This window comes from Pecten maximus, chromosome 7 (assembly GCF_902652985.1).
Source record: "Pecten maximus chromosome 7, xPecMax1.1, whole genome shotgun sequence".
NCBI classification, from domain to species: domain Eukaryota; kingdom Metazoa; phylum Mollusca; class Bivalvia; order Pectinida; family Pectinidae; genus Pecten; species Pecten maximus.
Window position 1 is genome coordinate 12,387,438 of NC_047021.1, and position 72,089 is coordinate 12,459,526.

Here is a 72,089-nt window from a genome sequence, read left to right on the forward strand (position 1 = left end):
ACACAATATAACTGTATCATCAATACTACCACCTGTACACAATAACTATCATCAACACTACCACATGTACACAATATAACTGTGTCATCGACACTACCACCTGTACACAATAACTATCATCAACACTACCACCTATACACAATATAACTGTGTCATCAACACTACCACCTGTACACAATAACTATCATCAAAACTATCACCTGTACACAATATAACTGTATCATTAACACTACCACCTGTACACAATATAACTGTATCATCAACACTACCACCTGTACACAATATAACTGTATCACCGACACTAGCACCTGTACACAATATAACTGTACCATCAACACTACCACCTGTACACAATAACTATCATCAACACTACCACCTGTACACAATAACTGTATCATCAACACTACCACCTGTACACAATATAACTGTATCATCAACACTACCACCTGTACACAATATAACTGTATCATCAACACTACCACCTGTACACAATAACTGTATCATCAACACTACCACCTGTACAATATAACTATCATCAACACTACCACCTGTACACAATAACTGTATCATCAACACTACCACCTGTACACAATATAACTATCATCAACACTACCACCTGTACACAATAACTATCATCAACACTACCACCTGTACACAATAACTGTATCATCAACACTACCACCTGTACACAATATAACTGTATCATCAAACACTACCACCTGTACACAATATAACTGTATCATCAACACTACCACCTGTACACAATATAACTGTATCATCAACACTACCACCTGTACACAATATAACTGTATCATCAACACTACCACCTGTACACAATATAACTGTATCATCAACACTACCACCTGTACACAATATAACTGTATCATCAGGATCCCGCCACATGAGACGGTCTAAACCGACTGTAAGATAAATCCCGTATGTATAACACAGTCAATGCATGAAACTATGTCAAATATAGAAATCGTATATCACATTTGAATACACTAATCTAAAGAATCGGCTGGTATTGGACAGCCAAGCACATGTGGAGCTAAACAATCTCATCGGCTGGTATTGGACAGCCAAGCACATGTGGAGCTAAACAATCTCGGCGAGTTATCGTAGAGTCTGACACTTCACAATGCTTAAAACTGATGACTTACTGCATAGTACCATACCATACATAAATTGTCCATATGCTCGTATACATTATGTATATTATATATTTTCATTTGTACGAGAAACGCTACACCATTGTACTTATTTATAGAACCCGCCGTACACGTTTGTAGTGGCAATTCATTTGTTAGCAGTTTTAAAACAAGACACTAAGAAATTCAATCTGATAAACTATTATTTATTAATGAACTAAAGTGATCTATAAATTGCTATATATTAGGCCATAGCGATGTCTGGCAGGATCCTAAGAATTCAGAAACTGACCGCCTGTATTCTCCAATACATATATGCCACATCAGCGCCACCCAGGTAGCACGGGTTGGCCTCATCCCCCCAACGTAGCTTTTGAGTGGGAGCAATCGTACAACAACCCAGAATAATTTATACCGTAATTTCTTCATTGTCTCCATAAACATGTATATAAATTGTATGTGTCTATTTCCTGTCCCTAGGGTAAACTCCCCGGTGGTAATTAACACCAGTGAAGTAGCTAGGGCGCCCCACCCGGTTTCTCGGGAGTGGACTGAAATTCCCCCATTGTAAATCATGGATGAGACCTAACCTAGACCTATCATGCCCCCCCCCCCCCCCCCCCCCCCCCCCCCCGGTTTTCTCGGGAGTGGACAAAAATTCCTGCCCCCCCCCCCCCCCATGGTAAATCATGGATGAGACCTAACCTAGACCTATCATGTCCCCCCCCCCCGGTTTCTCGGGAGTGGACAAAAATTCCTGCCCCCCCCCCCCCCCCCCCATGGTAAATCATGGATGAGACCTAACCTCGAACTGGGTTGAAGTCAACAATGATCGCCTTCGAGTCTGAATCCCCAGGATCCCGCCACATGAGACGGTCTAGACCGACTCACCCACGCAGAAGGCCCTTTCTCCCTCCCTTTACCCATGGGTTCCCCTCCCCCTCCCCCCGGACACATGAGATAAGGAGACCAGTGGGAACACTGTTACAGATGGGTGGGACACAAATGTTTCTAAACCCCCTTGAATATCATTGAGGAACACATCATTACCCGAAGCAGATAGATGGATCCCATCTAATCTATATAGCGACAATTCCTTCACCGAAATAGATGGAGGACGGATTACACGACCCTGTTCTTGTTTTAACTTTACTATTGATCATCTTTCTTTTTTCTTCTATTTTGACAGGTTTGTTCGCTCCGTGCCAATAACACCGCGGCAAAATGTCTGACCACACTATCGTAGTGAGGAGGATTAATGCTCTCAGCTTTAAGATAGTACCTTTAATATCAGTTAAAAGCTCTTTGCATGTACAGACACCAAGTCATTTGATCCCAAATGTAAAACTAGATATTGGGGAGGTGCTGACATCTGTAATAACTGCTCCATCTTGGCGTTAAGCTGCTCCCATTTCATGCCAGAGACTCCATGCCATTGCACACAAACACCCGTACCCTGAAGCCCAAGGGATGGCCCCACCGGTCTGGCTGAGGCCCGATTTGCAGCCCATCTCACGATGGAAGATCCCACTATCCAGAAGTCTGTGCGATGACCTGAAAAACTTTGCCAAAATTAAATTTTGGACTTACCCCCCATTATGCTACAGAAATGACAAACGAATGTAAGACCTGAAAGCTCCAGATTTCCATCCACCCAATTGTTTGATAGTGTCCTCAGAGATGCCATGCTTAGCAGCTTCAGTAGCTGCCCCTATCCGAAAACTATGGGAACGATAGTGTCCTGAATTAATATTGCAGAAAGCCAGGACTTTTCTCAAAACAGATGAGAAAGATATCTAGTCAACAAATCCCCATTAAAATGAAGGAACAGTTGTGTTGATGGTAGACTGCCTGACCTCCTGCTAAGGTATGACTTCATGGACAAAATTGGACATATCTGTGCGAGTTTAGATTTTTTAATCAACAAAGTGTGGGAGTCCCTTCTTTGATCTGTTTTCGATTCCCTTATAATTACCTTTAACATACTGTCATCAACAGCTAATGAAATATCTCCTAACTGCAGGGGACAAGAAGTTGATGAATTGCTACTTGATGCTGTGAACTCACCTACACGTAAAAAAACGAAGAATGCCAATGAAAAAGCAGCTTTGAACAAAACAGCCTCAAAATAAGAGGTGTACACTGAATCCAGAGAATCTATCGTTCTTTTTAGCAAGGGGCTGGTAATAGGGGAACGGATGTCTGGTTTATTCCCTCCCCTGCGGACACCTTCCAATAGCTTTGAAATAATAAAACTTTTAGTTGAATCTTCAACACGTTTAATTTTATGTACATAACTCACTGCACTAATATACGTTCTGATGGTGGATGCGGAACGCTGATTTAAGGATAGATAAGCTACATAGTTGCACAATTGGTCTACTGGTACTGGCCACACCCCAGGAAGCTCATACAGACTGAAGTAATGCTCGTACTGACAGAGCGCATTTTGGTAAGTGGACCGAGTTCCTAGAGCCATAGAGTTCTCCAACAGTCTACCGACTTCCGAATCTAGATCTGCCAGACGTGGGGTGGTATTTAAACTGGACATGGGTCTGCCTCTGGGGCCAGAAGTCTGAATTTGTCCCACTGCAGACGAGAAACTGAGTCAGCAATTTTATTTACACACCCAGGTATATGCTCGGCCTTTAGTAATATGTTAGCTTTTAAGCAACTTACCACAAGCTTACGGACTAACACCATAACTAGAGGGTCTTTTGCCGACTGTTTGTTTATTATAGTTACTACAGCTTTGTTGTCGATATGGAATAAGACTTTTTTATTAGCAAGCTCATCACCCCAAATAGCCAGGGCGGCACACACTGGTAGCAATTCCAAAAAGGTTATATTTCTAAGGATAGGGGTGTTACACCATTCATGTGGCCATGGGCCAAAACCCCAACTTTTATTAAAATAGATACCAAAACCTTTGTCCTTCCCAACCGCACTGTCTGTAAACAATTCCAAGGTTTCATTTGTTGTCCAAAGTCGGTCAGGCATTACTGTCACCCCATTATACGCGTCAAAGAAATCAAGCGGGGAATGTAGATCTGCTCTTATGTTACAGGTAACCCTGATCTTGTGTTTAGGTTGTTTAATTCCTCTGGTAGCATCAATAAGCCGTCTACAAAATGCTCGGCCTGGCCTAACAACACGGCATGCAAAATGAAGTGAGCCAATCAACGACTGGAGTTTTTCGAGTGTAATCTTTTTAAGTGATAAAATGCCCAAGATCTTTTCTTTCAGATCTAATAGTTTATCCAAAGGAAGCCTAATGATCATATTGTTTGTGTCAAATTCTACCCCCAGGAATGTCAGGACAGTACATGGACCCACTGTTTTATTGTCAGCGAGAGGAACTCCAAGCAACTTACAATGTTTTTGAAATGCCATCATATACCCAATACACTGAGATGTATCCTTCTCCCCCCCCCCCCCCCCCCCCCCCCCCCCATATAAAAAATCATCAAGGTAGTGTAACAAGGATGCTGATGGCTGTCCTATATCCTGTTTAGTTGCCCACTCAAGGAAAGTAGAAAATTTCTCAAATAGAGCACAGCTAACACTGGCCCCCATGGGAAGGTATTGATCAAAATAAATTAGATTGTCCACCTAAAAAACCTGACTGATCCAAATCGCCTGGATAAACCGGTAGTAGTCTGAAGGCGGATTTTATATCCATTTTGCCCAAAAGTGCACCCCTACCCAAGGTTTGTACCAAATCCAATGCGTCGTCTACACTGGAGTATTTGACTGAACAAGAACTGTCGTCGATGAAATCGTTAACAGATTCACTAGCTGGGTATGAGAGATGATGAATCATTCTAAGATCCCCATCTTTTTTAGGGACCAAACCAAGGGGAGAAATGCGTAGAGTTGGTAATGGTGGATTAATGAATGGGCCACATATCCTCCCTGCTAATAGCTCCTTTTATATTTTTGTTCTAACTGTTTCTAAATCACTGTTAACACTTTTTAAATTCTTAGCACAGGTTGGCACACGTGGACCACTATATTGTAAAGGAAAACCATACTGAAAACCATTTAAAAGTTCCTTTGCTACATTATGATATGGGTAAGATAACAATAGCCTTGTCAAATGAGTCAGATTGACTGGGGACCTCCCTGGAGAATACAATGAACCCATGGTCTGCCTAAGAAGATGCGTTTCCCCTGGGTTTCTGTCTACACTGCGTTTGTGGATGTTGTCCCCCACATGCTGAAGAGGCATGTCTATATCTACATCTAGGCCCGAATGCACACTGTCCTTTGTTGTTCCCCCAGCATTCTGCTCCATGGGCTCGAAAATTGTCAGTTTGTTTTTTGTCGCCCTCGTGACCCCCAGAAACATTACCTACATGTGTGGTACGCCCCGGAGATATGTTACTGTCGTTACCAGCCCTCGGCTGGCCACCAAGGGCATTCGGTCTTTGCGACGTTACGTATAGGAGCCATAGCTCGCTATCTATTACCCCATGGAGATGCTCCCAAAATCAGGATCCTGAAGCTGCTTGATTAATATTAAAGGAAACTACCCCATTGATTAGATCTTAAGGGAACTTGCCCCACTAATCTGGGACAGCCTATAGGATGTCCCAGAACATGCTTGTTTTAAAAAACATTTATCCTATATGAATTGATAAATGCGAATATTAAAGTTTGAAATAGATAAGTATGCAGAAGCTCGCATTGCTATGCTGAGAATTTATTTATGAAAGATACAATAAGGTGTTATGTTAGTCTACGAAAGAGCATCTGTTAATCTGTTGTTCAGGTGGCACTGTGGAGTTTCTCTCCTACGCATGTCATAACCAAACAACAGCGCCGCCGTGCGTGAAATACCAGAACAATGCCCAATAATCCTAGACTGTATTTGAAAATTCGGAGCTCTCTGTTTTTATCAGTAGTTTGTGTTTGCTATCAATTTCCTCAATTGTACCTCTTCGAATGGGACCATGCAGTTATAATGCTACAATCCCAGTCAATGTTTAAAGCAGTTAACGCAACTTGAAAGTCATTGCCGGGATTATTAGAGTTTTGAAGATGTTGTCGAAGTTTTAACACGATACCTGCTGCACCTGGTAGTGTGAGCTCGCGCATCATTCCAATTTTGAATGTTGATCGTCGAATGTCGAGCTGACGCAAAATTCCAATTTTGAATGTTGAATGCCGTCTGTCGAGCTCGCGCATCATTCCAATTCTGAAAGTTGAATGTCGCATGTCGAGCTGACGCAACATTCAAATTATCAATGTAGACTTTCGTATATTGCGTTAGCACAACGTATAAATTCTGCATGTCGTATGTTGAATGGTAAATGTCGTGTGTTGAATGGTAAATGTCGTATGTTGAATGGTAAATATCGTGTGTTGAATGGTAAATGTCGTATGTTGAATGGTAAATGTCGTGTGTTGAATTGTACATTGTAAATGTCGTGTGTTGAATATTAAATGTCGTATGTTGAATGGTAAATATCGTATGTAGAATGGTAAATATCGTGTGTTGAATGGTAAATGTCGTATGTTGAATGGTTAATGTCGTGTGTTGAATGGTAAATGTCGTATGTAGAATGGTAAATGTCGTGTGTTGAATGGTAAATGTCGTATGTTGAATGGTTAATGTCGTATGTAGAATGGTAAATGTCGTGTGTTGAATGGTAAATGTCGTGTGTTGAATGGTAAATGTCGTGTGTTGAATGGTAAATGTCGTATGTTGAATGGTTAATGTCGTGTGTTGAATGGTAAATGTCGTATGTAGAATGGTAAATGTCGTGTGTTGAATGGTTAATATTGTGTGTTGAATGGTTAATGTCGTATGTAGAATGGTAAATGTCGTGTGTTGAATGGTTAATATTGTGTGTTGAATGGTTAATGTCGTATGTAGAATGGTAAATGTCGTGTGTTGAATGGTAAATGTCTTATGTTGAATGGTTAATGTCGTGTGTTGAATGGTAAATGTCGTATGTAGAATGGTTAATATTGTGTGTTGAATGGTTAATGTCGTATGTAGAATGGTAAATGTCGTGTGTTGAATGGTTAATATTGTATGTTGAATGGTTAATGTCGTTTGTTGAATGGTAAATGTTCTGTGTGGAATGGTTAATATTGTGTGTTGAATGGTTAATGTCGTATGTTGAATGGTAAATTCGTGTGTTGAATGGTTAATATTGTGTGTTGAATGGTTAATGTCGTATGTAGAATGGTAAATGTCGTGTGTTGAATGGTTAATATTGTATGTTGAATGGTTAATGTCGTATGTTGAATGGTAAATGTTCTGTGTGGAATGGTTAATATTGTGTGTTGAATGGTAAATATCGTATGTTGAATGATTAATGTCGTATGTTGAATGGGGTATGTTGATTAAATTTACAATAACTTTAATTTCACATGTTTTCTTGGGTTATTTGCAGCTCGACCAATTGTATTTTGTGTGGATGTTTACACAATGCATGTTCATCTTGATATGTTCCATTGAAGTATTTCAGTTCGTGACATCCGGAATCATAATGCGTCATGTTTCCATTCAAAATTCGAAGTAAAATCATTGTCCTGCTGTGACTTGTAATAACCCTAACCTAAAAGTAAACATTGGGACTGAAACCAAAGGAACGAAGATCAGATAACCATGATCTTCAGGATAATCAACAAGTGAACAACATATACCTAGTCATTGTATGTACATGACATAGCCCGCGTTTTACAAGGGTGTCCTTGATTTGTCTGAAATAAAGAGTCATCGCTTAACACAAGTGTTACTATCGATATGTATCTTGAACCAATACAGTAACAAAAATCTTCACAAAACTGTTTCTACATTTTTATTAAATGGAGATCATAGTTATAATTGATAATCACCTAAAGGGTAAGTATCTAGCAGAATATCGTCACACAAGGAGTTCAGGGTAAAACACAAAGTCATGATAACTTCACTTCAAAACTCAGATTCAGGACGTTTCTTCAGCCATTTATTGATGTTTGGAATCTCTTTCACTCGATCTGCATGAGTCTTCATTACAGGATTTTTAGCATAGATGCTTTGCCCATTTACCTTCACACACATCGGATCAATGTAATCAAACACATTCATCACTGCCAGATCAGCAATAGAAAGCTAAAAGAAAAATGTAAAATGTCCATTTTATGATATAAATAAAGCTTTAAAATCATATGTACAGTGAATGCGTTTAATCTGATTTAATATAGAAAATCAAGCTATATACAACGTTCGCCTATACATAGGCTTAACAGTGTACGGACAATGTCGTGTCGAATAGTAAAACAAAATAACTAGAGCAAATGGTAAAGAACTCAGTTTATAACTTAAAGTAAGCTTGTCAGTATTGTATATAAAGTAAGCTTGTCAGTATTGTATATAAAGTAAGCTTGTCAGTATTGTATATAAAGTAAGGTTGTCAGTATTGTATATAAAGTAAGCTTGTCAGTATTGTATATAAAGTAAGCTTGTCAGTATTGTATATAAATTGTTTTAAGAGGATTATTAGACATCTGAAGCTGATCCAACAACTATACAAACATAGATTACTGTTGAAAACTCTATAACAATAAAAACAACAACTGATGAGTTAACTATCTGAGGTAAGCTTATGGAGAGAAGAAAACATTATTATTACCTTTGATCCAACCATCCAATCTTTTTTTCCTAGAAGTTTCTCGAAGATTTTAAAGTACGTTGGCACTGTCTTATCCAGCAATTCCTTGTGAAGCTCGGCCTGCACAACATGATTACAAACTTTATTTGGTGACAACACGTGTACTAATTACTCTTCCTATTGAGGATATTGGTAGATATCGTCGCTATAATTCGCATATCTTATTAAATTCAACTTTAACATTACGTAAAATGTTAGCATACATGAACATATGATACCTTTTTCTTTTCGTCGCTTTCGAAGAATGATTTAAAGATTTGCTCATTGAGATCTTGAACGGTTTCAATGACTACATCCACATCGGTTTGTTCTTGATTGTCTTTACCGTAGAGACCTACAATGACAAAATCATTCACAAATAATGTTAACAATAATAATAAAAGAAAAAAACAACAATAAAAAAATGATAAAAACACTATGTTATTGTAACATGTACGCAGAGTGAAGAGAGGTGATTGGATGTTAAATATGTGGTTTTATTAAAAAGTAATATGACGTTGGTATTATTGAAGGTAATATGACGGTGGTATTATTGAAGGTAATATGACGGTGGTGTTATTGAAGGTAATATGACAGTGGTGTTATTGGACGGTGATATGACGGTGGTGTTATTGAAGGTAATATGACGGCGGTGTTATTGGACGGTGATATGACGGTGGTGTTATTGAAGGTAATATGACGGCGGTGTTATTGGACGGTGATATGACGGTGGTCTGATTTGAGGTTTATATGACGGTGGTGCGATTTGAGGGTTTTATGACGTGATGTGATTTGATGGTTATATGACGGTGGTGTGATTGGAAGATTATTTGACGGCGGAGTATTGTGCTAGTACTAATGTCAGTGATTATTTTTAGTTGATAGTTTCGCAAAGGAACCAGCGACTGTGATCCTAATTTTGATGATGAATATGTTGATTATGATGCATAATATTTTGAAAATAATACTTTATCAATGTACATACCGTATTGTCGGGCTATGTACCTTAGCATTGCACGGCTTTGAGGAATGACCTTTTCATCAACCTTGAGAATTGGGAGTTTTCCCTGTGGAGTTTCTGTGAAAGAAATATATTAACATTAAAACAACAAGCCGTATTCCGGTATTGTAGTTGGTAACACACTAACCTTTTACATAGGTAACTGTAATTCAGCCGACTTTTATCAAGATAATAAAAGTATGTTGAAAAAAGTTGAAAGGTTTCTGATATTGTCGCAACATTAAACCAAACCTAATCTTCCCGAATACGTTCGATATACTTGTAAGTCTATAGTTATTTGAGTTATAAATGTTTCATAATTTTGAAATGAGGTAATGGCTGCCATATTGAATTTTACACTTCACATTCATTGCCTTTATGTATTTTACTCTAGAAGTCATGGATCTATCCACTACGCATACATGGTATAATATTCCCTTGAAGGAACAAGAGGACAAGTACTCTAGAAAACTTGGAATAAGGACAAGAAATGTTTGGACATAATAGAAATACGGACACGTAATGTTTGGACAGAATATAATTACGGACAAGTAATGTTTGGACAGAATGGGAATACGGGCAAGTAATGTGTGGACAGAATAGAATTACGGACAAGTAATGTTTGGACAGAATGGGCATACGGGCAAGTAATGTTTGGACAGAATAGAATTACGGACAAGTAATGTTTGGACAGAATGGGAATACGGACAAGAAATGTTTGGACATAATGGGATTACGGACATGTTAAGTTTGGACAGAATGGGACTACGGACAAGTAATGTTTGGACAGAATGGGACTACGGACAAGTAATGTTTGGACAGAATGGGCATACGGACAAGCAATGTTTGAACAGAATGGGACTACGGACAAGTAATGTTTGGACAGAATAAAACTACGGACAAGTAATGTTTGGACAGAATGGGACTACGGACTAGTAATGTTTGGACAGAATAAAACTACGGACGGGTAATGTTTGGACAGAATGGGACTACGGACAAGTAATGTTGGGACAGAATGGGACTACGGACAAGTTATGTTTGGACAGAATAAAACTACGGACAAGTAATGTTTGGACAGAATGGGACTACGGACTAGTAATGTTTGGACAGAATAAAACTACGGACGGGTAATGTTTGGACAGAATGGGACTACGGACAAGTAATGTTGGGACAGAATAAAACTACGGACAAGTAATGTTTGGACAGAATGGGACTACGGACAAGTAATGATTGGACAGAATGGAAATACGGACAAGTAATGTTTGGACAGAATAAAACTACGGACAAGTAATGTTTGGACAGAATAAAACTACGGACAAGTAACGTTTGGACAGAATGGAAATACGGACAAGTAATGTTTGGAATTGAATACGATTTATATTTCTGAAAAATATAAACTGTCATTTATCAAGAAAGATAGGAAAACATTTGTTTCGATCAGCTTTACAAAGCGCAAATTTCAGAAGCACTGCGATGGCTGATATCCACCAGTATTATCGAGATATCAAAAAAACCTAAACCTACACGGTCATCTGTCTATTCAACCCTTATAAATAATGTAAAAATCCACCCAAAGGTTAAGAAAGAGTAGGGGCTTAAAGCAAAAATTCACCAAAGTTCCCCTTTTTGTGGTCCGGCCCCTCTGACCCCAGGGGTCACACAAGCACCATTCATATAAAATATGATTGCCTCCCTCAAGGATGATTTGCACCCAATTTGGTCGTAATTCACTCAATGTTTAAGGACTTGTAAGGGTTTAAAGCAAAATTTCAGCAAAGGTTCCCTTTTTGGGCCCCGACCCTCTGTCCTCAGGGGTCGGACCAGCCTCATTTATATGAAATATGATTGCCCTCCCCAATGATGTTTCACACTAAATTTGGTAGTAATCCGCTATGGACTTGAGGAGGAGTAGCGTTTTGAATGTCAATGTGTAACTACACACGGCGCACGGACGACGACGGACGGAACACGATGCCTTCGGGTCAGATGACATAAAAGTTACTAGGTGCTGGCTTAGAATCAGTTTTACCCCCGCCTACTGGCAAAACTGCAGATACATTGTCTGGCAATCAAGCGTCATACTAGTACTGGTAGTGTTCGCTGATTAGTCAGCCAATCAAAACCGTTGTGCCTGCTGAGCGACGCCGAGCTGTGTTAGACGTCAAATCGATCAAAGTTTATTATATCAATTGTACCATGGAATCATTAGGAGCCAGTTAAACATGATAAAAATATCGCTTGTAAAATACAGCGAGGAATATGTGACCAGGTACACAATGCAACATGCTCCACCGGCACAACAAAATTTTTGTTGTTGTTGTTGTTGTAGCATAGAGATATGTCGCAAATCATATGAATCAAAACATGCATTACAGGATTTCAGCTAATATGTCTTGAAAAAAATCACATAACCAAGTTCATATGACAAAATACACTGTAGTAGAAAACAAAAACGCCATCAACTAAAACTTTGACATTTTTTCTTTGAGAATCTCTGACCACAAAGCTCTCCTCTAGAAAGCTAGAATGAAAATGAAACATAATATTGCCAGTTTTATTATTTTTTTTCATCTGAAAATACAGTAATGATAGGATGTGCCACATTATTCATGCTTCAGTACCTGTCCCAAACTTTATGTTATAACGATCCCTTACCTGGTTTCAGTGCCGGCCAGTCTTCTCGCGTCACTCGTTCATCCTCGTAGTCAACACCCGCAGCAGCAAACGCCAGTCGGGTCAATTCGGCGCCTCCCTTGCCATTAAAATATGTAAGTTTGTACGAAGGCATGTTGCTGACTATCCGTATAGATAATAAATGAGACATATACCTGTAGCGTCTGCTGTTTTATAGACACAATGCATTTACCTGGGTAAATATGTAGACCGTGAAGACTGATTCATTTGATGAAAGCTCAGCACAATGCATATGTGCATTTTAACTATGGTCTTTCACCAATGGTAACTTGTTCTGCTAGGGGTATTTCTTTATCTACTATATAAAAATAAACCAAGTCGAACCACATCAATAACGCATAGCGACCACATGTTATATAGAGAATATTACATGAGGGACAATGTAAATAAGCCATGTATTGAACAGGTTTATTTTTATATGCCACGAGGGAGTGACATTATCTAAGGAGTTTGATTAAATCCATACACGTTACACGTGTTATAACACGCGTATCTTATGATGTCTTTGACACAACCATATGACAAAATGTATTAGTTAGGTGAAAACAAAAATTACTAGATCACAACAGACAGTGTAAACAAACCAACATTTGGTTTGCAATGTGGTACAATTCATGGAGTTGTAATGTGTCGGCGGGTGCGTCTAATTAGTTCTGCGGGGGGGGGGGGGGGGGGGGGGGGGGGGGTGCGTTTGATTAGTCAGGAGTGCATATTTGCAGTTACGGGGTGGGGTGCGTTTGATTAGTCAGGTGTCTGTCGATTTCCAGAGTCGGGGTGGGGGTTCGGGTGCGTTTGATTAGTCAGGTGTGTAAATTTGCAGTCTCGGAGTGGGGGTGGGGGTGCATTTGATAAGTTTGGGAGTGCGTTTAATTAGTCATATGATATGTGTAGATTTGCAGTGTCGGGGTGGGGGATGTGTTGGTTTGGTCCGCAGTATGGATTTGTAGTGAAGTGTTCTTGATTTGTTCAGGAACTTTAGCCTTTCGGTTAATCAACATCAGTAAGTGCAATGATAGATAAAGAAAGATTAATTTCTTCTTATTTTTAACTACAAGTAATGTATTAAAAGTTGTAATCTGTCAAGTTAATAGTGCAACCTATTATTAGTTATACTGTGCCCTGTGGGAACAGTCCGTGTTTTAACACCCCGTAGTAACAATCATTGTTTTAACACCCCGTAGTAACAATCATTGTTTTAACACCCTGTAGTAACAATCATTGTTTTAACACCCCGTAGTAACAATCAGTGTTTTACTCTGTCCTATGGCAACATTCAGTGTTCCCCCTGTAGTAACACTCATTGTCTTACTCTGTCCTATGGGAACATTCAGTGTTTCCCCTGTAGTAACACTCATTGTCTTACTCTGTCCTATGGGAACATTCAGTGTTTCCCCTGTAGTAACAATCACTGTCTTACTCTGTCCTATGTGAACATTCAGTGTTTCCCCTGTAGAAACACTCATTGTTTTACTCTGTCCTATTGGAACATTCAGTGTTTCCCCTGTAGTAACAATCATTGTCTTACTCTGTCCTATGGGAACATTCAGTGTTTTAACGCCCTGTAGCAACAGTTATTATTCCATTGATGCTATTACTTCATACTCTGGATATATCAAATTATCCAGAGATGACATTGCTTTTCTCGATGCGTGTTTTCGCATTCAATAGTAACATTTGTACCCAACCTTTCATTTTTGTCCCAAAATCAAAGTGCTCAAAATGATTTTATCATAATGTTGAATTATGAATGAAATAAAGTTTATAGTAAAATCATTTTGCTGATATAGGAAAATAACTGCTTTCTCTTCAACATCCAGTTCAGAAGAATCAAATATATCGTTTATTAATTAATTTGCATCAGCTTTATTTCTCCCTGTGACAAATCCTCTTTGATTAGGATAAATAAGATCCGGAAGTAGTCTTTCTATTTTGTTAGCTTAAGTTTTCGCCATAGTCTTATAATCTACATTTAAAATTGTCAACTTTCTCCAATTTTTGATATCTTCATGCTCTCCTTTTTGTATAATATTGTTAGTATTCCTCTTGATTGTTACTCTGATAATTTATTAGTTCTACATATTTCATTAACAAGTTCAAGGAATTCTTTCCTATTGACGTACCAATAGATTAGATAAAATTTTGCAACTATGCCTTCATTTTTGCTCTTGTTTTCGACTTTGGTTAGCAAACCCAAGTCTATTTCCATTACAATAATATCTCCATAAGTATTTAAGAGCTTAGATACAGAAACCGTTATTTCTCTACATTTAATATTTGTAATAGCCGACCATTCCATCAAATTATTCAAGTTTTATTTTTCTGCAGTCAGGTATCTCCAAAACGCTTCAAATGTATTTAGAAAGATATCGTTTGTTAAAGTATTGACTTTCAATTTTCCAAGTCCCTGGACCAATCATTGTTTATATGCATTGTCATTGTTATATTTTGATCGCTGTGTATACAAGGTAAACTGTCTGTGTTGGTTATATCGCCTTCAATATCCAACGGTACAATAAACATATCAGTTCTCTATTTTGAAAGTGAAATCAGATTTAAGGGGAGTTCTCAACCTATCAATATCTATCAACTGAAAGTGGTCTATGACAGAATATCGACTGGACTTTGTAGGGTCATCTGTGTGTTTATGTGGCTATATATCGATTATATTACATTATTATAGTACAATTGATACCTACTGTCGCAGGTGTGGTTGTTTATCATTTCCCTTATAAATTGGATTCGTTCTGAGCAATTACATGCCGCATTTAAGTTTGCTAAATTGAAAAGATTTTTTTCATCTTTTTTTTGCCTTTTGCATTCAAATATCCGTCCTTTCTAATTTCGGTTTATATTAATTTTTATTTCCCCCTTTGTTAAGATTGCGGTTGCCTCCTCCATAGACCTCCCATTCTTTCGACCAAAGACTGATACAATTTTACTACAGCGTATTGTGTCCAACGTAATAACGTCAATTCTCTTTTTGATTAACGAGTAAAAATGTTCATTAACATTCATTAACCTAGTCATTGTATGTAGATGACATAGCCCGCGTTTTACAAGGGTGTCCTTGATTTGTCTAAAATAAAGAGTCATCGCTTACCACAAGTGTTACTATCGATATGTATCTTGAACCAATACAGTAACAAAAATCTAACAAAACTGTTTCTACATTTTTATTAAATGGAGATCATATTCATTATTGATAATTACCTAAAGGGTAAGTATCTAGCAGAATATCATCACTCAAGAAGTTCAGGGTAAAACACAAAGTCATGATAACTTCACTTCAAAACTCAGTTTCAGGACGTTCCTCCAGCCATTCCTTGATGTTTTGAATGGCTTTCACTCGATCTGCATGATTCTTCATTACAGGATTTTTAGCATAGATACTTTGCCCATTTACCTTCTCATACAGCGGATCCATGTAATCAAACACATTCATCACTGCCAGATCAGCAATAGAAAGCTAAAAGAAAAAATATAAAATGTCCATTTTATGATATTAAATAAAGCTTTAAAATCATATGTACAGTGAATGCGTTTAATCTGATTTAATATAGAAAATCAAGCTATATACAACGTTCGCCTGTACATAGGCTTAACAGTGTACGGACAATGTCGTGTCGAATAGTAAAACTAAATAACTAGAGCAAATGGTAAAGAACTCAGTTTATAACTTAAAGTAATCTTGTCAGTATTGTATATAAAGTAAGCTTGTCAGTATTGAATATAAAGTAAGCTTCTCAGTATTGCATATAAAGTAAGATTGTCAGTATTGTATATAAAGTAAGCTTGTCAGTATTGTATATAAAGTAAGCTTGTCAGTATTGTATATAAAGTAAGCTTGTCAGTATTGTATATAAAGTAAGCTTGTAAGTATTGTATATGAAGTAAGTTTGTCAGTATTGTATATAAAGTAAGCTTCGTCAGTATTGTATATAAAGTAAGCTTGTCAGTATTGTATATAAAGTAAGATTGTCAGTATTGTATATAAAGTAAGCTTGTCAGTATTGCATATAAAGTAAGCTTGTCAGTATTGCATATAAAGTAAACTTGTCAGTATTGCATATAAAGTAAGCTTGTCAGTATTGCATATAAAGTAAGCTTGTCAGTATTGCATATAAAGTAAGCTTGTCAGTATTGCATATAAAGTAAGCTTGTCAGTATTGTATATAAAGTAAGCTTGTCAGTATTGTATATAAAGTAAGCTTGTCAGTATTGTATATAAATTGTTTTAAGAGGATTATTAGACATCTGAAGCTGATCCAACAACTATACAAACATAGATTACTGTTGAAAACTCTATAACAATAAAAACAACAACTGATGAGTTAACTATCTCAGGTAAGCTTATGGAGAGAAGAAAACATTATTATTACCTTTGATCCAACCATCCAATCTTTTTTTCCTAGAAGTTTCTCGAAGATTTTAAAGTACGTTGGCACTGTCTTATCCAGCAATTCCTTGTGAAGCTCGGCCTGCACAACATGATTACAAACTTTATTTGGTGACAACACGTGTACTAATTACTCTTCCTATTGAGGATATTGGTAGATATCGTCGCTATAATTCGCATATCTTATTAAATTCAACTTTAACATTACGTAAAATGTTAGCATACATGAACATATGATACCTTTTTCTTTTCGTCGCTTTCGAAGAATGATCTAAATATTTGGTCATTCAGATCCTGAACGGTTTCAATGACTACATCCACATCGGTTTTTTCTTCATTGTCTTTACCGTAGAGACCTACAATGACAAAATCATTAACAAACTATGTTAACAATAATAATAAAAGAAAAAACAACAATAAAAAATGATAAAAACACTATGTTATTGTAACATGTGCGCAGAGTGAAGAGAGGTGATTGGATGTTAATATGACGGTGGTTTTATTAAAAAGTAATATGACGGTGGTGTTATTGAAGGTAATATGACGGTGGTGTTATTGAAGGTAATATGACGGTGGTGTTATTGAAGGTTATATGACGGTGGTGTTATTGAAGGTTATATGACGGCGGTGTTAGTGAAGGGTGATATGACGGTGGTGTTATTGAAGGGTAATATGACGGTGGTGTTATTGAAGGTAATATGACGGTGGTGTTATTGAAGGTAATATGACGGTGGTGTTATTGAAGGTTATATGACGGTGGTGTTATTGAAGGTAATATGACGGTGGTGTTATTGAAGGTTATATGACGGTGGTGTTATTGAAGGTTATATGACGGCGGTGTTAGTGAAGGGTGATATGACGGTGGTGTTATTGGATGGTAATATGACGGTGGTGTTATTAAATGGTAATATGACGGTGGTGTTATTGGACGGCGATATGACGGTGGTGTTATTGGACGGTGATATGACGGTGGATGACGGTGGTGTTATTAAATGGTAATATGACGGTGGTGTTATTGGACGGCGATATGACGGTGGTGTTATTGGACGGTGATATGACGGTGGATGACGGTGGTGTTATTAAATGGTAATATGACGGTGGTGTTATTGGACGGTGATATGACGGTGGTGTTATTGGACGGTGATATGACGGTAGATGACGGTGGTGTTATTAAATGGTAATATGACGGTGGTGTTATTGGACGGCGATATGACGGTGGTGTTATTGGACGGTGATATGACGGTGGTGTTATTGGACGGTGATATGACGGTGGTGTTATTTGACGGTGATATGACGGTGGTGTTATTGGACGGTGATATGACGGTGGATGACGGTGGTGTTATTAAATGGTAATATGACGGTGGTGTTATTAAATGGTAATATGACGGTGGTGTTATTGGACGGCGATATGACGGTGGTGTTATTGGACGGTGATATGACGGTGGTGTTATTGGACGGTGATATGACGGTGGTGTTATTTGACGGTGATATGACGGTGGTGTTATTGGACGGTGATATGACGGTGGATGACGGTGGTGTTATTAAATGGTAATATGACTGTGGTGTTATTGGACGGCGATATGACGGTGGTGTTATTGGACGGTGATATGACGATGGTGTAATTGGACGGTGATATGACGGTGGTGTTATTGGACGGTGATATGACGGTGGATGACGGTGGTGTTATTTAACAATTAAACGCTTGGTAGATTGTATTTATTGGCAAGATCAATGCAATCTGGGTGACAAATAAATAGAATGACGCCCGTTAGGGTGATATGACAGTGGTGTTATTGGACGGTGTTGTTGGAGGGTACTATGACGGTGGTGATATGACGGTGTTGTTATTGAAGGTAATATGACGGTGATGTTGTTGGAGGGTGATATGACGGTGGTGTTATTGAAGGGTGATATGACTGTGGTGTTATTGAAGGTAATATGACGGTGGTGTTGTTGGAGGATAATATGACGGTGGTGTTATTGAAGGGTAATATGACGGTGGTGTTATTGGAGGGTGATATGACGGTGGTGCTATTGGAGGGTGATATGAGGTTTGTGTTAAAGAAAGGTGATATGACGGTGGTTTTGTCTAGGATAATATGACGGAGGTGTTATTGAAGGGTAATATGACGGTGGTTTTATTTAAGGTTAATATGACGGTGGTGTTGTCGGAGGATATTATGACGGTGTTGTTGTTGGAGGGTGATATGACGGTGGTGTTGTTGTAGGGTAATATGACGGTGGTGTTGTTGGAGGATATTATGACGGTGTTGTTGTTGGAGGGTAATATGACGGTGGTGTTGTTGGAGGATATTATGACGGTGGTGTTATTGGAGGGTAATATGACGGTGGTGTTATTGAAGGTTAATATGACGGTGGTGTTATTGAAGGTTAATATGACTGGTGTTATTGGAGGGTGATATGACGGTGGTGCTATTGGAGGGTGATATGACGGTGGTGTTGTCGGAGGATATTATGACGGTGTTGTTGTTGGAGGGTGATATGACGGTGGTGTTGTTGGAGGGTAATATGACGGTGGTGTTGTTGGAGGATATTATGACGGTGTTGTTGTTGGAGGGTAATATGACGGTGGTGTTGTTGGAGGATATTATGATGGTGGTGTTGTTGGAGGGTGATATGACGGTGGTGTTGTCGGAGGATATTATGACGGTGTTGTTGTTGGAGGGTGATATGACGGTGGTGTTATTGGAGGGTAATATGACGGTGGTGTTATTGAAGGTTAATATGACGGTGGTGTGATTTGAGGGTTATATGATGGCGGTGTGATTTGAGGATATTATGACGGTGGTGTTATTGAAGGTTAATATGACGGTGGTGTGATTTGAGGGTTATATGATGGCGGTGTGATTTGAGGGTTTTATGACGGTGATGTGATTTGAGGGTTATATGATGGCGGTGTGATTTGAGGATATTATGACGGTGGTGTTATTGGAGGGTAATATGACGGTGGTGTGATTTGAGGGTTATATGATGGCGGTGTGATTTGAGGGTTTTATGACGGTGATGTGATTTGAGGGTTATATGACGGTGGTGTGATTTGAGGGTTTTATGACGTGATGTGATTTGAGGGTTATATGACGGTGGTGTGATTGGAAGATTATTTGACGGCGGAGTATTGTGCTAGTACTAATGTCAGTGATTATTTTTAGTTGATAGTTTCGCAAAGGAGGCCAGCGACTGTGATCCTAATTTTGATGATGAATATGTTGATTATGATGCATAATATTTTGAAAATAATACTTTTTCAATGTACATACCGTATTGTCGGGCTATCAATGTACATACCGTATTGTCGGGCTATGTACCGTAGCATTGCACGGCTTTGAGGAATGACCTTTTCATCAACCTTGAAAATTGGGACTTTTCCCTGTGGAGTTTCTGTGAAAGAAATATATTAACATTAAAACAACAAGCCGTATTCCGGTATGTTTGGACAGAATGAAACTACGGACAAGTAATATTTGGACGGAATGGAAATACGGACAAGTAATGTTTGGACAGAATTGAATACGATATATATTTCTGAAAAATATAAACTATCATTTATCAAGAAAGATACGAAAACATTTGTTTCCATCAGCTTTACAAAATGCAAATTTCAGGAGCACTGCGATGGCTGATATCCACCAGTATTATCGAAATATCAAAAAACCTAAACCTACACGGTCATCTGTCTATTCAACCCTTATAAATAATGTAAAAATCCACTCAAAGGTTTAGGAAGAGTAGGGTTTTGACGCCAAAAGTTCCCCATTTAAGGCCCGCACTCGTGCCAAAGGGGTCACACAAGCTTGCTCATCCCAATGATGTTTCACGTTAAGTTTGTTTGTAATCCACTCAAAGGTTAAGAAGGAGTAGGGGTTTAAAGCAAAAATTCACCAAAGTTCCCCTTTTTGTGGCCCGGCCCCTCTGACCCTAGGGGTCACACAAGCACCATTCATATAAAATATGATTGCCTCCCTCAAGGATGATTTGTACCCAATTTGGTTGTAATTCAAACAATGTTTCAGTACTTGTAGGGTTTTAAAGCAAAATTTCAGCAAAGGTTCCTTTTTTGGGCCCCGACCCTCTGTCCTCAGGGGTCGGACCAGCCACATTTATATGAAATATTATTGCCCTCCCCAATGATGTTTCACACTTAATTTGGTAGTAATCAGCTATGGACTTGAGGAGGAGTAGCGTTTTGAATGTCAATGTGTAACTACACACGGCGCACGGACGACGACGGACGGAGCACGATGCCTTCGATTCGGTTCAGATGACTTAAAAGGTACTACATGTAGGTGCTAGCATAACCAGATAGTTTTGAATCAGTTTTACCCCCGCCTACTGGCAAAACTGCAGATACATTGTCTGTCAATCAAGCGTCATACTAGCACTGGTAGTGTTCGCTGATTAGTCAGCCAATCAAAACCGTTGTGCCTGCTGAGCGACGCCGAGCTGTGTTAGACGTCAAATCGATCAAAGTTTATTATATCAATTGTACCATGGAATCATTAGGAGCCAGTTAAACATGATAAAAAGCTCGCTTGTAAAATACCGCGAGAAATATGTGACCAGGTCCACAATGCAACATGGCTCCACAGCCATAACAGCATTTTTGTTGTTGTTGTAGCATAGATCGAGATATGTCATATAACCAAGTTCCTATGACAAAATACACTGTAGTAGAAAACAAAAACGCCATCAACTAAAACTTTGACATTTTTTCTTTGAGAATCTCTGACCACAAAGCTCTCCTCTAGAAAGCTAGAATGAAAATGAAACATAACAGTGCCAGTTTGGTTTTTTTCACCTGAAAATACAGTAATGATAGGATGTGAAACATTATTCATGCTTCAGCACCTGTCCCAAACTATATGTTATAACGATCCCTTACCTGGTTTCAGTGCCGCCCATTCTTCTCGGCTCAATCGGTCATCCTCGAAGTCAGCTCCCGCAGCAGCTAACGCCAGTCGGGTCAATTCGGCGCTTCCCCTGGCATCGAAATATGTTAGTTTGTACGAAGGCATGTTGCTGACTATCCGTATAGATGATAAATGAGACATGCACATGTAGCGTCAACCTTTTTATAGACACGATGCATTTACCTGGGAAAATATGTAGACCGTGAAGACTGATTCATTTGATGAAATGATTAGTCCACAGTATGGATATGAATTTGTAGTGAAGTGTTGTAAATTGTTCAGGAACTTTCGCCTTTCGGTAAATCAACATCAGTAAGTGCATTGATAGATAGAGAAAGATTACCTGTGTTTTACTGTGTCCCGTAGTAACAATCAGTGTTTTACCGTGTCCTGTAGTAACAATCAGTGTTTTAACGCCCTGTAGTTACAATCAGTGTTTTACTGCAGCCTGTAGTAACAATCAGTGTTTTACTGTGTCCTGTAGCAACAATCTGTGTTTTACTGCAGCCTGTAGTAACAATCAGTGTTTTACTGTGTCCTGTAGTAACAATCAGTGTATTACTGCAGCCTGTAGTAACAATCAGTGTTTTGCTGTGTCCTGTAGTAACAATCAGTGTTTTACTGTGTCATGTAGTAACAATCAGTGTATTACTGTGTCCTGTAGTAACAATCAGTGTATTACTGTGTCCTGTAGTAACAATCAGTGTTTTACTATGTCCTGTAGTAACAATCAGTGTTTTACTGTGTCCTGTAGTAACAATCAGTGTATAACTGCAGCCTGTAGTAACAATCAGTGTATTACTGTGTCCTGTAGTAACAATCAGTGTATTACTGTGTCTTGTAGTAACAATCAGTGTATTACTGTGTCCTGTAGTAACAATCAGTGTATTACTGTGTCCTGTAGTAACAATCAGTGTTTTACTGTGTCCTGTAGTAACAATCAGTGTTTTACTGTGTCATGTAGTAACAATCAGTGTTTTACTGTGTCCTTTAGTAACAATCAGTGTTTTACTATGTCCTGTAGTAACAATCAGTGTTTTACTGTGTCCTGTAGTAACAATCAGTGTATAACTGCAGCCTGTAGTAACAATCAGTGTATTACTGTGTCCTGTAGTAACAATCAGTGTATTACTGTGTCCTGTTGCAACAATCAGTGTTTTACTGTGTCCTGTAGTAACAATCAGTGTTTTACTGTGTCCCGTAGTAACAATCAGTGTATAACTGCAGCCTGTAGTAACAATCAGTGTATTACTGTGTCCTGTAGTAACAATCAGTGTATTACTGTGTCCTGTAGTAACAATCAGTGTTTTACTGTGTCTTGTAGTAACAATCAGTATTTGACTGTGTCCTGTAGTAACAATCAGTGTTTTACTGTGTCCTGTAGTAACAATCAGTGTATTACTGTGTCCTATAGTAACAATCAGTGTATTACTGTGTCCTGTAGTAACAATCAGTGTATTACTGTGTCCTGTAGTTACAATCAGTGTTTTACTGTGTCATATCGGAACAATCAGTGTTTTACTGTGTACTGTAGTAACAATCAGTGTATAACTGTGTCCTGTAGTTACAATCAGTGTATAACTGTGTCCTGTAGTAACAATCAGTGTATTACTGTGTCCTGTAGTAACAATCAGTGTTTTACTGTGTCCCGTAGTAAGAATCAGTGTTTTACTGTGTCCTGTAGTAACAATCAGTGCTTACTGTGTCCTGTAGTAACAATCAGTGTTTTACTGTGTCCTGTAGTAACAATCAGTGTATTACTGTGTCCTGTAGTAACAATCAGTGTTTTACTGTGTCCTGTAGTAACAATCAGTGTATTACTGTGCCCTGTAGTAACAATCAGTGTTTTGCTGTGTCCTGTAGTAACAATCAGTGTTTAACTGTGTCCTGTAGTAACAATCAGTGCTTTACTGTGTCCTCTCGGAACAATCAGTGTTTTACTGTGTCCCTTAGTAACAATCAGTGTATTACTGTGTCCTGTAGTTACAATCAGTGTTTTACTGCAGCCTGTAGTAACAATCAGTGTATTACTGTGTCCTGTAGTAACAATCAGTGTTTTACTGTGTCCCGTAGTAACAATCAGTGTTTACTGTGCCCTGTAGTAACAATCAGTGTTTTACTGTGTCCTGTAGTAACAATCAGTGTATTACTGTGTCCTGTAGTAACAATCAGTGTTTTACTGTGTCATGTAGTAACAATCAGTGTTTTACTGTGTCCTGTAGTAACAATGAGTGTATTACTGTGTCCTGTAGTAACAATCAGTGTTTTACTGTGTCATGTAGTAACAATCAGTGTATTACCGTATCCTGTAGTTACAATCTGTGTTTTACTGTGCCCTGTAGTAACAATCAGTGTTTTACTGTGTCCTGTAGTAACAATCAGTGTTTTACTGTGTCCCGTATTTACAATCAGTGTTTTACTGTGTCCTGTAGTAACAATCAGTGTTTTACTGTGTCCTGTAGTAACAATCAGTGTTTTACTGTGTCCTGTAGCAACAATCTGTGTTTTACTGTGTCCCGTAGTAACAATCAGTGTTTACTGTGTCCCGTAGTAACAATCAGTGTTTAACTGTGTCCTGTAGTAAGAATCAGTGTTTTACTGTGTCCTGTAGTAACAATCATTGTTTTACCGTGTCCTGTAGTAACAATCAGTGTTTTACTGTGTCCCGTTGTAACAATCAGTGTATTACTGTGTCCTGTCGGAAAAATAAGTGTTTTACTGTGTCCCGTAGTAACAATCAGTGTATTACTGTGTCCTTTAGTAACAATAATTGTTTTACCGTGTCCTGTAGTAACAATCAGTGTTTTACTGTGTCCCGTATTAACAATCAGTGTTTTAACGCCCTGTAGTTACAATCAGTGTTTTGCTGCAGCCTGTAGTAACAATCAGTGTATTACTGTGTCCTGTAGTAACAATCAGTGTTTTACTGTGTCCCGTAGTAACAATCAGTGTTTACTGTGCCCTGTAGTAACAATCAGTGTTTTACTGTCTCCTGTAGTAACAATCAGTGTTTTACTGTGTCCTGTAGTAACAATCAGTGTATTACCGTATCCTGTAGTTACAATCTGTGTTTTACTGTGCCCTGTAGTAACAATCAGTGTTTTACTGTGTCCTGTAGTAACAATCAGTGTTTTACTGTGTCCTGTAGTAACAATCAGTGTTTTACTGTATCCTGTAGTAACAATCAGTGTATTACCGTATCCTGTAGTAACAATCAGTGTATTACTGTGTCCTGTAGTGACAATCAGTGTTTTACTGTGTCTTGTAGTAACAATAAGTCTTTTACTGTGTCCTGTAGTAAGAATCAGTGTTTTAATGTGTCCTTTTGGAATTTTTAGTGTTTTAACACCCTGTAATTACAGTTATTATTCCATTGATGCTATTTCTTTTGCGAATGGAGCATACTAATGGCTCCGCTTAAAATTGGTGCTGTTGTACAGCCCTGCCTCGCAGATCTTGTTATATCAAATTATCCAGAGATGAAATTGCTTTTCTCGATGCGTGTTTCGCATCCACTAGTAACAATTGTACCCAACCTTTCATTTTGGTCCAAAAAACAAAGTGCTCAAAAGTTGGATCTATCAAATTCCATTCGACCCTATGAATAGCATTTCATCATAATGTTGAATTATGAATAAAATAAAGTTTTTGGTCAAAGCATTTTGCTGATCCAAGAAAATATCTGCCTCCTCTTCATCTTCCAGCTCAGAAGAATCAAATGTATCTTTTGTTAATCAATTTGCATCAGCTTTATTTCTTTCTGTGCCAAACCCTTTTTGATCAGGATGAATGAGATCCGGAAGAAAACTTTCTATTTTGTTAGCGTAAGTTTTCGTAAAAATCTTATAATGTATGTGTAAAATTGTCAACTGTCTCCAATTTTTAATATCTTCACGCTCTACTTTTTGTATATTAGTGTAAGTATTCATTTTAATTACTACTCTGTTAATTTATTATTTCTACATATTTCATTAACAAGTTCAAGAAATTCTTTCCTGATGACTTACCAATAGATTTGATAAAGTTCTGCAACTATACTATCCTCCCTGGGAGATTTCTTCTCCTTCATTTCATTGATACTTTTGATTATTTCCTCCACACTTAAGTCCATTTCAATACGTATACTTTGTTCATTTATTACTTTTTTTCTCTCCACATTACCTAGATTAGCATCTGCAGCATCACTATCTTATCCTTCAGAAGTAAAGAGTTTGTTTTCTTTTTGTAAAAACGAACATGTCCTTTTTGTATTGCAATTGGTTTATATCCTGTTTATATTCGCCTTCTACCATTTTAATTTGTTGCCATAATTTCTCTTTCGCTCGTTGCTTCTCTAGACCAAAAACATTTAGGTGATGGTTCATTCTCTTCGAATTCCTTTAGTCTTGCTCTTATTCTCAATGCTATACTCTTGTTGCTATAGTGTGTTTTTAATATATTTGTGATTTTATTGATTTTTTCATTATTCTTGTTTTCCACTTTTTTTAGCAATCTTAATTCTATTTCCATTGCATTGTAATCTTTGTAATATCCCATCATTCCATCAAGTTATTAAAGTTTTATTTTTCTGCAGTCAGGTATCTCCAAAACGCTTCAAATGTATTTAGAAAGATATCGTTTGTTAAAGTATTGACTTTCATTTTCCAAGTCCCTGGACCAATCACTGTTTATATTTATTTTCATTGTTATATTTTGATCGCTGTGTATACAAGGTAAACTGTCTGTGTTGGTTATATCGCCTTCAATATCCAACGATACAATAAACATATCAGTTCTCTATTTTGAAAGTGAAATCAGATTTAAGGGGAGTTCTCAACCTATAAATATCTATCAACTGAAAGTGTTCTGTGACAGAATATCGACTGGACTTTGTAGGGTCATCTGTGTGTTTATTTAACAATTAACCGCTTGGTAGATTGTATGTATTGGCAAGATCAATGCAATTTGGGTGACAGATGAATAGAATGACGCCCGTTAGGGCGTCATGAATATTTATCTGTCACCCAGATTGCATTGATATTGACAATAAATACAATATAACATGCGTTTAATTGTTATATTTACATTAAGATACGTTAAACTTCACTTTCTCTTTGCTTAATCTGGGGTTTAAGTTCAGCTATTCCCCTGTTTGTTCAATTGAAAGAACGGCACATATGAAATCGATTTCATTGTAGTGCTTGGTTTGCATTGAAATTGATGTGTAATACAAAGCCTCGGCGTGACTATGATCAACAAAGCACCAAAATGACGTCATAATTACGCGATTATTCTAAGTCGAAATCCTAGCTGGGTTTGATTCACCCGCAACGCATTGCCAAACATTTTTTTGACGCTGTCGGAAGTGACGTCATGTGATCTGGGCTGCATTTATACGGTGATCAATACCATCTGGTTTAACACATGAGTAATGGGAGACTGTCACACAGAATGTAAATATGTGGGTATATATCGATTATATTATTTAGAGTACAATTGATACCTACTGTCGCAGGTGTGGTTGTTTATCATTTACCTTATAAATTGGATTCGTTCTGAGCAATTATATGCCGCATTTAAGTTTGCTAAATTGAAAAGATTTTTTTCATCTTTTTTTTTTGCTTTTTGCATTCAAATATCCGTCCTTTCTAATTTCGGTTTATATTAATTTTTATTTCCCCTTTGTTAAGATTGCGGTTGCCTCCTCCATAGACCTCCCATTCTTTCGACCAAAGACTGATACAATTTTACTACAGCGTATTGTGTCCAACGTAATAACGTCAATTCTCTTTTTGATTAACGAGTAAAAATTTTCATTAACATTCATTAACCTAGTCATTGTATGTACATGACATAGCCCGCGTTTTACAAGGGTGTCCTTGATTTGTCTAAAATAAAGAGTCATCGCTTACCACAAGTGTCACTATCGATATGTATCTTGAACCAATACAGTAACAAAAATCTAACAAAACTGTTTCTACATTTTTATTAAATGGAGATCATATTTATAATTGATAATCACCTAAAGGGTAAGTATCTAGCAGAATATCATCACTCAAGAAGGGTAAAACACAAAGTCATGATAACTTCACTTCAAAACTCAGTTTTAGGACGTTCCTCCAGCCATTCCTTGATGTTTTGAATGGCTTTCACTCGATCTGCATGAGTCTTCATTACAGGATTTTTAGCATAGATACTTTGCCCATTTACCTTCTCATACAGCGGATCCATGTAATCAAACACATTCATCACTGCCAGATCAGCAATAGAAAGCTAAAAGAAAAAATATAAAATGTCCATTTTATGATTTAAATAAAGCTTTAAAATCATATGTACAGTGAATGCGTTTAATCTGATTTAATATAGAAAATCAAGCTATATACAACGTTCGCCTGTACATAGGCTTAACAGTGTACGGACAATGTCGTGTCGAATAGTAAAACTAAATAACAAGAGCAAATGGTAATGAACTCAGTTTATAACTTAAAGTAATCTTGTCAGTATTGTATATAAAGTAAGCTTGTCAGTATTGCATATAAAGTAAGCTTGTCAGTATTGCATATAAAGTAAGCTTGTCAGTATTGCATATAAAGTAAGCTTGTCAGTATTGTATATAAAGTAAGCTTGTCAGTATTGTATATAAAGTAAGCTTGTCAGTATTGTATATAAATTGTTTTAAGAGGATTATTAGACATCTGAAGCTGATCCAACAACTATACAAACATAGATTACTGTTGAAAACTCTATAACAATAAAAACAACAACTGATGAGTTAACTATCTGAGGTAAGCTTATGGAGAGAAGAAAACATTATTATTACCTTTGATCCAACCATCCAATCTTTTTTCCCTAGAAGTTTCTCGAAGATTGTAAAGTACGTTGGCACTGTCTTATCCAGCAATTCCTTGTGAAGCTCGGCCTGCACAACATGATTACAAACTTTATTTGGTGACAACACGTGTACTAATAACTCTTCCTATTGAGGATATTGGTAGATATCGTCGCTATAATTCGCATATCTTATTAAATTCAACTTGAACATTACGTAAAATGTTAGCATATATGATACCTTTTTCTTTTCGTCGCTTTCAAAGAATGATCTAAATATTTGGTCATTCAGATCTTGAACGGTTTCAATGACCACATCGACATCGGTTTGTTCTTCAATGTCTTTACCGTAGAGACCTACAATGACAAAATCGTTAACAAACTATGTTAACAATAATAATAAAAGAAAAAAACAACAATAACAAGAAATATCTTTAAGAAAGATAAATAGCATAGTTTTAATGCTGGTGGTTATGATATAAAACTGCTGGTGACATACATTAACGAAATAATGTGTCTCAGCACGGATTACACAATTATATCAGTTTGAATTATTTTTGGTGATAATAAGACTGGATTTGAATCAGGAATATGATTTTATTAATGTGTCATTTAAATAGATACATCCACTTATTCAGCTTGCATTCAATCTTAATTTTGTTTCGTCTTAAACTGCATATCGGCATTTTGCATTTACCGCTACATTGACCAATCACAAACTTCAATTTGACTAGTAACGCCACCTGTCGCGTCATATCCGGTCCAAAAGAAAATTATACGGCTATGCCGAAAAAAAATGATAAAAACACTATGTTATTGTAACATGTACGCAGAGTGAAGATAGGTGATTGGATGTTAATATGACGTGGTTTTATTAAAAAGTAGTATGACGGTGGTGTTATTGAAGGTAACATGACGGTGAAGTTATTGAAGGTAATATGACGGTGGTGTTATTGAAGGTAATATGACGGTGGTGTTTCTGAAGGGTAATATGACGGTGGTGTTTCTGAAGGGTAATATGACGGTAGTGTTTCCGAAAGGTAATATGACGGTGGCGTTATTGGAGGTAATATGACGGTGATGTGATTTGAGGGTTATATGACGGTGGTGTGATTTGAGGGTTATATGACGGTGGTGTGATTTGAGGGTTATATGACGGTGGTGTGATTTGAGGGTTATATGATGGCGGTGTGATTTGAGGGTTATATGACGGTGGTGTGATTTGAGGGTTATGTGACGGTGGTGTGATTTGAGGGTTATATGATGGCGGTGTGATTTGAGGGTTATATGACGGTGGTGTGATTTGAGGGTTATATGATGGCGGTGTGATTTGAGGGTTATATGACGGTGATGTGATTTGAGGGTTATGTGACGGTGGTGTGATTTGAGGGTTATATGATTGTGGTGTGATTTGAGGGTTTTATGATTGTGGTGTGATTTGAGGGTTATATGATTGTGGTGTGATTTGAGGGTTATATGATGGCGGTGTGATTTGAGGGTTATATGATGGCGGTGTGATTTGAGGGTTTTATGACGGTGGTGTGATTTGAGGGTTATATGACGGTGGTGTGATTTGAGGGTTATATGATTGTAGTGTGATTTGAGGGTTTTATGACGGTGATGTGATTTGAGGGTTTTATGATTGTGGTGTGATTTGAGGGTTATATGATTGTGGTGTGATTTGAGGGTTATATGATTGTGGTGTGATTTGAGGGTTATATGACGGTGATGTGATTTGAGGGTTTTATGACGGTGGTGTGATTTGAGGGTTATATGATGGTGGTGTGATTTGAGGGTTATATGGCGGTGGTGTGATTTGAAGGTTATATGACGGTGGTGTGATTTGAGGGTTATATGGCGGTGGTGTGATTTGAGGGTTATATGACGGTGGTGTGATTTGAGGGTTATATGACGGTGATGTGATTTGAGGGTTTTATGACGGTGATGTGATTTGAGGGTGATATGACGGTGGTGTGATTTGAGGGTTATATGACGGTGATGTGATTTGAGGGTTATATGATGGTGGTGTGATTTGAGGGTTTTATGACGGTGGTGTGATTTGAGGGTTTAATGACGGTGATGTGATTTGAGGGTTATATGATGGCGGTGTGATTTGAGGGTTTTATGATTGTGGTGTGATTTGAGGGTTATATGGCGGTGGTGTGATTGGAAGATTATTTGACGGCGGAGTATTGTGCTAGATCTAGTGTCAGTGATTATTTTTAGTTGATAGTTTCGCAAAGGAGGCCAGCGACTGTGATCCTAATTTTGATGATGAATATGTTGATTATGATGCATAATATTTTGAAAATAATACTTTTTCAATGTACATACCGTATTGTCGGGCTATCAATGTACATACCGTGTTGTCGGGCTACGTACCGTAGCATTGCACGGCTTTGAGGAATGACCTTTTCATCAACCTTGAAAATTGGGAGTTTTCCCTGTGGAGTTTCTGTGAAAGAAATATATTAACATTAAAACAACAAGCCGTATTCCGGTATTGTAGTTGGTAACACACTAACCTTTTACATAGGTAACTGTAATTCAGCCGACTTTTATCAAGATAATAAAAGTATGTTGAAAAAAGTTGAAAGGTTTCTGATATTGCCGCAACATTAAACAAGACCTAATCTTCCCGAATACGTTCGATATACTTGTAAGTCTATAGTTATTTGAATTATAGATGTTTCATAATTTTGAAATGAGGTAATGGCTGCCATATTGAATTTTACTCTAGAAGTCATGGATCTATCCACTACGCATACATAATATAATATTCCCTTGAAGGAACAAGAGGACAAGTGCTCTAGAAAACTTGGAATAAGGACAAGAAATGTTTGGACAGAATGGGCATACGGACAAGTAATGTTTAGACAGAATGGAATCACGGACAAGTAATGTTTGGACAGAATGGAAATACGGACAAGTAATGTTTGGACAGAATAAAACTACGGACAAGTAATGTTTGGACAGAATGGAAATATGGACAAACAATGTTTGAACAGAATGGGACTACGGACAAGTAATGTTTGGACAGAATAAAACTACGGACAAGTAATGTTTGGATATAATGGGATTACGGACACGTTATGTTTGGACAGAATGGGCATACGGACAGGTATTGTTTGAACAGAATGGCACTACGGACAAGTAATGTTTGGACAGATTGGAACTATGGACAAGTAATGTTTAGACAGAATGGAATCACGAACAAGTAATGTTTGGACAGAATGGAACTATGGACAAGTAATGTTTGGACAGAATGGAAATACGGCCAAGTAATGTTTGGACAGAATGGGCAAACGGACTAGTAATGTTTGGACAGAATTGAATACGATTGATATTTCTGAAAAATATAAACTGTCATTTATCAAGAAAGATACGAAAACATTTGCTTCCATCAGCTTTACCAAATTTCAGGAGCACTGCGATGGCTGATATCCACCAGTATTATCGAAATATCAAAAAACCTTAACCTACACGGTCATCTGTCTATTCAACCCTTATAAATAATGTAAAAATCCACTCAAAGTTTTAGGAAGAGTAGGGTTTTGAAGCAAAAGTTCCCCATTTAAGGCCCGCACTCGTGCCAAAGGGGTCACACAAGCCTCATTTATTTAAAATAGGCTTGCTCATCCCAATGATGTTTCACGTTAAGTTTGTTTGTAATCCACTCAAAGGTTAAGAAGGAGTAGGGGTTTAAAGCAAAACTTCACCAAAGTTCCCATTTTTGTGGCCCGGCCCCTCTGACCCTAGGGGTCACACAAGCACCATTCATATAAAATATGATTGCCTCCCTCAAGGACGATTTGCACCCAATTTGGTTGTAATTCACTCTATGTTTCAGTACTTGTAGGGTTTTAAAGCAAAATTTCAGCAAAGGTCCCCTTTTTGGGCCCGACCCTCTGTCCTCAGGGATCGGACCAGCCTCATTTATATGAAATATGATTGCCCTCCCCAATGATGTTTCACACTTAATTTGGTACATGTAGTAATCAGCTATGGACTTGAGGAGGAGTAGCGTTTTGAATGTCAAGGTGTAACTACACACGGCGCACGGACGACGACGGACGGAGCACGATGCCTTCGGGTCAGATGACTTAAAAGGTACTACATGTAGGTGCTAGCATAACCAGATAGTTTTGAATCAGTTTTACCCCCGCCTACTGGCAAAACTGCAGATACATTGTCTGTCAATCAAGCGTTATATTCATACTGGTAGTGTTCGCTGATTAGTCAGCCAATCAAAACCGTTGTGCCTGCTGAGCGACGCCGAGCTGTGTTAGACGTCAAAGTTTATTATTTCAATTGTACCATGGAATCATTAGGAGCCAGTTAAACATGATAAAAAGCTCGCTTGTAAAATACCGCGAGAAATATGTGACCAGGTCCACAATGCAACATGGCTCCACAGCCATAACAGCATTTTTGTTGTTGTTGTAGCATAGATCGAGATATGTCATATAACCAAGTTCCTATGACAAAATACACTGTAGTAGAAAACAAAAACGCCATCAACTAAAACTTTGACACTTTTTCTTTGAGAATCTCTGACCACAAAGCTCTCCTCTAGAAAGCTAGAATGAAAATGAAACATAACAGTGCCAGTTTTATTTTTTTTCACCTGAATTATTCATGCTTCAGCACCTGTCCCAAACTATATGTTATAACGATCCCTTACCTGGTTTCAGTGCCGCCCATTCTTCTCGGCTCAATCGGTCATCCTCGAAGTCAGCTCCCGCAGCAGCTAACGCCAGTCGGGTCAATTCGGCGCTTCCCTTGGCATCGAAATATGTAAGTTTGTACGAAGGCATATTGCTGACTATCCGTTTAGATGATAAATGAGACATACACATGTAGCGTCAACTGTTTTATAGACACGATGCATTTACCTGGGAAAATATGTAGACCGTGAAGACTGATTCATTTGATGAAATGATTAGTCCACAGTATGGATATGGATTTTTAGTGAAGTGTTGTAAATTGTTCAGGAACTTTCGCCTTTCGGTAAATTAACATCAGTAAGTGCATTGATAGATAGAGAAAGATTAACTGTGTTTTACTGTGTCCTGTAGTAACAATCAGTGTTTTACTGTGTCCTGTAGTAACAATCAGTGTTTTACTGTGTCCTGTAGTAACAATCAGTGTTTTACTGTGTCCTGTAGTAACAATCAGTGTTTTACTGCAGCCTGTAGTAACAATCAGTGTATTACTATGTCCTGTAGTAACAATCAGTGTTTTACTGCAGCCTGTAGTAACACTCAGTGTTTTACTGTGTCCTGTAGTAACAATCAGTGTTTTACTGTGTCCTGTAGTAACAATCAGTGTATTACTGCAGCCTGTAGTAACAATCAGTGTTTTACTGTGTCCTGTAGTAACAATCAGTGTTTTACTGTGTCCTGTAGTAACAATCAGTGTATTACCGTATCCTGTAGTAACAATCAGTGTATTACCGTATCCTGTAGTAACAATCAGTGTTTTACTGTGTCCTGTAGTAACAATCAGTGTTTACCGTGTCCTGTAGTAACAATCAGTGTATAACTGTGTCCTGTAGTAACAATCAGTGTTTTACTGTGTCCTGTAGTAACAATCAGTGTTTTACTGTGTCCTGTAGTAACAATCAGTGTTTTACTGTGTCCTGTAGTAACAATCAGTGTATTACTGTGTCATGTAGTAACAATCAGTGTTTTACTGTGTCCTGTAGTAACAATCAGTGTATTACTGCAGCCTGTAGTAACAATCAGTGTTTTACTGTGTCGTGTAGTAACAATCAGTGTTTTACTGTGTCCTATAGTAACAATCAGTGTTTACTGCAGCCTGTAGTAACAATCAGTGTTTTACTGTGTCGTGTAGTAACAATCAGTGTTTTACTGTGTCCTATAGTAACAATCAGTGTTTACTGTGCCCTGTAGTAACAATCAGTTTATTACTATGTCCTGTAGTAACAACCAGTGTATTACTGTGTCCTGTAGTAACAATCAGTGTATTACTGTGTCCTGTAGTAACAATCAGTGTATTACTGTGTCCTATCGGAACTATCAGTGTTTTACTGTGTCCTGTAGTAACTATCAGTGTTTTACTGTGTCCTGTAGTAACTATCAGTGTTGACTGTCTCCTGTAGTAACAATAAGTGTTTTACTGTGTCCTGTAGTACCAATCAGTGTTTTACTGTGTCGTGTAGTAACAATCAGTGTTTTACTGTGTCCTGTAGTAACAATAAGTGTATTACTGTGTCCTGTAGTAACAATCAGTGTATTACTGTGTCCTATCGGAACTATCAGTGTTTTACTGTGTCCTGTAGTAACTATCAGTGTTTTACTGTGTCCTGTAGTAACTATCAGTGTTGACTGTCTCCTGTAGTAACAATAAGTGTTTTACTGTGTCCTGTAGTACCAATCAGTGTTTTACTGTGTCCTGTAGTAACAATCAGTGTTTTACTGTGTCCTGTAGTAACAATCAGTGTTGACTGTCTCCTGTAGTAACAATAAGTGTTTTACTGTGTCCTGTAGTACCAATCAGTGTTTTACTGTGTCCTGTAGTAACAATCAGTGTTTTACTGTGTCCTGTAGTAACAATCAGTGTATTACTGTGTCCTGTAGTAACAATCAGTGTTTTACTGTGTCCTGTAGTAACAATCAGTGTTTTACTGTGCCCTGTAGTAACAATAAGTGTTTTGCTGTGTCCTGTAGTAACAATCAGTGTTTAACTGTGGCCTCTCGGAACAATCAATGTTTTACTGTGTCCTGTAGTAACAATCAGTGTTTTAACGCCCTGTAGTTACAATCAGTGTTTTACTGCAGCCTGTAGTAACAATAAGTGTTTTACTGTGCCCTGTCGCAACAATAAGTGTATTACTGTGCCCTGTAGTAACAATCAGTGTTTTACTGTACCCTGTAGTAACAATAAGTGTTTTACTGTGTCATGTAGTAACAATCAGTGTTTTACTGTCTCCTGTAGTAACAATCAGTGTTTTATTGCCCTGTAGTAACAATCAGTGTTTTACTGTGTCCTGTAGTAACAATCAGTGTTTACCGTGTCCTGTAGTAACAATCAGTGTATAACTGTGTCCTGTAGTAACAATCAGTGTTTTACTGTGTCCTGTAGTAACAATCAGTGTATTACTGTGTCCTGTAGTAACAATCAGTGTTTTACTGTGTCCTGTAGTAACAATCAGTGTATTACTGTGTCATGTAGTAACAATCAGTGTTTTACTGTGTCCTGTAGTAACAATCAGTGTATTACTGCAGCCTGTAGTAACAATCAGTGTTTTACTGTGTCGTGTAGTAACAATCAGTGTTTTACTGTGTCCTATAGTAACAATCAGTGTTTACTGCAGCCTGTAGTAACAATCAGTGTTTTACTGTGTCGTGTAGTAACAATCAGTGTTTTACTGTGTCCTATAGTAACAATCAGTGTTTACTGTGCCCTGTAGTAACAATCAGTTTATTACTATGTCCTGTAGTAACAACCAGTGTATTACTGTGTCCTGTAGTAACAATAAGTGTATTACTGTGTCCTGTAGTAACAATCAGTGTATTACTGTGTCCTATCGGAACTATCAGTGTTTTACTGTGTCCTGTAGTAACTATCAGTGTTTTACTGTATCCTGTAGTAACTATCAGTGTTGACTGTCTCCTGTAGTAACAATAAGTGTTTTACTGTGTCCTGTAGTACCAATCAGTGTTTTACTGTGTCGTGTAGTAACAATCAGTGTTTTACTGTGTCCTGTAGTAACAATAAGTGTATTACTGTGTCCTGTAGTAACAATCAGTGTATTACTGTGTCCTATCGGAACTATCAGTGTTTTACTGTGTCCTGTAGTAACTATCAGTGTTTTACTGTGTCCTGTAGTAACTATCAGTGTTGACTGTCTCCTGTAGTAACAATAAGTGTTTTACTGTGTCCTGTAGTAACAATCAGTGTTTACCGTGTCCTGTAGTAACAATCAGTGTATAACTGTGTCCTGTAGTAACAATCAGTGTTTTACTGTGTCCTGTAGTAACAATAAGTGTTTTGCTGTGTCCTGTAGTAACAATCAGTGTTTTACTGTGGCCTCTCGGAACAATCAATGTTTTACTGTGTCCTGTAGTAACAATCAGTGTTTTAACGCCCTGTAGTTACAATCAGTGTTTTACTGCAGCCTGTAGTAACAATAAGTGTTTTACTGTGCCCTGTCGCAACAATAAGTGTATTACTGTGCCCTGTAGTAACAATCAGTGTTTTACTGTACCCTGTAGTAACAATAAGTGTTTTACTGTGTCATGTAGTAACAATCAGTGTTTTACTGTCTCCTGTAGTAACAATCAGTGTTTTATTGCCCTGTAGTAACAATCAGTGTATTAGTGTGTCCTGTAGTAACAATCAGTGTTTTACTGTGCCCTGTAGTAACAATCAGTGGATTACTGTGTCCTGTAGTAACAATCAGTGTTTTGCTGTGTCCTGTAGTAAAAATAAGTGTTTTATTGTGTCCTGTAGTAAGAATAAGTGTTTTACTGTGTCCTGTAGTAACAATCAGTGTATTACTTTGTCCTGTAGTAACAATCAGTGTTTTACTGTGTCCTATCGGAACAATCAGTTTTTTACCGTGTCCTGTAGTAACTATCAGTGTTTTACTGTGTCCTGTAGTAACTATCAGTGTTTTATTGTGTCCTGTAGTAACAATCAGTGTTTTACTGTGTCCTGTAGTAACAATCAGTGTAATACTGTGTCCTGTAGTAACAATCAGTGTTTTACTGTGTCCTGTAGTAACAATCAGTGTTTTACTGTGTCCTGTAGTAACAATCAGTGTATCATTGTGTCCTGTAGTAACAATCAGTGTTTTACTGTGTCCTGTAGTAACAACCAGTGTATTACTGTGTCCTGTAGTACCAATCAGTGTTTTACTGTGTCCTGAAGTAACAATCAGTGTTTTACTGTGCCCTGTAGTAACAATCAGTGTTTTACTGTGTCCTGAAGTAACAATCAGTGTTTTACTGTGCCCTGTAGTAACAATCAGTGTTTTACTGTGTCATGTAGTAACAATCACTGTTTTACTGTCTCCTGTAGTAACAATCAGTGTTTTTTTATTGCCCTGTAGTAACAATGAGTGTATTACTGTGTCCTGTAGTAACAATCAGTGTTTTACTGTGTCCTGTAGTAACAATCATTGGATTACTGTGTCCTGTAGTAACAATCAGTGTTTTGCTGTGTCATGTAGTAACTATAATCAGTGTTTTACTGTGTCCTGTAGTAACAATCAGTGTTTTGCTGTGTCCTGTAGTAACAATAAGTGTTTTATTGTGTCCTGTAGTAACAAAAGTGTTTTATTGTGTCCTGTAGTAACAATAAGTGTTTTATTGTGTCCTGTAGTAACAATCAGTGGATTACTGTGTCCTGTAGTAACAATCAGTGTTTTGCTTTGTTCTGTAGTAACAATAAGTGTTTTACTGTGTCCTGTAGTAACAATCAGTGTTTTACTGTGTCCTGTAGTAACAATCAGTGTATTACTGTGTCCTGTAGTAACAATCAGTGTTTTACTGTGCCCTGTAGTAGCAATAAGTGTTTTAATGTGTCCTGTAGTAACAATAAGTGTTTTACTGTGGCCTGTAGCAACAATAAGTGTATTACTGTGTCCTGTAGTAACAATCAGTGTTTTACTGTGTCCTGTAGTAACAATCAGTGTTTTACTGTGTCCTGTAGTAACAATCAGTGTTTTACTGTGTCCTGTAGCAACAACAAGTGTATTACTGTGTCCTGTAGTAACAATCAGTGTTTTACTGTGCCCTGTAGCAACAATAAGTGTATTACTGTGTCCTGTAGTAACAATCAGTGTTTTACTGTGTCCTGTAGTAACAATCAGTGTATTACTGTGTCCTGTAGTACCAATCAGTGTTTTACTGTGTCCTGTAGTAACAATAAGTGTATTACTGTGTCCTGTAGTAACAATCAGTGTATTACTGTGTCATGTAGTAACAATCAGTGTTTTACTGTGTCCTGTAGTAACAATCAGTGTTTTACTGTGTCCTGTAGTAACAATCAGTGTTTTACTGTGTCATGTAGTTACAATCAGTGTTTTACTGTGTCCTGTAGTAACAATCAGTGTTTTAACGCCCTGTAGTTACAATCAGTGTTTTACTGCAGCCTGTAGTAACAATCAGTGTTTTAACGCCCTGTAGTTACAATCAGTGTTTTACTGCAGCCTGTAGTAACAATCAGTGTTTTACTGTGTCCTGTAGTAACAATCAGTGTTTTGCTGTGTCCTGTAGTAAAAATAAGTGTTTTATTGTGTCCTGTAGTAAGAATAAGTGTTTTACTGTGTCCTGTAGTAACAATCAGTGTATTACTTTGTCCTGTAGTAACAATCAGTTTTTTACCGTGTCCTGTAGTAACTATCAGTGTTTTACTGTGTCCTGTAGTAACTATCAGTGTTTACTGTGTCCTGTAGTAACAATCAGTGTTTTACTGTGTCCTGTAGTAACAATCAGTGTAATACTGTGTCCTGTAGTAACAATCAGTGTTTTACTGTGTCCTGTAGTAACAATCAGTGTTTTACTGTGTCCTGTAGTAACAATCAGTGTATCATTGTGTCATGTAGTAACAATCAGTGTTTTACTGTGTCCTGTAGTAACAACCAGTGTATTACTGTGTCCTGTAGTACCAATCAGTGTTTTACTGTGTCCTGAAGTAACAATCAGTGTTTTACTGTGCCCTGTAGTAACAATCAGTGTTTTACTGTGTCCTGAAGTAACAATCAGTGTTTTACTGTGCCCTGTAGTAACAATCAGTGTTTTACTGTGTCATGTAGTAACAATCACTGTTTTACTGTCTCCTGTAGTAACAATCAGTGTTTTTTTTATTGCCCTGTAGTAACAATAAGTGTATTACTGTGTCCTGTAGTAACAATCAGTGTTTTACTGTGTCCTGTAGTAACAATCATTGGATTACTGTGTCCTGTAGTAACAATCAGTGTTTTACTGTGTCCTGTAGTAACAATCAGTGTTTTACTGTGTCCTGTAGTTACAATCTGTGTTTTACTGTGCCCTGTAGTAACAATAAGTGTTTTATTGTGTCCTGTAGTAACAAAAGTGTTTTATTGTGTCCTGTAGTAACAATAAGTGTTTTATTGTGTCCTGTAGTAACAATCAGTGGATTACTGTGTCCTGTAGTAACAATCAGTGTTTTGCTTTGTTCTGTAGTAACAATAAGTGTTTTACTGTGTCCTGTAGTAACAATCAGTGTTTTACTGTGTCCTGTAGTAACAATCAGTGTATTACCGTATCCTGTAGTAACAATCAGTGTATTACTGTGTCCTGTAGTGACAATCAGTGTTTTACTGTGTCTTGTAGTAACAATAAGTCTTTTACTGTGTCCTGTAGTAAGAATCAGTGTTTTAATGTGTCCTTTTGGAACTTTTAGTGTTTTAACACCCTGTAATTACAGTTATTATTCCATTGATGCTATTTCTTTTGCGAATGGAGCATAGTAATGGCTCCGCTTAAAATTGGTGCTGTTGTACAGCCCTGCCTCGCAGATCTTGTTATATCAAATTATCCAGAGATGAAATTGCTTTTCTCGATGCGTGTTTCGCATCCACTAGTAACAATTGTACCCAACCTTTCATTTTGGTCCAAAAAACAAAGTGCTCAAAAGTTTGATCTATCAAATTCCATTCGACCCTATGAATAGCATTTCATCATAATGTTGAATTATGAATAAAATAAAGTTTTTGGTCAAAGCATTTTGCTGATCACACTTAAGTCCATTTCAATACGTATACTTTGTTCATTTATTACTTTTTTTCTCTCCACATTACCTAGATTAGCATCTGCAGCATCACTATCTTATCCTTCAGAAGTAAAGAGTTTGTTTTCTTTTTTTAAAAACGAACATGTCCTTTTTGTATTGCAATTGGTTTATATCCTGTTTATATTCGCCTTCTACCATTTTAATTTGTTGCCATAATTTCTCTTTCGCTCGTTGCTTCTCTAGACCAAAAACATTTAGGTGATCGTTCATTCTCTTCGAATTCCTTTATTCTTGCTCTTATTCTCAATGCTATACTCTTGTTGCTATAGTGTGTTTTTAATATATTTGTGATTTTATTGATTTTTTCATTATTCTTGTTTTCCACTTTTTTTAGCAATCTTAATTCTATTTACATTGCATTGTAATCTTTGTAATATCCCATCATTCCATCAAGTTATTAAAGTTTTATTTTTCTGCAGTCAGGTATCTCCAAAACGCTTCAAATGTATTTAGAAAGATTTCGTTTGTTAAAGTATTGACTTTCATTTTCCAAGTCCATGGACCAATCATTGTTTATATGCATTGTCATTGTTATATTTTGATCGCTGTGTATACAAGGTAAACTGTCTGTGTTGGTTATATCGCCTTCAATATCCAACGATACAATAAACATATCAGTTGTCTATTTTGAAAGTGAAATCAGATTTAAGGGGAGTTCTCAACCTATAAATATCTATCAACTGAAAGTGGTCTATGACAAAATAGCGACTGGACTTTGTAGGGTCATCTGTGTGTTTATTTAACAATTAACCGCTTGGTAGATTGTATGTATTGGCAAGATCAATGCAATTTGGGTGACAGATGAATAGAATGACGCCCGTTAGGGCGTCATGAATATTTATCTGTCACCCAGATTGCATTGATATTGACAATAAATACAATATAACATGCGTTTAATTGTTATATTTACATTAAGATACGTTAAACTTCACTTTCTCTTTGCTTAATCTGGGGTTTAAGTTCAGCTATTCCCCTGTTTGTTCAATTGAAAGAACGGCACATATGAAATCGATTTCATTGTAGTGCTTGGTTTGCATTGAAATTGATGTGTAATACAAAGCCTCGGCGTGACTATGATCAACAAAGCACCAAAATGACGTCATAATTACGCGATTATTCTAAGTCGAAATCCTAGCTGGGTTTGATTCACCCGCAACGCATTGCCAAACATTTTTTTGACGCTGTCGGAAGTGACGTCATGTGATCTGGGCTGCATTTATACGCAATCGGATAACCTCGGGCCTTTCCGGCAAGCTCGGAAAAACACTGAAAAGAATACCCGAGGAGTTCCGAATGCATTTATACGGTGATCAATACCATCTGGTTTAACACATGAGTAATGGGAGACTGTCACACAGAATGTAAATATGTGGGTATATATCGATTATATTTTTTAGAGTACAATTGATACCTACTGTCGCAGGTGTGGTTGTTTATCATTTACCTTATAAATTGGATTCGTTCTGAGCAATTATATGCCCCATTTAAGTTTGCTAAATTGAAAAGGTTTTTATCCTTTTTTGCTTTTTGCATTCAAATATCCGTCCTTTCTAATTTCGGTTTATATTAATTTTTATTTCCCCTTTGTTAAGATTGCGGTTGCCTCCTCCATAGACCTCCCATTCTTTCGACCAAAGACTGATACAATTTTACTACAGCGTATTGTGTCCAACGTAATAACGTCAATTCTCTTTTTGATTAACGAGGAAAAATGTTCATTAACATTCATTAACTGATAATTTCCCGTAGGAAAACATTGCATAATTTTAGATGGGTTCCTTAATGAATATATCCTCTTAAATTAAGTAATGCCTTTCCATGGAATATGAATAAAATCGGTGCCTGGGAATGGAAGTGATATGTTTGAATTATTGTTCATACAACCTTTAAACCACCAAAGCGTACGTGTCGGGGAAATCTTTACAAATACGCTGACACTTCCAGGTTCAATACGATAAAACAAAGCAATTAAATCAGAATGGACACATTTTTAATCGAACCTAAATCACCGGAACAGGACTGATGAAACATCATATATTTAACGCATTCTGATCAAGATGCTTCGGTATTTTTTAATTTTTATAATTCTAATATAATTCTAAATTTAGCAGTGATTTGTGCAGATGTTAACGAATTGATAAAAGAATCACTAAAACAACTTATTTTTGTCTTTTCTGATACGAGTCTTCATTAACACTAATAGTTATTTGCCGTGATGACTCCGAATCAAACATCACATTCAGGACGGGTCTCCAGCCATAGCTCCAGATCAGAAGTCGGTTTTAGGACGGGTTTCCAGCCATGGCCGTGATAGCTCCAGATCAGAAGTCAGTTTTAGGACGGGTTTCCAGCCATGGCCGTGATAGCTCCAGATCAGAAGTCAGTTTTAGGACGGGTTTCCAGCCATAGCTCCAGATCAGAAGTCAGTTTTAGGACGGGTTTCCAGCCATTTCTTCATTTCTGGGATGGATTTCACTCTGTTGGCGTGCTGTTTCATATTATCATATCCATCAAATATGTCTTTTCCAAATTTGTCGAGAGCCATCGTAACTATTGATTCTAACACGTTATACACTGTTAAATCAGCAACCGTAACCTGAAAATGACACACGTATAGGACAAGTGAATCAATCGGCCTGGAGTGAATAGAGGAAAGTGACCTAACTGTGAATAAGTCTGTTTCTTTCTAAACTACTTCCATGGATATGTGTAAACGAACTTTCTTCCACAAAACATGATAAAGAGCCTACCTTACGTAAATATATGAAATTAATTATTGCATAGAATTAGTAAAACAAAAATTGCGATTATATGTGAAAAGATATGACCGTTATCGAGAGCAGATAACTCGCCTATGAGAGAAAAAACTGTCTGACGAATATATATATTTAATTACCTTTGATCCGACCATCCATTCTTTTTTACCAAGAAGGGCCGAGGATATCTTCACAAACAATGGCACAGTATCATCTACAAATTCCTTCATCAACTCGGCCTGGAAAAAACAATCACATACCAGGATTACATTGATGAACTTGAATCCAACGCTTTGTAAGACCATGCATAGAAGATAACAAAAGCATTTTCATCATTAAATCCAAATTTATTTCAAAAGCATGTTTTCGTTGAGTAATATATGAACAAAATTATTTCAAATCAATACTTAAATGTGTCCATTTACCTTCTTCGATTCGTCTTTTTCAAAGAAAACTTTGATCTTTTTGTCAATTAAATCGTTAGCAGTTTCAATAACCACATCCACCTCGGTATTTTCTTTGTTGCCTTTTCCGTACATTCCTGAAATACAAATTAAGTTTTCGGAGTCATGCAAAGAGGAAAGGTGTAAAAGGAGAAAAACGAAAAAATGAAGTTAACAGAATGTTACAATATGTTATTTGGATCTTTATGATGTCCTGTTTAAGAAAGCGAGACCCGTCTCAATCCTGTCAGAAGTTTGTTACCATGGAGTGAGATACAACAGTCTGTTCAAGCATTGGTGATATTCCAACGTGTGTGGTTTGATAACAGGGATGTGGATTTACGGTTATGTGGGATTACGGTTATGTGGGATTACAGGGATGTGGGATTACGGTTATGTGGGATTACGGTTATGTGGGATTACGGTTATGTGGGATTACAGGGATGTGGGATTACAGGGATGAGGGATTACAGGGATGTGGGAGTACCGTTATGTGGGATTACAGGGCTGTGGGATTACGGGTATGTGGGATTTCGGTTATGTGGGATTACGGTTATGTGGGATAACATGGATGTGGGATTACGGTTATGTGGGATTACAGGGATGAGGGATTACAGGGATGTGGGATTACGGTTATGTGGGATTACAGGGCTGTGGGATTACGGGTATGTGGGATTTCGGTTATGTGGGATTATAGTTATGTGGGATTACAAGGATGAGGGATTACAGGGATGAGGGATTACAGGGATGTGGGATTACAGGGATGTGGGAGTACCGTTATGTGGATTACGGTTATGTGGGATTACGGTTATGTGGGATTACGGTTATGTGGGATTACAGGGATGTGGGAGTACCGTTATGTGGGATTACAGGGATGTGGGATTACGGTTATGTGGGATTACGGTTATGTGGGATAACAAGGATGTGGGATTACGGTAATGTGGGATAACATGGATGTGGGATTAAGGTAATGTGGGATAACATGGATGTGGGATTACGGTTATGTGGGATTACGGCTATGTGGGATAACAAGGATGTGGGAGTACGGTAATGTGGGATAACATGGATGTGGGATTACAGGGATGTGGGATTACAGGGATGTGGGATTACGGTTATGTGGGATAACATGGATGTGGGATTAAGGTTATATGGGATTATGGTTATATGGGATAGCGAGGATGGGGATACCATGATAACATGATTGAACGTTAGGCAATAGGAATGAAGGAACAATGATATTTTTAATTATGGTAGAAAAACGTGGGTCTTAATGTAGGATCTGTGGCGAGGGGTCTTACTGTGGGAATATGGTGATGGTAGTGGAAGGAACGCGAGGGGTCTTAGTGTGGGAATATGGTGATGGTAGTGGAGGGCGCCCGAAGGGTCTTACAGAGGGTACTATGGTGAGTGGAAGGTATTATTGGGTATGGGGAATTAATTTGATGGCAGTTTAGGGATACTGAACTGGGATGAGCTAATTTTAGATATGATGGTAGATTAGTGGTGATTGGATGGGATAGGTTTGCTCTAAACCTGATGGCAATTTGTGATTAATGGAATGGATTTGGTAAATAGACCTGATGACAGTTTAGTGATGGTGATGGTAGTTTAGGGATTATTGAGTGGGGTTGGAAAGGTGCATGTATACTCTAGACCCGATGACAGTTTGTGATTAATTTGATAGAACTGGTATACACGAGATCTGAAGGCAGTTTGGAGCAATGGGATATGACGGGAATACTCTAGCTCTGATAGCAGTTAGGGGGTGATGAGTTGGGTTGGTTATATTCCAGATCTTATAGCAGTTTGGGGTTGATGGGCTGGTGTGTATACTCTAGATGTGAAATCAGTTTGGATCGATGGGGTTAGGTGGGGTGGGTATATTCTGGATGTGATGGCAGTTCGGGGGCGCTGTGATGGAATTTATAGACCCTAGGTCAAATAGCAGGTAAGCGGTGATGGGATGGGTTTACTCTAGATCTGATATCTTTGGATTGTTTGGATAGGATGGGTGTACTATAGACATGACGGCAGTTTGGGATTATTGGGATAGGATGGGTATACTATAGACATGATGGCGGTTTGGGATTATTGGGATAGGATGGGTATACTATAGACATGATGGCGGTTTGGGACTATTGGGATAGGATGGATATACTATAGACATGATGGCGGTTTGGGATTATTGGGATAGGATGGGTATACTATAGACATGATGGCGGTTTGGGATTATCGGGATAGGATGGGTATACTATAGACATGATGGCGGTTTGGGACTATTGGGAAAAGATGGGTACATCCTAAATCTCTAAGATATTTGGTCATGAAAGTACAAATTTGATGGATTAGTAGCTATGACGGAAAATGATGAAAATAATATTATGATATGCATCAATGAGGCATACTGTACCATGTTCTCGCGCAATGTGACGTAGTATTGCATTGCTTTGAGAAATTTCCTTGCCATCGGCCACCAGGATAGGGAGCTGACCCGTTAGAGTATCTGTAACAGATAAAACAGGATACAACTCAGGGAAATGTAAAGGTATCTCAATCTGTAACAGATACAACAGGATACAACACAGGGAAATGTTAAGGTATCTCAATCTGTAACAGATAAAACAGGATACAACTCAGGGAAATGTAAAGGTATCTCAATCTGTAACAGATACAACAGGATACAACTCAGGGAAATGTAAAGGTATCTCAATCTGTAACAGATACAACAGGATACAACACAGGGAAATGTAAAGGTATCTCAATCTGTAACAGATAAAACAGGATACAACACAGGGAAATGTTAAGGTATCTCAATCTGTAACAGATAAAACAGGATACAACACAGGGAAATGTAAAGGTATCTCAATCTGTAACAGATAAAACAGGATACAACACAGGGAAATGTTAAGGTATCTCAATCTGTAACAGATAAAACGGGATACAACTCAGGGAAATGTAAAGGTATCTCAATCTGTAACAGATAAAACGGGATACAACTCAGGGAAATGTAAAGGTATCTCAATCTGTAACAGATACAACGTGGTACAACCCAGGAAAATGTAAAGGTATCTCAATCTGTAACAGATACAAAAGGATACAACACAGGGAAATGTAAAGGTTTCTCAATCTGTAACAGATAAAACAGGATACAACACAGGGAAATGTAAAGGTATCTCAATATGTAACAGATAAAGCAGGATACAACACAGGGAAATGTAAAGGTATCTCAATCTGTAACAGATACAAGGGGATACAACACAGGGAAAATGTAAAGGTATCTCAATCTGTAACAGATACAACAGGATACAACACAGGGAAATGTAAAGGTATCTCAATCTGTAACAGATACAACAGGATACAACACAGGGAAATGTAAAGGTATCTCAATCTGTAACAGATACAAGGGGATATAACTCAGGGAAATGTAAAAGTATCTCAATCTGTAACAGATACAACAGGATACAACACAGAGAATGTAAAGGTATCTCAATCTGTAACAGATATAACAGGGAAATGAATATATTTACCAAATATGTATTTCCATTTTCAGTCAATACGTTCCCTAAAATGCTTTATAATGCATATATCCGTCTTGGGTACCGTTCCAATTTGAGACCTCTATTCTATAAAAGAATACACGCTAGCTCAAAGATATTTTCTCTGCCTGTCTGCATTGTGTTTTACTCACTTGGTTTCATCTTCTGCCATGCATTTGAATCCAATCGCTCATCCTCGTACTTGACCTTTGCAACGGCTAAAGCCAGTCTTGTTACCTCGGCTCGTCCCCTAACGTTAAAATACGTTAATTTGTATGAAGGCATGGTGCGTGTTATACGTCTCCTCTGAAATTTAAATGACAGTAGTGTACAATGCTGGGCTATAGAACGTATTTATATACGAGAAAACCCTGGGTTAATTTCTAGACCTGAAAGCATACACAATCATGGGTTAATTTCTAGACCTGAAGGCATGCTAATAATAGCAAGAACGAACCAATCATTAGGCGCTACCTGGGTATCGTGACAAATCTGCATGCAGTGCCATTTAAAATATTTCATTGAATTGATCAAGCTACCGTTTCTAAAGTCGAATACACCAAATTATTTTTTCACCACGACTGCACAAATAAAGCATTTATATACTACAACCAAAGAACTCGAGTCAGCACAAACACGACTGGATGAGTGTTAACACAATACATTGAAATAGCCTAGTGCATCGTATGGAAAATACACCCATAGAAATAAGGACTGAACTTACATGTACTAGTGCCAAAAGGTTCTACGGTATTTAACTCTCTGGATTAATACATATTATAATCGCTGACCTTGAATATTGTTCCAATTACGTTTGAATATTTTGGTGCTCTGCGTTGATTTTGAGACTCTCCCCGCTTGTTAGCTTTGCAGCATCTTTTACAATGCACCTGTATGTCGGAAATTAGTAGATATCTTCTATTGCAATAACTCTTTGTCGTATGCTGTTTGAGTTCGTTGACGCTGTCGTATACAACCAACGTTAGTTGTCACTGACATTGACGCTTTAGTATATCTTGGTCAGGTGAGTTGACACTGTCGTATACAACACACGTTAGTTGTCACTGACATTGACGCTTTAGTATTATCTTGGTCAGGTGAGTTGACGCTGTCGTATACAACATACGTTAGTTGTCACCTCACATTGACGCTATAGTATATCTTGGTCAGGTGAGTTGACGCTGTCGTATACAACATACGTTAGTTGTCACTGACATTGACGCTTTAGTATATCTTGGTCAGGTGAGTTGACGCTGTCGTATATAACATACGTTAGTTGTCACCTCACATTGATGCTTTAGTATATCTTGGTCAGGTGAGTTGACGCTGTCGTATACAACATACGTTAGTTGTCACCTCACATTGACGCTTTAGTATATCTTGGTCAGGTGAGTTGACGCTGTCGTATACAACATACGTTAGTTGTCACCTCACATTGACGCTTTAGTATATCTTGGTCAGGTGAGTTGACGCTGTTCTATACAACATACGTTAGTTGTCACCTCACATTGACGCTTTAGTATATCTTGGTCAGGTGAGTTGACACTGTCGTATACAACATACGTTAATTGTCACCTCACATTGACGCTATAGTATATCTTGGTCAGGTGAGTTGACGCTGTCGTATACAACATACGTTAGTTGTCGTCTCACATTGACGCTTTAGTATATACAATTGGTACGGTGAGTTGACGCCGTAGTGTTTATTGTCCTCGTGGATGCGCCCTATAGTAGAAACTAGTTGTTTGTGAGCATAAACGCTGTGATAGACGCTGTGATAGACGCTGCTCGTGTATGTTGATACTGTGGTATATGTTATTTATAGTTACATTCTCAGTGTTGATTTGATTTTTTACGAAGATACATCCAAGTAAAAACAAACAAACAAAAAAATGTCCAGGAAAAACTATGAATGAAATATGAAAAACTCGTCTCGCGTGCTGATTTTCCACATCATACATCAGTTAAATATTGATACGCCAGAAAAATAGTCCCCGTTTCATTTAATTATGTTTTGTTAGCCATTCATTCACATCAAATGATGTTACTGTCTTTTTGTTTGGAATAAAACGGAAATAAAGCTAATGAGAACTGCGGAAGGACACGATAAATGATGAAATGGTGCATTAGCGGGATCACCGGCTTTTCCATTAATTTTGCTTATTTTCGTATATAGTTATCAAGGGCTTAAAATCTGAAAATGACTCTGATCTATATGTTTTTATTCCAAATCACCCTAATGCAAATATATCAAATGAATTGATTTTTCATTTTCGTTGTGGCTCTGAATAGCAGTAGCTATCTTCGGAGGTGCACTAACGCTAAAATCCATTCAATTCCTATGTGTGTGTGTTGGTACTTAAGGACTGTACCTCATTTTGACTATAGTAATATTTTGTTTGTGTGTTGGTACTGTAGTAATGTTGTTTGTGTGTTGGTACTGTAGTATATGTTGTTTGTGTGTTAGTATCGTAGTATCTGTTGTTTGTGTATTGGTACTGTAGTAATGTTGTTTGTGTGTTGGTACTGTAGTAATGTTGTTTGTGTGTTGGTACTGTAGTATCTGTTGTTTGTGTGTTGGTACTGTAGTATCTGTTGTTTGTGTGTTGGTACTGTAGTAATATTTTGTTTGTGTGTTGGTACTGTAGTATCTGTTGTTTGTGTGTTGGTACTGTAGTAATGTTGTTTGTGTGTTGGTACTGTAGTAATGTTGTTTGTGTGTTGGTACTGTAGTAATGTTGTTTGTGTGTTGGTACTGTAGTATATGTTGTTTGTGTGTTGATACTGTAGTAATGTTGTTTGTGTGTTGGTACTGTAGTAATGTTGTTTGTGTGTTGGTACTGTAGTATATGTTGTTTGTGTGTTGGTACTGTAGTATCTGTTGTTTGTGTGTTGGATACTGTAGTAATGTTGTTTGTGTGTTGGTACTGTAGTAATGTTGTTTGTGTGTTGGTACTGTAGTATCTGTTGTTTGTGTGTTGGTACTGTAGTATCTGTTGTTTGTGTGTTGGTACTGTAGTATCTGTTGTTTGTGTGTTGGTACTGTAGTAATGTTGTTTGTGTGTTGGTACTGTAGTAATGTTGTTTGTGTGTTGGTACTGTAGTATCTGTTGTTTGTGTGTTGGTACTGTAGTATTGTTGTTTGTGTGTTGGTACTGTAGTAATGTTGTTTGTGTGTTGGTACTGTAGTATCTGTTGTTTGTGTGTTGGTACTGTAGTATATGTTGTTTGTGTGTTGGTACTGTAGTATATCTTGTTTGTGTGTTGGTACTGTAGTATATGTTGTTTGTGTGTTGGTACTGTAGTATCTGTTGTTTGTGTGTTGGTACTGTAGTATCTGTTGTTTGTGTGTTGGTACTGTAGTAATGTTGTTTGTGTGTTGGTACTGTAGTATATGTTGTTTGTGTGTTGGTACTGTAGTATATGTTGTTTGTGTGTTGGTACTGTAGTATATGTTGTTTGTGTGTTGGTACTGTAGTAATGTTGTTTGTGTGTTGGTACTGTAGTAATATTTTGTTTGTGTGTTGGTACTGTAGTATATGTTGTTTGTGTGTTTGGTACTGTAGTAATGTTGTTTGTGTGTTGGTACTGTAGTATATGTTGTTTGTGTGTTGGTACTGTAGTATATGTTGTTTGTGTGTTGGTACTGTAGTAATGTTGTTTGTGTGTTGGTACTGTAGTAATATGTTTGTGTGTTGGTACTGTAGTATATGTTGTTTGTGTGTTGGTACTGTAGTAATGTTGTTTGTGTGTTGGTACTGTAGTAATGTTGTTTGTGTGTTGGTACTGTAGTAATGTTGTTTGTGTGTTGGTACTGTAGTATATGTTGTTTGTGTGTTGGTACTGTAGTATATGTTGTTTGTGTGTTGGTACTGTAGTATATGTTGTTTGTGTGTTGGTACTGTAGTATGTTGTTTGTGTGTTGGTACTGTAGTAATGTTGTTTGTGTGTTGGTACTGTAGTAATGTTGTTTGTGTGTTGGTACTGTAGTAATGTTGTTTGTGTGTTGGTACTGTAGTATATGTTGTTTGTGTGTTGGTACTGTAGTATATGTTGTTTGTGTGTTGGTACTGTAGTATCTGTTGTTTGTGTGTTGGGTACTGTAGTATCTGTTGTTTGTGTGTTGGTACTGTAGTAATGTTGTTTGTGTGTTGGTACTGTAGTATATGTTGTTGTGTGTTGGTACTGTAGTATATGTTGTTTGTGTGTTGGTACTGTAGTAATGTTGTTTGTGTGTTGGTACTGTAGTATGTTGTTTGTGTGTTGGTACTGTAGTATATGTTGTTTGTGTGTTGGTACTGTAGTAATGTTGTTTGTGTGTTGGTACTGTAGTATATGTTGTTTGTGTGTTGGTACTGTAGTATATGTTGTTTGTGTGTTGGTACTGTAGTAATGTTGTTTGTGTGTTGGTACTGTAGTAATGTTGTTTGTGTGTTGGTACTGTAGTATATGTTGTTTGTGTGTTGGTACTGTAGTATATGTTGTTTGTGTGTTGGTACTGTAGTATATGTTGTTTGTGTGTTGGTACTGTAGTATCTGTTGTTTGTGTGTTGGTACTGTAGTAATGTTGTTTGTGTGTTGGTACTGTAGTAATGTTGTTTGTGTGTTGGTACTGTAGTAATGTTGTTTGTGTGTTGGTACTGTAGTATTGTTTGGGTTGTATGTATTGTTGTGTGTTGGTACTGTAGTATTTGTTTGTGTGTTTGGTCTGTAGTATGTTGTTTGTGTGTTGGTATTATTTTTTGTTTTTTGTGTGTTGGTACTGTAGTATATTGTTGTTTGTGTGTTTGGTACTGTAGTATTTGTTTGTGTTGGTATTAGTTTGTTGTGTTTGGTACTGTAGTATCTGTTGTGTTTGTTGTGTTTTGGTATGTTGTGTTTACTGTTATTTTGTTTGTGTGTTGGTACTGTAGTATTGTTTGTGTTGTGTTTGTGTGTGTATGTATCTGTTGTTTGTGTATGTTAGGTAGTTGTTGTAGTACTGTGTATGTTTTGTGTGTTGGTACTGTAGTATCTGTTGTTTGTGTGTTGGTACTGTAGTAATGTTGTTTGTGTGTTGGTACTGTAGTAATGTTGTTTGTGTGTTGGTACTGTAGTAATGTTGTTTGTGTGTTGGTACTGTAGTATCTGTTGTTTGTGTGTTGGTACTGTAGTATATGTTGTTTGTGTGTTGGTACTGTAGTATATGTTGTTTGTGTGTTGGTACTGTAGTAATGTTGTTTGTGTGTTGGTACTGTAGTAATGTTGTTTGTGTGTTGGTATCGTAGTATCTGTTGTTTGTGTGTTGGTACTGTAGTATCTGTTGTTTGTGTGTTGGTACTGTAGTAATATTTTGTTTGTGTGTATTGTTGTGTATATGTTGTTTGTGTGACTGTATAGTATGTTGTTGTGTGTTGGTACTGTAGTATATCTTGTTTGTGTGTTGGTACTGTAGTATATTGTTGTTTGGTGTGTTTGGTACTGTAGTATATGTTGTTTGTGTGTTGGTACTGTAGTATATGTTGTGTTTGTGTGTTGGTTGCTGTGTACTGTTTGTTGTGTTGGTACTAGTATGTGTGTGGTTGTACTGTAGTATTGTTGTTTTGTGTTGTTGGTTACTGTAGTATAGTTGTTTTGTGTGTTTGGTACTGTAGTATTGTTGTTTGTGTGTTGGTACTGTAGTATTGTTGTTTGTGTTGTTGTGTTACTGTATTGTATCTGTTGTTTGTGTTGTTTGGTACTGTAGTATGTTGTTTGTGTTTAGTACTGTGTATGTTGTTTGTTGTGGTTGTGTACTGTGTTTGTTTGTCTGTATGTTTTTGTGTGTTTGGTACTGTAGTATATTTTTTTGTGTGTGTTGGTACTGTAGTATATGTTGTTTGTGTGTTGGTACTGTAGTATATGTTGTTTGTGTGTTGGTATCGTAGTATCTGTTGTTTGTGTGTTGGTACTGTAGTAATGTTGTTTGTGTGTTGGTACTGTAGTATATGTTGTTTGTGTTGTTGTGTTTTTGTGTTTTGTGTGTGGACGTAGTATTGTTGTTTGTGTGTTGGTACTGTAGTATATGTTGTTTGTGTGTTTGGTACTGTAGTATCTGTTGTTTGTGTGTTGGTATCTGTGTTAGTATTGTTGTTTGTGTGTTGTTGGTGTTTGTGTGTACTAGTTTGTTTGTGTTGTACGTGTAATTGTTTGTGGTTGGTACTGTAGTATTTTTGTGTGTGTTGGTACTGTAGTAATGTTGTTGTGTGTACTGGTATATCTTTTTTGTGTGGTACTGTAGTATGTGTTGTGTGTTGGTACTGTAGTATCTGTTGTTTGTGTGTGGTACTGTAGTACTGTTTTGTGTGTTGGTACTGTAGTATTGTTTTGTGTTTGGTTACTGTAGTATGTTGTTTTGTGTGTTTGGTACTGTAGTATTGTTTTGTGTTGGTATGTAGTATGTTGTTTGTAGTTCTGTAGTATGTGTTTGTGTGTTGTACTGTAGTATTGTTGTTGTGTGTTGGTACGGTAGTATATCTTGTTTGTGTGTTGGTACTGTAGTATATGGTGTTTGTGTGTTGGTACTGTAGTATCTGTTGTTTGTGTGTTGGTACTGTAGTATCTGTTGTTTGTGTGTTGTCTGTAACGTGTTTGGTACTGTAGTAATATTTTGTTTGTGTGTTGGTATCGTAGTATCTGTTGTTTGTGTGTTGGTACTGTAGTATCTGTTGTTTGTGTGTTGGTACTGTAGTATCTGTTGTTTGTGTGTTGGTACTGTAGTATATGTTGTTTGTGTGTTGGTACTGTAGTATCTGTTGTTTGTGTGTTGGTACTGTAGTATCTGTTGTTTGTGTGTTGGTACTGTAGTATCTGTTGTTTGTGTGTTGGTACTGTAGTAATGTTGTTTGTGTGTTGGTACTGTAGTATCTGTTGTTTGTGTGTTGGTACTGTAGTATCTGTTGTTTGTGTGTTGGTACTGTAGTATCTGTTGTTTGTGTGTTGGTATCGTAGTATCTGTTGTTTGTGTGTTGGTACTGTAGTATATATTGTTTGTGTGTTGGTACTGTAGTATCTGTTGTTTGTGTGTTGGTACTGTAGTATCTGTTGTTTGTGTGTTGGTACTGTAGTATCTGTTGTTTGTGTGTTGGTACTGTAGTATCTGTTGTTTGTGTGTTGGTACTGTAGTATCTGTTGTTTGTGTGTTGGTACTGTAGTATCTGTTGTTTATGTATTGGTACTGCAGTAAACGTGTTTGTCAGTACTGTAGTAATGTTGTTTGTGTGTTGGTACTGTAGTATCTGTTGTTTGTGTGTTTGGTACTGTAGTAATGTTGTTTGTGTGTTGGTACTGTAGTATATGTTGTTTGTGTGTTGGTACTGTAGTATGTTTTTTGTGTTTGTGTGTTGGTACTGTAGTATCTTTGTTTGTGTGTTGTGGTACTGTTTGTTGTTGTTGTGTTTGGTACTGTAGTATCTGTTGTTTTGTGTGTTGGTACTTGGTAGTATATCTTGTTTTGTGTTGGTACTGTAGTATGTTTGTGTTGGTATGTGTTGTGTTGTTGTGTGGTACTGTAGTATTGTTGTGTTTGGTATGATATGTTTTGGTCTGTACGTATAATGTGTTTGGTGTACTGTAGTATCTGTTGTTTGTGTGTTGGTACTGTAGTAATATTTTGTTTGTGTGTTGGTACTGTAGTATATGTTGTTTGTGTGTTGGTACTGTAGTAATGTTGTTTGTGTGTTGGTACTGTAGTATATGTTGTTTGTGTGTTGGTACTGTAGTAATGTTGTTTGTGTGTTGGTACTGTAGTATCTGTTGTTTGTGTGTTGGTACTGTAGTATATGTTGTTTGTGTGTTGGTACTGTAGTAATATGTTTGTGTGTTGGTACTGTAGTATATGTTGTTTGTGTGTTGGTACTAGTAGTACTGTTGTTTGTGGTTGGTACTGTAGTATATGTTGTTTGTGTGTTGGTACTGTAGTAATGTTGTTTGTGTGTTGGTACTGTAGTATCTGTTGTTGTGTGTTGGTACTGTAGTATAGTTTGTTTGTGTGTTGGTACTGTAGTAGTGTTGTTTGTGTGTTGGTACTGTAGTATCTGTTGTTTGTGTGTTGGTACTGTAGTAATGTTGTTTGTGTTGGTAGAAGTTTGTTACTGTAGTATGGTTGTGTGTTGGTACTGTAGTATCTGTTGTTTGTGTGTTGGTACTGTAGTATATGTTGTTTGTGTGTTGGTACTGTAGTAATGTTGTTTGTGTGTTGGTACTGTAGTATATGTTGTTTGTGTGTTGGTACTGTAGTATCTGTTGTTTGTGTGTTGGTACTGTAGTATATCTTGTTTGTGTGTTGGTACTGTAGTAATGTTGTTTGTGTGTTGGTACTGTAGTATCTGTTGTTTGTGTGTTGGTACTGTAGTATCTGTTGTTTGTGTGTTGGTACTGTAGTATCTGTTGTTTGTGTGTTGGTACTGTAGTAATGTTGTTTGTGTGTTGGTACTGTAGTATCTGTTGTTTGTGTGTTGGTACTGTAGTATCTGTTGTTTGTGTGTTGGTACTGTAGTAATGTTGTTTGTGTGTTGGTACTGTAGTATCTGTTGTTTGTGTGTTGGTACTGTAGTAATGTTGTTTGTGTGTTGGTACTGTAGTATATCGTGTTTGTGTGTTGGTACTGTAGTAATGTTGTTTGTGTGTTGGTACTGTAGTAATGTTGTTTGTGTGTTGGTACTGTAGTAATGTTGTTTGTGTGTGGGTACTGTAGTAATGTTGTTTGTGTGTTGGTACTGTAGTAATGTTGTTTGTGTGTTGGTACTGTAGTAATGTTGTTTGTGTGTTGGTACTGTAGTATCTGTTGTTTGTGTGTTGGTACTGTAGTAATGTTGTTTGTGTGTTGGTACTGTAGTATATGTTGTTTGTGTGTTGGTACTGTAGTAATTGTTGTTTGTGGTGTTGGTACTGTAGTATATGTTGTTTGTGTGTTGGTACTGTAGTAATTTGTTTTTGTGTGTTGGTACTGTAGTAATATGTTGTTTGTGTGTTGGTACTGTAGTAATGTTGTTTGTGTGTTGGTACTGTAGTATATGTTGTTTGTGTGTTGGTACTGTAGTAATGTTGTTTGTTTGTTGGTACTGTAGTATATGTTGTTTGTGTGTTGGTACTGTAGTATCTGTTGTTTGTGTGTTGGTACTGTAGTAATGTTGTTTGCGTATTGGTACTGTAGTATATGTTGTTTGTGTGTTGGTACTGTAGTATCTGTTGTTTGTGTGTGAGTACTGTAGTATATGTTGTTTATGTGTTGGTACTGTAGTATCTGTTGTTTGTGTGTTGGTACTGTAGTAATGTTGTATTCTGGTACTGTTGTATTTGATGTTTATGTGTTGGTGTTGTTCGTGTGTTGGCACTGCAGTAAAGATGTTTGTCAGTACTGTAGTAATGTTGTTTGTGTGTTGGTACTGTAGTATCTGTTGTTTGTGTGTTGGTACTGTAGTATCTGTTGTTTGTGTGTCGGTACTGTAGTATATGTTGTTTGTGTGTTGATACTGTAGTAATGTTGTTTGTGTGTTGGTACTGTAGTAATGTTGTTTGTGTGTTGGTACTGTAGTATCTGTTGTTTGTGTGTTGGTACTGTAGTAATGTTGTTTGTGTGTTGGTACTGTAGTATATGTTGTTTGTGTGTTGGTACTGTAGTAATGTTGTTTGTGTGTTGGTACTGTAGTATATGTTGTTTGTGTGTTGGTACTGTAGTAATGTTGTTTGTGTGTCGGTACTGTAGTAATGTTGTTTGTGTGTTGGTACTGTAGTATATGTTGTTTGTGTGTTGGTACTGTAGTAATGTTGTTTGTGTGTTGGTACTGTAGTATATGTTGTTTGTGTGTTGGTACTGTAGTAATGTTGTTTGTGTGTTAGTATCGTAGTATATGTTGTTTGTGTGTTGGTACTGTAGTAATGTTGTTTGTGTGTTGGTACTGTAGTATATGTTGTTTGTGTGTTGGTACTGTAGTAATGTTGTTTGTGTGTTGGTACTGTAGTATATGTTGTTTGTGTATTGGTACTGTAGTATATGTTGTTTGTGTGTTGGTACTGTAGTATCTGTTGTTTGTGTATTGGTACTGTAGTATCTGTTGTTCGTGTGTTGGTACTGTAGTAATGTTGTGTATGTGTTGGTACTGTAGTATATCTTGTTTGTGTGTTGGTACTGTAGTATCTGTTGTTTGTGTGTTGGTACTGTAGTATCTGTTGTTTGTGTATTAGTACTGTAGTATATGTTATTTGTATGTTATTGTTGCTGTAGAATTTGTTGTTTGCTTGTTGCTACCGAAGTACATGTTATTTGCATGTGGTTGATGCTGTACAATATGCTGTTTCTGTGTGTTTATACTCGCATAGAATGCTAAAAAAATATAATTATCATCTTTTTATATTAATAAGCTGATGTCAATAAATATTTCTACCAGTAATTCGCAAAGTTGACTAGCCGATGAATGTTTGGTCTGAATTGCAACTCTCGTGCACAGGTAACCCGGTTAGTCACACTCGTACAAATGTATGGTTAACTTACACGTCTTCTGGGTGTGAAAGGAAAAAACTGAAGAATTCAGATCGCGTATCTATTTTTTTTTTAAACAGTTTCAATAATATTATTGTATTAATGTTTATCTATGACGTGCCAGGCTTTTTTGCTTTTGTTTTTACTAAGACCATGTGTAAGAACTCAAATTAGATAGTTTATATGGTTTTACATCATATAAATAACAGTTTTTTATTATAAAAATTATTAATACAATGCTATTTTGAACATTTGGGGAAAAGAAACAAAAAACAAAAAAACAAGCGTACATTTATGTAGGGGTTCATTTCTCAAATCTGTCTTGGCACATGTGTACTGAAGAACCGAACATCAACCAGGCAGAACTGATCTAAATATGTATGGTATGTGTTATCAATGTTGTATACGTATATGTTGGCTCTCAGTATTACAAGCTCATCGTTTTATATCGAGTCTTCTGTACTGATAAATCAGGTATCTATGAAGAGCAGACACCATTACATTGCACAAAACAGTTTCAAAAGAACTAGGACAAGTATTGAATTTCTGTCCTATCGTTACTGTTTTTCACCTTTTACACCGTGGGGATTTTCCACTGTCGGTAGTGAATAAATAAATACACATGTGTACACAGGTAAAAGCGACACATATGGAAACGATCGTTACCTGTATTCATAATTAAGGTTCATAGGGTCGATTTGATTTTCCTGTAGTGAACCTGATACAGTAGGACGACGAAATAAACCATCGGTGAGACGCAATGTTACGTTCAAGTTGAAATACTAGCTATTACAGTGTGACGTCACAGAAGTACAGAGAACATTTCTGTAAACGTTATGTAACGGTCTCAGAATAAAATATATAAAGCCTCATTATCGGGTTAATCCCTCCGTCTATAAGTTAATGAATTTACTATCAACGGGTAATGTTAAAGAATTAAGTAATCTGGGCAAGTTTTTATACCAAGCACCTTTACTACGTTCTACTCTGTTGGCTTCTAGTAACTAGCAGCTTGATCCATACTATTCATTTCCTTATTGAGTCACACACACACACACACACATACACACATATATATATACAAATATGTGCATGCTATAATGTCATATGTGCATTGCTCTACCCGAGCTGACTTGTTTTATTTTTGTATTCTTGTAATTGTATTATGTCGATGAGATGTAATTCTCAAGATTAATAAAGAATTGAGTCAGTATGTACTCTGGAACTACCTGACGTCGATGTTCAATAACATCTGCCGCAGGGACAACAATAAGAATATCTACTGGAGGCCTAGGGTATTTCCTCTTTTATGTTGGACAACTATAAAGACAATACTCCCTGGTGATAGATAGATATCTGATATTCAAAATGTCACTCGCTAACACGAAGGATTATTTGATGATATAAATGTGCTTCCATGAAATATTCCTGAACTATGATACCATACATTCTTGTCATTTCGACTGTAATGTGTTAAAGTGTAATTGAGAATATAGATTAGTTATGATTGAAATTGTCGTTAAAACTGAATCATATGTGATAATATTGGTATGTAATGATGAAATAGAATCCGTACATTTTAAACTAATTGTTAACCACCGAAAAAAAATTAAGACCATCTTGTCAGTGGCGTACCTCTAAACTTTCCAACCTAAGCAGGATTGTACAAAAATATATAAGCACCTTTAAAACAACCATAAATAATTTAAACGGCACCGCCATATACTTTTCTCATCCGGGCTAGGACCTGTCAGTGAATATAAGGGCCTAATGTGTCGACGCCAAGGAGGCGTCTGAGAAAGGTCGAAAGAAATGTCCAAATCTAGATTGGAAGGTCAAGTAGTCTCATGCTGCAATCCATTTGTATAATTAGATTTCAAAGAAACATTTATTACATGTTGTATGTGAATCAGAACGTGACATACAGGTCATAGGACATATCGGAGGATGTAGGGACAGGGATAATTAAGCGGGTTGTTTTATTCAGTATATGCATATACTGATGGGTAAGGTTTGAACCTAAGCAGTCAGTGTTACTTAAGCTTGACATTATATACGTACAACGGTACATGTATAGACGGGTAGCGTTTTAGACCTAAGCATGGTCAGTGCTATCTAAGCTTGAGGTATAGACGTACTTCGATATATATATATAATCAATGACAGTAAAGCTATATAACGTAAACAAAATCATGAACAATGTACAATGTACACATAAAGGTATAAAGGTTCTGAAAATCAAATATCATGTGTGAACTCCATCGTAACATGAACTATGAGGAGAAAGCTTTTCAAATGAACACAAATGGTCAGTGTCCCGTGAACCCTTCAAGTGTTTATTTACAAGATTAATATATATTGACATACTTTCCCTCTGCTAACAACATTTCTAATTACTCTGCCTGGCTCTGCCACACATACTACCGAACGGTCACTTCAGTGACACACTTTGAATAGGAAACAGTTGAAGATCTGTCCCCTGTAGTAAAATGCCGGAATATCGTATGATTTACTTTGATGGCCGAGGGAGGGCGGAACCCATACGGCTGGCACTAGCTGTTGCAGGCCAGGCATATGAGGATAAAAGAATAAAAGACAACGAGGAATGGGAAAAAGTCAAGTCAGGTAAACAAGTCTTATTCAGTGTTCAACGAGTTTCTCACTATCAACATATATTGTTTATTCCTATTTGATTGTATAGCATTAATGATTTGGATATAGATTTGATGGTAGGAAATGTCGGGATAACATTCCGAACGGAGACATTTCCACAGAAATCGTTAACAGGATGGGACGCTTGCAGCTTAGAGATATTTCGAAATAAGGAAATTTGCAATACTGACGCTTACCATAGGTTTTTATGGCTGTGTAATGTGAAACCATTCATAATTCAATCTCAAACCAGATCTCGTTACCGGATACCTTGTTACTGGATACCTCGTTACCGGATACCTTGTTACCGGATACCTCGTTACCGGATACCTTGTTACTGGATACCTTGTTACTGGATACCTTGTTACCGGATACCTCGATACCGGATACCTCGTTACCGGATACCTTGTTACTGGATACCTCGTTACCGGATACCTCGTTACCGGATACCTTGTTACTGGATACCTCGTTACCGGATACCTTGTTACCGGATACCTCGTTACCGGATACCTCGTTACTGGATACCTTGTTACTGGATACCTTGTTACCGGATACCTTGTTACCGGATACCTTGTTACCGGATACCTTGTTACCGGACACCTCGTTACCGGATACCTTGTTACTGGATACCTTGTTACCGGATACCTCGTTACCGGATACCTTGTTACTGGATACCTTGTTACCGGATACCTCGTTACTGGATACCTTGTTACCGGATACCTTGTTACCGGATACCTTGTTACCGGATACCTCGTTACCAGATACCTTGTTACCGGACACCTCGTTACCGGATACCTTGTTACCGGATACCTCGTTACCAGATACCTTGTTACCGGATACCTCGTTACTGGATACCTTGTTACCGGATACCTTGTTACCGGATACCTTGTTACTGGATACCTTGTTACTGGATACCTTGTTACCGGATACCTTGTTACCGGATACCTTGTTACTGGATACCTCGTTACCGGATACCTTGTTACCGGATACCTCGATACCAACGAACATATTCCATTTTTACAATGTAAATGGCATTATAGTTAGCATGGATTCTTGATGATTTATTACTGTTTTTGGTGTTGTTTGGTTGTAAGCAATATAGAAATAAAATTCTTGTAGCTGCTGTACGTATATAGTCATCTCGATTTTATAAAGTGATACATCGTAAGAATATTTCAAACACATTAATGTATGTAGGAAAGTCTGTACCCAGTAATATGAATACTGTAGGCTATCACTGCTGAATGTAGGTCATTGGAAACCACTTAATACATCTCGGTCCTTCACTTATAACAATCAGTCGACAAAATAAACACTTTTCAGCTTAGAACTCAAAATATGATAGATACATCTTGTACTTTGGTATACCAAACATACAAATATCATTTGTATATCTAGATATTTGCAAATATTATATATAAATTACTTTTTGCAAATACACTTTTTTTCAGTTAATAGTGTGAAATCAATATATAATACATTTTTCATTGTAGATATATTGATTTCACACTATTAACTGAAAACAAACCTCTTTGCAATAAGTTATAAATAACAAACATGTTTGTATTTAACAAAACATAGGAACGACACGCATGTATTACAATATAAGTTATCAGACTAAGGGAAACAATGGCCATTGGAAATTGACGAGTTTTCCCACTAAATAATGACTAGCAAAATTACTTGTGGTGTATAGAAGTCTTATGACATATTTGCAAAACGTTATTGATAATGTGTACCGATATTAATAACGATAACTCCCTCGTTTGATTTCCTTTCTTTAATAGTTTTGTAATGAAGGGACCATGTTTGAGTCAATTAAACGAACTACTGAATTAATAAATATACACATTTCGTGATTTGTTTACTTCAGCATTGATGTCATTTTTTTTTTAGTTTCATCGGGGTATGAACAAAAAATTGTTTGCAAACTGTATTAATCTGCGTAGCGGATTCTTACAGAAGTTTGCAAACAAATTTTTTGTTCATACCCCTATAAAACTAAAAATAATTGACATCAACGCTTATAATTCATTTTTGAAAATACTTTTCTGATTTAACATGTTTTATGTACAATTTTGCTGGTTTATATGGGATTATTTTTCTCAAATCAATACGCAACGTCAATTGTCATGTTGTGACGTCACATTTTTCGCGCCATTTACGGATTTTTTTTCATAGTGGTATGAAAAAAAATCTCAACCAATCAGAAAGCCGCATTCTGCGTACAAACAATGGAAAATGATTATTATTTTATGAATGCATGCCACGAAGAGATTTGTTCATATTTATGATAATGGAGGAAGTGAATGCGGTTTTAGAACCACCGGTCGGATATGGTAGATATTAATCTTTATTTAGTTGTATGGTGAGAACTAATCTGGTCAGTCTTTCCATGGCCTCCTCGTGAAAAAGCCAAATAGCTCACAGGTTCAGATTTCTCATATCCTTCTTCGAAATTTATATGAGAAACGGCTACCCATTTCATTGAAATTCGAGATCTGTTTTACAAAAAGGTCACCCAAAGACAACAAGTTCTTTCCTTTCTTGTTTTCCAGATATGCCCCAGGAAGCACTGCCTGTATTCTCAGTAGATGGTGATGTGATATCTCAAAGCTCTGCGATATTACGATATGTAGCTAGAGAATACGGTAAGTGTTATATATAAACAGTCAATGCGTGCCTCGAGCTATATATATACATGAACTGTAAACTAAAAGTTTTGTAAAAGATATCTAAAAATAACGTCAACAAAAATAAATCATGCAATCGAACATCAGTTGTTGGAACGAAAGACACACTTAACTTGAAAGGTAGACAATTTCATTGAGTGTTTATTGGATATATCTTCCGAGCAATATGATCGAACGTCAGGCCTGCGTTTGAATACAGCAGTCTTTTTTCCAATTTGTTGTTAAAATTTCTAAATGTGAAACCAATGCCTCATAAAATAAAATGATTATTTGCAAGCAATTGTTTCTCCTTAGCTAAGATATTCCCAGTACAGACAATTGATATATATAATTAATAACGTTAACCGAATCACAAAGACTCGCATAAGCCTATCTAAATATGATCAAAACACACGTATGGCGTGCACGAGATACTGAGTATATCATGTATATTTCTTTATGTAGGCCTGTATGGTGATGGCAACAAGAGCATGACAAAGGTGGATACAATCATATCAACCTACGAAGACTTTTTCACCGAAATGATAAAGCCGTTTATGGAGAAAGATGGAGAAAATAAGGTAGGTGTTCATGTCGTCAAAGATAAGAGGGTAGGTGTTCATGTCTTCTAAGATAAGAGAGTACGTGTTCATGTCTTCTATACTTATTTGTCGAAAATAACAGAAGTAATAATGTTATCTTTGTTAGTAAACTATAATGTTATCTATTAAAACTAGTGTTGTCATTCTTTACCGGTAATATTTGCAATGCGCCCCACTTTCTTTAATATAGTGTGTTTATTTGAATTTATTTGTGCATTATATTCTGCTGTAAATGTTTGGGTTAACAATTTTTTTTTATTTGATAACAGAAGGAAATGATAAAAACATTTGGTGAGAAAGCGGTTCCTAAATATGTTTCTTTTATCGGAAAAATATTGAGCGATAACCCAGAGAAAAGCGGATGGCTAGTCGGATCAAAGGTGAGAACTACGTATATGTATACAATACTAATAATAAAAACAACAAAGAATGTTAACGTAATAACAAAACCATAATTAAAATGCTTAATACGAAGGTACACTATAAAATTAGACCATGTGTTCCGGTAGAGTAACCGTCTTCTGCTTCATCAATGGCATTAGCCATACACAACTAGTAGGTCAAATCCGATTCAAGGCAAATTTTCAAATGTGAGTTATGTGGTAAAAACGGAACACTGGGCATATCAACAGGATAATGTGAACTGATACCATATTGTGTTAAATAAATGATGTCGTGATGACGTCACAAGATACCTGGTAAAAAATATCATATTGTGATAAATAAATGATGTTGTGATTACGTCACAAGATATATGTTAAATAATACCATATTGTGATAAATGAATGATGTCGTGATGACGTCACAAGATACCTGGTAAAAAATATCATATTGTGGTAAATAAATGATGTCGTGATGACGTCACAAGATACCTGTTAAATAATACCATATTGTGATAAATGAATGATGTCGTTATGGTTATATCACCAGATTAATTGACTCTCTCTTACAGTTGACGGTAGCCGACATCGTTGTGTTCTGTATAATTGACTCTAACTCTCTTACAGTTGACGGTAGCCGACATCGTTGTGTTCTGTATAATTGACTCTCTCTTACAGTTGACGGTAGCCGACATCGTTGTGTTCTGTATAATTGACTCTCTCTTACAGTTAACGGTAGCCGACATCGTTGTGTTCTGTATAATTGACTCTCTCTTACAGTTGACGGTAGCCGACATCGTTGTGTTCTGTATAATTGACTCTCTCTTACAGTTGACGGTAGCCGACATCGTTGTGTTTTGTATAATTGACTCTCTCTTACAGTTAACGGTAGCCGACATCGTTGTGTTCTGTATAATTGACTCTCTCTTACAGTTGACGGTAGCCGACATCGTTGTGTTCTGTATAATTGACTCTCTCTTACAGTTAACGGTAGCCGACATCGTTGTGTTCTGTATAATTGACTCTCTCTTACAGTTGACGGTAGCCGACATCGTTGTGTTCTGTATAATTGACTCTCTCTTACAGTTAACGGTAGCCGACATCGTTGTGTTCTGTATAATTGACTCTCTCTTACAGTTGACGGTAGCCGACATCGTTGTGTTCTGTATACTTGACTCTAACTCTCTTACAGTTGACGGTAGCCGACATCGTTGTGTTCTGTATACTTGACTCTAACTCTCTTACAGTTGACGGTAGCCGACATCGTTGTGTTCTGTATAATTGACTCTAACTCTCTTACAGTTAACGGTAGCCGACATCGTTGTGTTCTGTATAATTGACTCTCTCTTACAGTTGACGGTAGCCGACATCGTTGTGTTCTGTATAATTGACTCTCTCTTACAGTTGACGGTAGCCGACATCGTTGTGTTCTGTATGTTTGGAGATGTGGAAGGTATGCTTGGTAAGGATACAGCTAAGGCTTTTCTGGAGGATGTCAAACTGGTGGCCCATAATGAGAAAGTGGCTTCGTTCCCAGCGCTAAAGGAATGGCTAGCGAAACGACCAAAGACACCATTTTAGTGTAGAAGTTTTCAAAGCGTGTGTAGCGCAGCAGTGATTTAATCATTCCTTCCATTTCAAAAATTATTCTTTCTCAGAAATATATCATGCATTCAAACATATTATTTCTTTACCAAGTGACTGAAAAAGTGTATTGATGAATGAATAATAGAATAAAATATATAATCAATATATATTAAAGTTTGTGTATTTATCAGAATCAAATCAGGATAAATATGGAAAAAAAATTCTAAAATATTTAAATGATGACATTTTAAGAATAAATTCCAATGTACAAAAGACTATGTTTGTGATACCCTTGGTTAAAACCAATATCAGAGGTGCCATATTATTATGTTTAGCGATCATCATATGACCTTGGCTGTATTCGAAGACTATAAAAGAATAACGATCTGGAGCTAAACCCGTTATTCTAACGCCAAATTGATAGACCCAGAGCAGCATATCAACAAAATGTAGATTTCAATTGACCATTGAACAAGTGCTTGTATAATAAAGATAAAATGACAATCAAGATTCCAACGACGAAAAATACCTTAGATAGTTCAAAGTATTGAGTATCAAACGAAACGAGAGACAAGTAATATTATCGAAATCGAGGATCGAGTATCAAACAATACCAGACAGAGATAATAGTATCGAGTAACAAACAATACCAGACAGAGATAATAGTATCGAGTAACAAACAATACCAGACATAGATAATAGTATCGAGTAACAAACAATACCAGAGATATGTAATAGTATCGAGTATCAAACAATACCAGAGATATGTAATAGTATCTAGTATCAAACAATACCAGAGATATGTAATAGTATCTAGTATCAAACAATACCAGAGATATGTAATAGTATCTAGTATCAAACAATACCAGAGATATGTAATAGTATCTAGTATCAAACAATACCAGAGATATGTAATAGTATCGAGTATCAAACAATATCAGACATAGATAATAGTATCGAGTAACAAACAATGCCAGAGATATGTAATAGTATCTAGTATCAAACAATACCAGAGATATGTAATAGTATCTAGTATCAAACAATATCAGACATAGATAATAGTATCGAGTAACAAACAATACCAGAGATATGTAATAGTATCTAGTATCAAACAATACCAGAGATATGTAATAGTATCGAGTATCAAACAATATCAGACATAGATAATAGTATCGAGTAACAAACAATACCAGAGATATGTAATAGTATCGAGTAACAAACAATACCAGAGATATGTAATAGTATCGAGTATCAAACAATACCAGAGATATGTAATAGTATCGAGTATCAAACAATATCAGACATAGATAATAGTATCGAGTAACAAACAATACCAGAGATATGTAATAGTATCGAGTAACAAACAATACCAGAGATATGTAATAGTATCGAGTAACAAACAATACCAGAGATATGTAATAGTATCGAGTATCAAACAATACCAGAGATATGTAATAGTATCGAGTATCAAACAATATCAGACATAGATAATAGTATCGAGTAACAAACAATACCAGAGATATGTAATAGTATCGAGGATCAAACAATACCAGAGATATATAATAGTATCGAGTAACAAACAATACCAGAGATATGTAATAGTATCGAGTAACAAACAATACCAGAGATATGTAATAGTATCGAGTATCAAACAATACCAGAGATATGTAATAGTATCGAGTATCAAACAATATCAGACAAAGATAATAGTATCGAGTAACAAACAATACCAGAGATATGTAATAGTATCGAGTATCAAACAATACCAGAGATATGTAATAGTATCGAGTATCAAACAATACCAGAGATATGTAATGGTATCGAGTAACAAACAATACCAGAGATATGTAATAGTATCGAGTATCAAACAATACCAGAGATATGTAATAGTATCGAGTATCAAACAATATCAGACATAGATAATAGTATCGAGTATCAAACAATACCAGAGATATGTAATAGTATCGAGTAACAAACAATGCCAGAGATATGTAATAGTATCGAGTATCAAACAATACCAGAGATATGTAATAGTATCGGGTAACAAATAATACCAGAGATGGGTAATAGTATCGAGTAACAAATAATACCAGAGATATGTAATAGTATCGAGTATCAAACAATACCAGAGATATGTAATAGTATCGAGTATCAAACAATACCAGAGATATGTAATAGTATCGAGTAACAAACAATGCCAGAGATATGTAATAGTATCGAGTATCAAACAATGTCAGACATAGATAATAGTATCGAGTAACAAACAATGTCAGAGATAGGTAATAGTATCGAGTAACAAACAATACCAGAGAAATGTAATAGTATCGAGTATCAAACAATACCAGAGATATGTAATAGTATTGAGTAACAAACAATACCAGAGAAATGTAACAGTATCGAGTATCAAACAATACCAGACATAGATAATAGTATCGAGTAACAAACAATACCAGAGATATGTAATAGTATCGAGTAACAAACAATACCAGAGATATGTAATAGTTTCGAGTAACAAACAATACCAGAGATATGTAATAGTATTGAGTAACAAACAATACCAGAGATATGTAATAGTTTCGAGTAACAAACAATACCAGAGATATGTAATAGTATCGAGTAACAAACAATACCAGAGATAGGTAATAGTATCGAGTAACAAACAATACCAGATATAGCATCACACCATACGAGAGATAATTTCTTCGGATCGGAGATAATATGGTGTTGCAATCACTTTATTCACGGAGAAACACAAACCCCAAGCCAAATGAAGGAAAACCAAGTGACACCACTTCTCCTTTCACACCTCATGCGAAGTCAGGGTTTCACAAAGTTATATCGATTCAAAATATCGGTATCCGCTTTTGACAGTCGTTACATCAAAGGAAATTATTCAACGAAGAAGCTTATATGTCCGACACAACCCGACCATATCTGATACCAATAAACTCAATATATTAAATCAATTTACCTAGTTATATGAACTGACAGAAATATCTAACTGTGTGAGGAAACCAGTTTCTTCTAGGAAAACCCACGTTGTCTGACCGGTAGTCCCATATCTTTCCATGTCCGATTGAGGAAGCAAACCCCGTGGTCACCTAAGCAATTTGTAATGATTTGAGAAACAATTTAACAAAATATATTTTGGGAAAAGGATATGTATAAATGATCTGAGCTTACTATCCTAAGGGAATTATCTGTATAGGCGGAATTTAACATCCAAGAATCATATACTATCCGTAAGCATCGCCGGTTGAACCAGTGGTTTTAACCTATCCAAGTTTAATTGAGAGGAATTGTCCCTTCGTTTATTTAAGGGAATGATGTTTTATGCAGAAGTATGTAATTAGAGACCAACCGTGGAACCTGACCTTTAAGTGTTATTACATTCAATTATAGCATATTTACAATGTCCTCTATTAACTATACATATTTCTATCGCACCCGACACTGACACATACCAATTCGCACGGCCAGTTTAATGAGACACACTGAATCAGAGAGTGTTGTAGAACCGTCCCAGGAGGAACAGACAAGATAAAAGAATAAAAGGCGAGGATTGGGCGAAATTGAAATCAGGTTAACAAGTACATGTAGCTCGAGAAAACAGTAAGTAGTCTAGGTGTCGTGCAAAAGATGAAAATGGAATGTTCCCGAACCCATGTTTTGCACGTGACCGATATCCATATTACAACCTGTCAACCATACATAGGATTAGTGTGCTACTGTGCTATCCATAATAGTTTTGGAAAGTTCCTCAGAAGGAAATGCTATTCTATTAGATTTTCCCATTGATTATGATGCCTGTTGATGGCCGATTTATAAAGACTTGTATATGTCCCACACATCGTGAAATTGTTTATTTTACATTCTTGTGACTGGTTTTATTGCATTTATTACGTGACAGGTATCATTTTGTCTCGTATGTTATTTATGTTAATTGTTCTATGCTATCTTACGTAAGTCTTTTTATGATTAGTAAATGTTGTCTGGTATGTTACGAAGTTATTGTTGTGATAAACTATTGTTCTCTCGCAAGTAAGCTACTGTTGTAAATAGTAAATACTTTCTTGTTTATATCTTACGCAAGGGATTTTAACTGGTTATCAGTTTTATTGTTGGAATGTTTGAAAAGTGAAAGGTCTCTTGTCGCTTGTTTTGAAAAGATATTCACATATTATGGTTTGGTCGTTTTATTACAGCAGGAACTTATGATGGAATTCGGGGAGGAAGTGGTTGCTAAGTTTATGCAAATTTTCAATAAGATCCTATGCGACAACCTTGAGAACAGCGGTTGGTTCGTAGGGTTCACGGTAAGAGATCGATAAAGTCCAATACTGATACAAAATAATATTCATTTTTAAACAGTGTACTGTAGCATGTAGATATGATTGATGAAACTGTTTTATAAACAAGTTATATCTATAGGTATTTTTATCTTGATTCTTTCATTTCAAATTGTTGGTCTTTCATTCTTATGTTGATGTGCAAGCGATGTTTCAATCTTAATTTGCTAATTAAATTATTTCAGCAACAGTAATAAATGTTCTATGAATGCATTACGATATACTATTCCTAACAAATATCAAATATAATTAAACTTTATGCCTATGTGGTATGATACATACTGACAGAAAACAAATACAAATTATTCTGCTGTCCAACAGATGACGGTTGCCGATATAGTAGTATTTTGCATGCTTGGAGGGCTGAAGGGTATGTTTGGCGAGGGTGCGGCTAAAATCTATCTCAATGAGGAGAAACTAGTGGCTCATATTGATAAAGTTGGTGCTGTCCCTGCCATTTGAAAATGGATTGAAAAGCGTCCTCAATCAGTATTTTAGTTTCGGAGAAAGTATCACAGAGAGATATCATTTGAAGTTGGGCCTTCTGCTATTGACATATCAATACTGACCAGTATGCCTTTCGTAGTTATTCATATAATTATCTGATCTAATATAAAATGTTAATTGTCCAACACGTATATGCGTTTTGCAAATATATATTTATGTAATAAATAGTAAGACAAAAGTGTCTCGTCCTCTGGAATATTTGTGTTCGCATGTAAACAAATGTACGTATGCATTGCATGGATTTGCCTCGTTATGTTACAGAATAATGTTAATATATACGCAAGCAGATAGTTTGTTTTGTTTTTCTCCTATCATTTTGGAATGCAATACATGTCAAAAAGGGATCAAAACAAACATAGTATCTTCAGTTTTTTTTATTTATTTATTCTCTATTACCAAATATTACACAATATATACACTTAACTTAAATGTTATCCTAAAACTTGAATCGTCAGTCAAAGTACATTGTTTATAATCCGCTTATAATTGATATTCATGTTGGCCAGGGACTTACATTGTATAATGTCCCTGTGTAGGTGTACATCTGTCAACCCCTGGCTGACTCCACGTGCAGCTAAAATGTGATTACCTATCCGTTTTTGGACGTTTTTCAATCCAGTCAGATATTTGCTTCTGTGAATTAACTCTTTCGAAATGAGATTTTAATTTATCGTCCGCATGGAAACTGTCGGCAATACCTGCACCATACATACCACATACCAACTCGCCAAACAGTGTACACAGAGCAAGGTCTGCCACTGTTGTCTACAATAAAACAAATCATTTACATAGGAGAATGGACTATTACATATTTATACAATAAATAAGTCAATTTAGATAGATGTTCAAGATACGTTTTGCGAATATATAGACACAATAATTAGATCAAATAGATTTGAACTACGTGTTTAGAAAATACGTTATTATCATGTATCTTTCTTGAATATTATTTTACCTGCATAAGAAACACTCAACTTCACAAACATATAGCTTTTCACTATTATCTCACGTGCAATCTGTCGTTAGCTTTCTTTACACAACCTTCCTCTAACACATGCATGAATGACGCCATTTCGCCAAATACAGGTTAACTGACGAACCATCATAGATTCTTACCTTAGATCCCACTATCCAGCCGTTCCCATCATTATTTTCACGCAGAATTCTCCCAAAAAGAGAGATGAATCGTGGCCTACCGATATCATTTAATTCTTTAGCTAGTTCTTTTTGGAAAGAAAAGCATATATTCAATTTCATGAAAACATTCCAATGCACAAAAACATGTTAAGCTTTTGTCAACATTTCAGAAATTAAAACTTGGACATTTTTAGAGGAAATTCAAGTAATTTTGTATGAGTGGATTTATTCTAATTACAATCAGATCGAATAAAAAACGCTACACTGACCGACCTGGGTTTTTTCTAGAAGATTTGGATACACATATTTCACTACCGATTTGACATTTCAACAGCATTCTCTTTATTCCCGGGATACTTAATATTACCGACAATACATTGTGTCATTAACAAATATCATCACACGGGAGATAAATCACCCTGCTAAACCAGTGCAAGAAAGTATATTATGTAAGTCATATTCAGGACAATTGTTTTAATCTAAAACAAAAAACTCTGGAAGCAATGCTAGGTGTACTCAAGACATTACAGATTCAGTAGTTGGAAGACATTTCCATGGATA

General features: G+C 36.9%; 4 protein-coding genes and 1 long non-coding RNA gene across 7 annotated transcripts in view; 1 reads left to right on the forward strand and 4 right to left on the reverse strand.

Moving 5' to 3' along the window:
• Nucleotides 1–7,997: 7,997 nt before the first annotated feature.
• LOC117331053 lies at nucleotides 7,998–22,003 on the reverse strand. The gene is made up of 10 exons (XM_033889646.1): nucleotides 21,788–22,003; nucleotides 20,194–20,286; nucleotides 17,128–17,243; nucleotides 16,871–16,969; nucleotides 15,785–15,957; nucleotides 12,453–12,637; nucleotides 9,783–9,875; nucleotides 9,037–9,152; nucleotides 8,780–8,878; nucleotides 7,998–8,259 (listed from the first exon to the last, which is right to left on the reverse strand). The coding sequence occupies exons 1-10, from the start codon at nucleotides 21,960–21,962 to the stop codon at nucleotides 8,080–8,082; spliced, it is 1,329 nt and encodes a 442-aa protein (XP_033745537.1). The 5' UTR covers nucleotides 21,963–22,003; the 3' UTR covers nucleotides 7,998–8,079.
• A 5,760-nt stretch (nucleotides 22,004–27,763) lies between these two features.
• Nucleotides 27,764–33,519, reverse strand: LOC117331626 (glutathione S-transferase 1-like). Its single transcript, XM_033890455.1, has 5 exons — nucleotides 33,307–33,519; nucleotides 30,985–31,077; nucleotides 28,864–28,979; nucleotides 28,615–28,713; nucleotides 27,764–28,067 (listed from the first exon to the last, which is right to left on the reverse strand). The coding sequence occupies exons 1-5, from the start codon at nucleotides 33,479–33,481 to the stop codon at nucleotides 27,888–27,890; spliced, it is 663 nt and encodes a 220-aa protein (XP_033746346.1). The 5' UTR covers nucleotides 33,482–33,519; the 3' UTR covers nucleotides 27,764–27,887.
• An 8,863-nt stretch (nucleotides 33,520–42,382) lies between these two features.
• On the reverse strand, nucleotides 42,383–47,657 carry LOC117331630 (hematopoietic prostaglandin D synthase-like). Its single transcript, XM_033890460.1, has 6 exons — nucleotides 47,619–47,657; nucleotides 47,297–47,450; nucleotides 46,019–46,111; nucleotides 43,591–43,706; nucleotides 43,306–43,404; nucleotides 42,383–43,005 (listed from the first exon to the last, which is right to left on the reverse strand). Exons 1-6 carry the CDS (start codon nucleotides 47,640–47,642, stop codon nucleotides 42,826–42,828), a joined length of 666 nt encoding a protein of 221 aa, XP_033746351.1. The 5' UTR covers nucleotides 47,643–47,657; the 3' UTR covers nucleotides 42,383–42,825.
• Nucleotides 47,658–60,036: 12,379 nt separating this feature from the next.
• On the forward strand, nucleotides 60,037–65,702 carry LOC117331627 (S-crystallin SL11-like). Of its 3 annotated transcripts, none has more exons than XM_033890456.1 (5): nucleotides 60,037–60,267; nucleotides 62,853–62,945; nucleotides 63,432–63,547; nucleotides 63,838–63,948; nucleotides 64,678–65,337. In XM_033890456.1, the coding sequence occupies exons 1-5, from the start codon at nucleotides 60,132–60,134 to the stop codon at nucleotides 65,176–65,178; spliced, it is 957 nt and encodes a 318-aa protein (XP_033746347.1). In that variant the 5' UTR covers nucleotides 60,037–60,131; the 3' UTR covers nucleotides 65,179–65,337. The 3 variants fall into 3 exon arrangements, with proteins under 3 accessions (XP_033746347.1, XP_033746348.1, XP_033746349.1); XM_033890457.1 differs by lacking the exon at nucleotides 64,678–65,337 and adding an exon at nucleotides 65,353–65,702 and having other exon boundaries at nucleotides 60,043–60,267; XM_033890458.1 differs by lacking the exon at nucleotides 64,678–65,337 and adding an exon at nucleotides 64,521–64,660 and having other exon boundaries at nucleotides 60,043–60,267.
• Nucleotides 65,703–70,784: 5,082 nt separating this feature from the next.
• The window catches only part of LOC117331633, a 2,475-nt gene continuing 1,170 nt past the window's right edge, over nucleotides 70,785–72,089 (reverse strand). The window contains exons 2-3 of the long non-coding RNA XR_004533616.1: nucleotides 71,508–72,089; nucleotides 70,785–71,156 (exon numbers count right to left, since the gene is read on the reverse strand). The exon at nucleotides 71,508–72,089 is cut by the window's right edge and continues 220 nt beyond it. This is a non-coding gene — a long non-coding RNA (uncharacterized LOC117331633). The remainder of the gene's footprint in view (nucleotides 71,157–71,507) is intronic.

Coding starts and splice junctions, on each gene's coding strand:
- LOC117331630 (XM_033890460.1), bottom strand. CDS start 47,642: ATGCAGATTTGTCACGATACCCAG. Junction 43,707..46,018: donor TCACATTGCGCGAGAACATG/GTACAGTATGCC, acceptor TTTGTATTTCAG/GAATGTACGGAAAAGGCAAC. Junction 43,405..43,590: donor AAAAAGACGAATCGAAGAAG/GTAAATGGACAC, acceptor TGTTTTTTCCAG/GCCGAGTTGATGAAGGAATT.
- LOC117331627 (XM_033890456.1), top strand. CDS start 60,132: ATGCCGGAATATCGTATGATTTACTTTGATGGCCGAGGGAGGGCGGAA. Junction 60,268..62,852: donor ATGGGAAAAAGTCAAGTCAG/GTAAACAAGTCT, acceptor CTTGTTTTCCAG/ATATGCCCCAGGAAGCACTG. Junction 62,946..63,431: donor ATATGTAGCTAGAGAATACG/GTAAGTGTTATA, acceptor TTCTTTATGTAG/GCCTGTATGGTGATGGCAAC.
- LOC117331053 (XM_033889646.1), bottom strand. CDS start 21,962: ATGTGCATGTCTCATTTATCATCTATACGGATAGTCAGCAACATGCCT. Junction 16,970..17,127: donor AAAGCGACGAAAAGAAAAAG/GTATCATATGTT, acceptor CATGTTGTGCAG/GCCGAGCTTCACAAGGAATT. Junction 12,638..15,784: donor GAGGAACGTCCTGAAACTGA/GTTTTGAAGTGA, acceptor TCTATAAAACAG/CAGACGCTACAGGTATATGT.
- LOC117331626 (XM_033890455.1), bottom strand. CDS start 33,481: ATGTGTATGTCTCATTTATCATCTAAACGGATAGTCAGCAATATGCCT. Junction 28,714..28,863: donor AAAGCGACGAAAAGAAAAAG/GTATCATATATG, acceptor CATGTTGTGCAG/GCCGAGCTTCACAAGGAATT. Junction 28,068..28,614: donor ATTGGATGGTTGGATCAAAG/GTAATAATAATG, acceptor TTTTTCTTTTAG/CTTTCTATTGCTGATCTGGC.